Source organism: Lynx rufus, unplaced genomic scaffold (genome assembly GCF_022079265.1).
Source record: "Lynx rufus isolate CCGP_SWC_20201006 ecotype Redwood Valley unplaced genomic scaffold, mLynRuf1.p SCAF_31, whole genome shotgun sequence".
NCBI classification, from domain to species: Eukaryota; Metazoa; Chordata; class Mammalia; order Carnivora; family Felidae; genus Lynx; species Lynx rufus.
In genome coordinates, this window is record NW_025814847.1 from 2,994,128 (window position 1) to 3,063,299 (window position 69,172).

Sequence of the window (69,172 nt, forward strand, 5' to 3'; positions counted from 1 at the left end):
AACGCACCAACATAGTATTTGTCACTAATTATGAACATAGTGGTTGTTTATGGGGACGCCTGGGTGGCACCCGACTCTTGATTTCGACTCAGGTCATGGTGTCACGGTTGGTGGGATCGAGCCCCACGTTGGGCTCCGTGCTGACAGAGCAGAGCCTGCTTGGGATCCTCTCGCTCCTCTCTCTCTGCCCCTCCCCCATTGGCTCACGCTCTCTCTCAAAATAAACAAACATTTAAAAAAAAAAAAAACAGTAAAGAAAGCCATAAAATGAAGTATTTCCTTTCCATCCACAGTTCTTACCAACCCAACTACTATCTTAGGTATACTTTCCAGGAAAAAAAAAAAAAACCAGCGTATTTGTATCAGCTTGCACACACGTGTTCTATTTGTCACATCTACCCCACTGGGACGATATTACGAGTACCAACCCACTCCTGGGCTCTCTCTTCCCACTCACCAGGGTGCTGCACGCCTCTCCGTGGGGGCTGATCTCATTCGTAACGGCTGCACTGCAGCTCGCCGCAGAGATGTACAGAATCTTCATCCACGGTCCCGTGTTCATGACCTTTCACGTGCTTTCAGTGTTTCGGGCAGTTATGAACGACACCGCTGTAAACATTCTCTTAGACAATCTGCACACACTTCCCTTAAGGTAATTTCCCAGCCTTAGAGATGTGGGGTCCCGGAGCCGTGTGTGTGTTTTTTTAAGCCTAGAATTTATTTTCTCACCTTGGTCATAGGGCAGGACATTCTGATTCTCAGTTAAAGAAGGGTAGTGCCACTTCCTTCTTTCTAATTCACTAGCACGACCTGCTCTTCGAAAAAGAACTTTCTCAGATGAGCTCCTCGGGGCCGCTGTGGAGCTGTGCTTCTCAAGAATCAAAACCAGCCCTGTCACTCCTGAGAAAAGCCCTCGTCTGGCCTCATCCCGGGGCAGGCCAGGCCTTCATGCTTCTGTGGGTGTCAGTGCTGGTCCTGGGTGAGTACAAGTGCCCAACGCGGGCCCAAGGTGGGACGGGGACAGCCTCTCTCTCCACCCTGGGGCTGGCCCTTTCACGGGGCTCAGACGTTCTCTCCTGCAAGGGGAGACTGTTCTCGGGACTCCCCATCCAGCTCAGGGGTTTCTCCCTTGAGTCGGAAGCAGTGGAGGGAGCTGGGATAAACCTTCACCCTTACGGAGAAGGAAACCCAGTGACCACACGGTGAAGGATCTATTCGTTGTTTTTCTGCGATAAATCTTACTTCATGAAGCCCAGAAAATGTATTGTTTGCTTGTTCCTATTGCCTGATTCAGAGGAGACCTTCCTTGTTTCTCTGCAAAGGAGATCATCTATTGCTTGTATGACCAGCCCAGACCCTGGTCCTGGGCACGGAAGGGCACGGTTTCTAACACGACGATGTCTCCTTCCCCTACACCATGGCAAACCCCGGCAGTGATGGGCAGATAAAGATCACAGGGGGAGGGGGACAGCAGGGCCCCAGAGGGAAGGCAGTGAGGCTCGGGGAAAGCCTGGGGCACCTGACATTCTTTCCCCCGGGGTTGACTGAAGTATAATTGGCAAATAAAAACTGTACATGTTTAAGATGCAGAAGATGATGTTTTGACATACATCTATTATTAAAATAATCACCACAATTGAGCTAATTAACATTTCTATCTTTTCACTTCACCTTTTGTGCGCGTGTGTGGTAAGAACTCACTGTCAGGATCTAATCTCCCTGCCAATTTCGAGTGTCTGTTCTTATTAACTATGGTCCCCGTGGTGTGCATTAGGTCTCCAGGATTTATTTATCTCGTAAGTGAAAGTTCATTTCCTTGGATCCACACCTCCCTGGCTCCCCCACCAGCTGGGAAATACCATTTTATTCTCTGCTTCTGTGAGTTCCAACTTCTTTGGACTCCACGTGAAAGTGAGGTCACACAGCATCCGTCTTTCTGGGTCTGGCTTGTGTCACTTAGCGTTGTGTCCTCCAGATTCATCCATGCTGTTACAATGGCAAGATTTCCTTCTTTTTTCAGGCTGCATAATACTCCATCATATATATACATATATGTCATATTTCCTTTATCCATTCCTTGGTTGGTAGACTTCCATACTCCTTGGTATGGAAACTTAGAATGTTTCCGTATCCTGGCTATTGCAAAGAATGTGGCAGTGAACGTGGGAATGAACGGAGGTGTCTCTTCAAGATACTGGTAACATTTCCGGGCCACCTGGGTGGCTCAGTAGGTGAAGCACCCCCTCTCTCTCTGCCCGTCCCCCACTCTCTCTTTCTCTCTCAAAATAAATAAACTTAAGGAAAGAGATTTTTTTAAAAGGTACTGGTATCATTTCCTTTGGATATATATCCAGAAATGGGATTGCTGGATCGTATGATAGTTTTATTTTTAATTGTTTAAGGAATTTCCAATCTGTTTTGCATAATGGCTATACCAAGTGCATTCTCACCAACACTGCACAAGGGTTTTCTTTTCTCCACTTCCTAACCAATGCTTGTTATCTTTTGTCTTCATGATAATAACCACTCTGACAGGTGCGATGTGATATCTCATTGTGGTTTTGATTTGCATTTCCCTGATGACTGAGTGATGTTGAGCATCTTTTCATGTACTTACTGGCCGTTTGTATGTCTTCTATTGAGAATATCTGTTCAGGTCTTTACCTGTTTTTCAGTGAGGCTATTTGTTTTCTTGTTGATTTGTTAGAGTTCCTTAAACATTGTAGATACTAACTCCTTACCAGAATCATGACTTACAAATACTTTCTCCCATTCCATAGGTTACCTCTTCATGCAGTTGGTGGTTTCCTTTGCTGTGCAAAAGCTTTTTACTTAGATGCAACCCCGTTTGTCTATTCTGCTTTTGTTCCCAAGTGCTTTTGGGGGTCATATCTAAAAAATTGTGTCCCAGACCAATGTCAAGAAGCTTCCTACCTGTGTTTTCTTCTGGCAGCTTCACAGTTTGGGGTCTTACATGTAAGTCATTAATATACTTAGAGTTATTTTTGTACAAACAAAAACGGCACGGTATACAAAAGAGACTATTCTTTCCCCATTGTGTGTTCTTAGCACTTTTGTTGAAGGTCAGTCAGCTGTAAATGTGTGGATTTATTTCTGGGTCCTTGATTCTGTTCCATTGCTCTATATGTCTGCTTTTGTCCCAGTTGGGATGACTATATCTTTGTAATATGTTTTAAGTCAAGGAGTAGGTCTCGAGTTTTGTTTTTGTTCAGTATTGCATTGACCCTCAGTATCTTTTGTGGCTTCACACGAATTTTAGGATCCTTTCTTCTATTTCTGTGAAGAATGCCATTGGAATTTTGAGAGGGATTGCATCAGATCTGTAGATCGCTTCGATAATGTGGTGTTTTAACATATTAATTGTCCCAAGCCGTAAACACAGGATGTCTTTATATTTATTTGTGTTTTCTTTCATTTCTTTCAATGTTTTATAGTTTTCAGTATAGAGATTCTTCGATTCCTTGGTTAAATTTAGTCCTAAATATTCTATTCTTGTTGATGCTAATGGAAGTGGGATTGTTTTCCTGTTTTTTCAAATAGTTTGTTGCTAGTATACGGAAATGTAACTTTTTTCTGTACGTTGACTGTGTGTCTTGCCACTGTACTGAATTGCTTATCAGTTCTAACAGTATTTTCGTGGAGTCTTGAGGGTTTCCTATATATAAGATAACCATCTGCAAACAGAGACCATTTTACTTCTTCCTTTCTGGTTTGGACATCTTTTATTTCTTTTTCTTGCCTAATGATTCTGGCTAGGACTTCCAGGACTATACCGAATGTAAGTGGCAAGAGTGGGCATTCTTGCCTTGTTCCTGAACTGATAGGAAAAGCTTTTAGCTTTTCACCATTAACTGTGATGTTACTTATAGGTTCATCTCTTATGGCTTTTACTACATTGAGATACTTTCCTTCTAGACATAATTTGTTGAGAGTTTTTTTTTTTAATCATGAAAACGTGTTGAATTTTGTAAAATACTTTTTATACATCTATTGAGATGATCCTATGATTTTCAAAAAAAATTTTTTAACATTTATTTTTGAGAGACTGAGACAGACAGAGCAGGCATGGGGGAGGGGCAGAGAGAGAGGGAGACATAGAATCGACGCGGGTTCCAGGCTCCAAGCTGTCAGCACAGAGCCCAGCACGGTGCTTGAACTCAGGAACCTCATCTGCTCAGGTGAGATCATGACCTGATCAGAAGTCAGATGTTTAACCGACTGAGCCACCCAGGCGCCCCTAGATGATCTGATGATTTTTATCATCCATTCTGTTAATGTAGTGTATCAACTTTATTGCACTGCATACATTGAGTCATCCCAGGGGCAAATCTCACATGTTCCTTCTGTTTGCTAGCATTCCATTTTAGGATTGTTTTAATTCTATGTATATCAGAGATATTGGCCTGTAATTTTGTTTTCCTGTAGAATGCTTATTTGGCTGACCTCACAAAGTGTGTTTGCAAGTATGTTCTCTCCTCTTCATTTTTTGGGAAGCCTTTGAAATGGTTTGGAGTTAATTCTTTAAGTGTTTAGTAGAACTCACCAGTGAAGTCATCTGACTTCTTTGTTGGGGGGCGAGGGGTTGATTAACAATTAAATATCCTTACTTGTTATCGGTCTGTTCAGATTTTTTCTCTCTTCAAGATCCATCCAGTCTTGGTAGATTGCATGTTTCTAGAACTTTATCGATTTCTTCTAAGTTATTCAATTTGTTGGGATATACTGTTCATAGTAGTCTTTTTAAAAATATTTTTGTGCTATCAGTTGCAATGCCTCCTCTCACTTCTGATTTTGAGTCTTCCCTTTTTCTTAGTCTACCTAAAGGTTTGTCAATTTACTTTATCTTTTGAAAACATAGCTCTTAGTTTTGTTTTCTTTTCTATTTTCTATCTTCTATTTATTTCTTCTCTAATTTTATTATTTCCTTTCTTCTGCCAACTTTGGGCTTCTCAAGGTATAAAGTTAGGGTTTTTTTTATTTTAGGGTTTTTTTTTATTTGAGAGATTTATCTTTTTCTTGAAGTAGGAATTTATGACTATTAACTTCTTTCTCAGAATGGCTTTGCTATATCCCATAGGTTTTACAATGTGTTTCCATTTTTATTTCACTCAAGATAATTTCTGATTTCCCTTTAGATTTTTTCTTTGACCCATTGATTGTTCAAGAGTGTGTTGCTTTGCTTCCGTTATTTGTGAATTTTCCAGTCTCATCCTGTGAACGATTGCTAGCTTCATACCATTGTGGTCAGAAAACTCAATCCTCTCGGGGCGCCTGGGTGGCGCAGTCGGTTAAGCGTCCGGCTTCAGCCAGGTCACGATCTCGCGGTCCGTGGGTTCGAGCCCCGCGTCGGGCTCTGGGCTGATGGCTCGGAGCCTGGAGCCTGTTTCCGATTCTGTGTCTCCCTCTCTCTCTGCCCCTCCCCCGTTCATGCTCTGTCTCTCTCTGTCCCAAAAATAAATAAACGTTGAAAAAAAAATTTTTTTTAAAAAAAGAAAACTCAATCCTCTCAAATTTGAGACTTGTTTTATAACCTAACACATAATCTGTGCTGGAGAATGTTTCGTGACCACCTGAGAAGAATGTGTGCTCTGCTACTGTAGGATAGAATGTTCTGTATACATCGATCAGGTGTACATGTTAGATATGCAAACTCTTCGGTTTAGAATCTTGTACAAGCCTGACATTTCCTTATTGATTTCCTGTCTGAATGATCTACGCATTGTTGAAAATGGGGTATTAAGGCCCTTACTACTATTGTATTGTTACTATTCCTTATTTCAGTTCTCTCATTTGTCTTCTATATTTAGGTGCTTTCATATGGGGTGCATGTACGTTTATGGTTGCATATCCTCCTAATTCCACTTTACCCCTGCATAGTAACTTTCTTTGTCTCTTGTTATAATTTTTGACTTAAAATCTATTTTGTCTGATACAAGTAGAGTTGCTCCTGGTCTCTTTCAGTTACCATTTGCATGGAATATATTTTCCATCCTTTTACTTTGAGCCCATGTGTGCCCTTAAATGTAAAATGAATCTCTTGTAGGCAGCATACAGTTGGATTTTTTTATTCATTCAGATATCCCACGTTTTTTACTGGAAAATTTAATCCTTTTACATTAAAGGCAGTTATTGATGGGTAAGGACTTACTATTGCCATTTTGTTCATTGTTTTCCCACTATTTTGTAGTTCCTTTTTTTTCTTCCTTCTCCTACTATCTTCCTTTGTGATTTGATGATTTTTTTGTAGTGGTATGCTTTAACTTCTCTTTTTATCTTTTGTGTTATCTACTATAGCTTTTTTTTTCTCTTTGTGATTTCCTTGTGATTTTTTTCTTTGTGAGGCTTATATTAAACATAACAGTCAATTAAGCTAAGAAATTTATTTCTATCACATATAAAAACTCTACACTTTTTCTTCTCCCTCCCCACATTTAGTTATTAATGTCACAATCTCCTTGTTTTTATATTCTGCATACATTAACAAATGATTGTAGCTATCGTTATTTGTAATACTTTTGTCTTTTTTAATTTATGCTACAGTTAAAAGTGATTATATATCACCACACAGTATGCTATCGTCTGAATATATGCATCCCCAAATATTCATATGTTAAAATTCTGACCTGTCAGGTGGTAGTTTTAGGAGATGGTGAGGTCTTGAGAGGTGATTAAGTCTTTAGGGCTCTGCAAGGCAATGAGATTAGTACCCTTATAAAAGAGACCATGGAGAGCTCTCTCACCCTTCTGCCGTGTTACATGAGAAGATGGCTGTCTGTGACAAAGCAGGCCCTCACCAGAGATGAATCTGCTAGTGCCTTAATACTGGACTTTCCAGCCTCCAGAACTGTGAGAAATACATTTCTCTTGTTTATAAGCCACCCACGATGGTATTTTTGTCAGCAGACTGAATGCACTAAGGTACCATATTTAGAGGATTCTGAACTGGACTATACATTTACCTTCACCAGGGAGTGTGTGTTTTTATGTTCCTAATTAGTGTCCTTGCTTTAGTGCCCTTGAGGAACTCTTTTGCTTTTCTTATAAGGCAGGTCTAGTGGTGGTGAATTCCCCCCAGCTTTTGTCTCAGAAAGTTGTTTTTTTTTTAATGTTATTTATTTTTGAGAGAAAGAGCATGAATGGGGGAGGGGCAGAGAGAGAAAGGGAGACAGAGAATCCCAAGTAGGCTCTGAGTTGTCAGTGTAGAGCCCAACGTAGGGCTCAAACTCACAAACTGCAAGATCATCACCTGAGCAGAAGTCAGATGATTCACCAGCTGAGCCACCCAGGAGCCCCTGTCTTGGAAAGTCTTTCTCTCTCCTTCATTTTGCTGGGTATAGTATTTCGACTGGCAGTGTTTTTTTTTTTTCTTTCAGTGTTTCGAATATATGACCCCACTCTACCCTGGCCTACGATATTGCTAAAGAAATCCACTATAAATCTTACGGGGGATTCTTTGTATGAGACTCTTTGATGCATTGTTTTTCTCTTACTGATTTCAAAATTCTCCTTGTCTTTCGCTTTGGAGAATTTGAGTATAACGTGCTTCAGTTTAGACCTTTTGATGTTCAGCCTGTTAGGGGTTATTTGGGAGCCATGAACCTAGATATAGATTTCCCTCCCCAGATTTGGGAAGTTCTTGGTCGTTATTTCTTTAAATAATCTTTCTGTTCTTGTTCTCTGCTCCTTCTGGGACTTCAGTAATAGGTACATTGATTCACTTATTGTTTTCCCAGAAGTCACTGAAGCTTTGTTCACTTTTTCATTTTTTCTTTTTCTTCTAACTGGGTAATTTCAAACAGCCTGTCTTCAAATTTGCTCATTCTTTCTCCTAAGTGACCAATTATGCTGTTGCCGCTACTGAATTTTTCAGTTTGGTCATTGTATTCTTTAGTGCCAAGATTCCTGTTTGATTCTTTTTCATGTTTTCTATTTGTTAAACTTCTCATTTGGTTTGTGTATCGTTTTCCTGATTTCATTTAGTTGTGTCCTTATAGCTCACCGAGCTTCCTTAAGACTATTATTTTGAGTTCTGTGTCAAAGAGTTCATGAATCTCCTTTTCTTTAGGGTCAGTTGCTGGAACTTTATTAGTTTCCACTGATGTTGTCATATTTGCCTGACTTTTCATGATCAGTGCAACTCTGCATTGGTGTCTCTATTTAGAAGAGCTGATACCTTCACAGACTGGTTTTGGAAGGTAAATACCTTCTGTGGCTTCCCTGGGGTTATAAGGCTGCCTCCAAGATATGGTTGAACAGAGCTGGAGCTGGGTCTCACGGCTGTTGCTGGGTCTGCAGTTGGCGGTTCCATTGCCAGGGGTATGAACAGATCTCATTTCTGCTGGGTCCTTGAGTACTCTCCCACTGAGTTAGGCTGATTCCTAGATGGCCAAGACTGCCTCTAGACTGCAGCAGAATGGCACTGGAGCTGGAGTCACAGGACTACTTTCGCAACAACAGTTGGGTCTGAGCTCAGCAGGCCATGATGCTGGGGCATAGAAGGGGATGGTTCCTCTCGAGTCTCTCGGCAGTAGGATCTAGGTGCAAGACCATGAACAAATGAGACCAGATTTGAGTCCCCAGAAAGACGAGGCAGCTCTAGGTCTGCAGCTGGGCTCACAGTGAGTCTTCTACCGGGGCATGTGCCCGCCTTTTCAAAGTGATCCTCCTTGGTCTTGGGCTCCAATGGGATTGTGCAATCTCCTACCCAGGTCCCAAAGCTTCCCTGCTTTTATCTATGGATGGCTGCCAAGTACTTGCTTCTGTGGGAGACACAGGTTGGAGAACTCCTATTCCATCATCTCACTCGTGTCATTTTTCTAGTACACGGAACTAACTGCATCTGCGGGTGTGTTTCAGTCTCTATCAGTTCACACACACAAAGGGGTTTGTTTTTACCAACATTGAAAACCTTAGAATAAAATATGTATTCATGTATTTCACAAAAACTTTTAGTGACACATATGCACAGCCCTGTACGGGGTGCTGAGAATGATGGGAAAGCATGGGAGGCAGCATTTCTGTGCTCAGAAAGCTCATGATCTAAAAGGGCCTCCAGGGGCGCCTGGGGGGCTCAGCCGGTTAAGCATCCGACTCTCGATTTCGGCTCAGGTCATGACCTCACAGTTCAGGAGTTCAAGCCCTATATCAGGCTCTGTGCTGACAGCGCGGAGCCTGCTTGGGATTTTCTCTCTCCCTCTCTCTCTGCCCTTCTACTTGTGCTCTCTCAAAATAAATACACAATAAGTGAATAAATAAATAAGTAGGCCTCCAGCGAACCCAGTGTACAAGAAACATCCACCTAACAAGAGCCCAGTTAAATAAATGTCCAAAGTTACCAACAGTGGTGTAAGCAAATACCACACTGCCTGCCAAGGAGCTGGTAATGCCTTCAGGAGACAGAGAGCAGGAGCTAGAGGAGGCAGACGTGTAGCAGGGCCCAGTGGCAGGAAAGAGACCCCATAGTTGGAAGCTGCACCAAACACTCCAGAAATAGGACATCCCAATGTTGTCCCAACACAGAGGGACAGGTTAGGGTAATGGCCTGGAGCACATGCTTTGGGGCCAAATAGCACGTGTTCAGACAAATGGCCCCAAACTCCGTTCTGCTGCCTACTGGCTACTTAAACCAGTTTACAGCCTGTAAAACAGCAGGGATGATCCTAGAACTTACTTCACAGAGATGTTGACAAGATCACCTAAAACACTACACGCAAACATCTACCACATAGAATATACTCGGGAAAATTTTAGCCACATTTAAAACAATACAAAGTCCACGGTGACCAAGATACTTGGGCAATGGGAAATAATCCACTGTTCTCTATAAAGCTCGTAGGTCTGGATTACGTCTCCCCACCAGCCTCACGTGGAGAGGGACAGTACCGCTTGCTCACTGCTGAATCTCCTTTGTCCTATCCAGGCCCTGGCACATAGTCGGCATTTTAAAATTTGCTGAATAGGGGCGCCTGGGTGGCTGTCGGTTGAGCGACCGACTTCGGCTCAGGTCATGATCTTGCGGTTCGTGGGTTTGAGCCCCGTATTGGGCTCTGTGCTGACAGCTTGGAGCCCGGAGCCTGCTTGGGCTTCTGTGTCTCCCTCTCTCTCTGCCCCTCCCCCACTCAAGCTCTGTCTCTGTCTCAGAAATAAAATAAACATTAAAAAAAAATTTTTAATTTGCTGAATAAACGAACAGTCCCTCATCTGGAGTGTCTAAGCTGTTTATAAACTTGCCAACTTTGCCTCCTCTGTCTTCCCGTTACCCATTTCTCAAACCTGTACCTCCTACCTCTATTCACTTAGTTACTTAATTCATTACTTAATAAATACACATTCAATATTTACGGAATGTCTCTTAAATGCCAGGCACTGCTGTAGATCCAGGGGGGCACATAACAAACCTAAGAAGCCCCTGCTCTCACAGAACATCTATTCTAGAGGTGGGAAAGTAAACAAGCAAATAATTTGGGATAAACACTCTGAAGAAAAGTAAACATCATCATCTCTCGCCCCTGCCTTCTAATCAGCCTCTCTGCTTCACATCCGGTCTCACGGACGTCTACCCACCGTCATAACGCTCCATCGAAGTTACAAATTCTAACCTTACCGTTCTCCTACTTGAAGCCTTTCCATGGCTCCCTGTTGATGATGGGAACACTGCAGCTTTTAGAAGAAACCCACAGCTACTTACCGCCCATGACGCGAGCCCTGCATGCCTCTCCGACCCGAGTCCTCCTCACTCCCTTCCTTCCAGAACTCCGTCTCAGCCCCCCTGAACACCAGTGCTATTTCTCCACTTCTGTGCCCTTCCTCCTTTCTTACCTCCTCCACCATGTCTCGCCAGGTACAGACACCCTTGCCTGGCTGACTCCTGTTTTCATTCAGTTTTCTCAAGGATCACTCTTTCGGGTACGTGTCACAGCCCATCCCCCTCACCACACACACCCCCCACTCACACACACACCCACTGGCCCCGCTGGCCCTTCCGCCCTCAAGATGCCCGTGTGTGTTTCTACTACTGCACGTCCATTCCGCACTACGTTATTTTCTTCCTGCTTCTGCTCCCCCAGCCGTCAACTCCTTGCCAGCAGGTACCATTTTTTTTTATTCATCTTAGAAGTCCAAGGAGAAGGAGACATTTGACAAGCGTCTGTTAAGTTTTTTAAATGAATTTCTATTGAAAGAAATAATAAAATGAACAGAAAACAACAGCCATGACTTTTGAAAAACCGAAGAATCCTTGCTCTGTGTTCATCTCTGGCTAATTTATTTATTTTGCAGCTCCTGTCAGTGGAAAATCTGGTGAGTTCTCGTCTCTTTTGCTCTTCGGGTGTCCCTGGATAAGAATGTCTCCCTAAAAAACACGAGGTGCTTGCAATGTCTGTCTGAGGGTCTCCAATAGCTCCTGTTCTCGCCGAGACCAGAAGGGATGTGAAAGTGTCACGTGCTCTACTGGCATCACCCAAGGGCCAGGACAGCCACACGCCCCCCCCTCCCCCCCCCCGCCCCGTCCTCTCCCTGGAAGAACTAAGAAATGCACAAGCAGCTCCTGGCCTTCGGTAGACCCTGAACTTAACCCTACCGCAGATGGAACCCACTTGACCATGCAGGACGTCCTCAACTCCACGGCAAACGCGCAGGGCTTGGGATAAGGTTTTCTCCCATCAGCAAGCTCGAAGAACGTCTCTGTAAGCATCGCACTGTGAAGACGCGAGCAGGAATACTACGTTCTCTACACATTTAGAAGTAAAATCCTGCAGGAAATGTTCCTCCTCCAGAAGAACATCCAGCAACTAGGCCCTCAAAAAGAAGAAATGCACCCAAAATAGGAATTGGGGGAGAAGACGTATTATCTGTGTCACACATTTTCTTAGTTCTGACTCCCACCACCATTCCCCTGGGTCAGAGAATGTCCTGAATATTTGAGGATTCACGAACGGCAATACAACCGCTCTCCTTGCCCGAAATCAGCCGCCCCGGGATTTCATCCTTGTCTGGCTCACTTCTGGATTCCAGCAGATGACCTGTCCGTTCCTTGCTCTGCCACAATCAGCTGTGACAAGAGTCTCTGGGCATCTGAAACATCACCTGTGACACGAAGGTGTTAGACAAGTTAATCTCTCAGGCTTTACTCAGTGCCAAAACCTTCAGAAAATAGGATTTATCCCGTGAGAGAAAGTGCACGCCTGTGATGCGCACAGCTCCCTGGGAGGTCCCCATGAGTCGGTGGATGTGATGAAGTAGGAGGGCAGGGGCGGCCTTCTCTAGCGCCCGTAAAAAGCCAACTGGCCATTGATCCCACTGACATTCGGCGGCGAACCCCGCTGCTTATACTGTCGGCTTGAAATCATTTCTCTCATCGCCATCCCCTGGGGGCTCCAATCCACAAACAGCCGTGAGCAACCACTGACCCTCCCGGGAGGCTTTCCTGGGGATCCCCCCAAGCCTGGTCCTCGGGTCCGTCCCACACAGACGACCACGGCGGGGACCACAGGCGTCCCCATCTCAGGCTCTGTCTCTCTCTTCCTCAGAAGCTGCGGCCAAACCCGTGATTTCCCTCCATCCTCCATGGACCGTCGTCTTCACAGGAGAGACAGTGACCCTGACTTGTCACGTATTGCACTTCCACGCTCCAGAGAAAATAAAACGGTTCCTTTGGTACCTCGAGGGAAGAATGCTACGCGAAACCCCAGGAAACACCCTGGAGGTCCGTGACTCCGGACAGTACAGATGCCAGACCCAGGACTCGCTCCCAAGTGACCATGTGAGCTTGATCTTTTCTTCAGGTGAGAAAAAAAGAAAAGAAACAAACCACAGTTTCTTTAGAAACCACACAGTTACCCAGAAGCTGCCTATATTTACGGAATAATAATCTATACAGATGAGACCCAGAGATTTGTTGCTCAGATCCAAGAAAATTGGAGAAGCAAATTATTGGAATGGTTTCTGAATCTACGTATAGTTTTGGTTTTTTTAATTATTTTAATTTTTAATTTTTTATTTTTTATTTTTGAAAGCGGGACAGAGTGAGAGTGGGGGAGGGGCAGAGAGAGAGGGAGACACAGAATCCGAAGCAGGCTCTGGCCTCTGAGCTGTCAGCACAGAGCCTGATACGGGCTCGAACTCACAAACTGTGAGATCACGACCTGAGCTGAAGTTGGACGTTCAGCTGACTGAGCCACCCAGGCACCCCACACGTGTAGTTTCAAACTTATAAAATTTATTTGGAATAATAAGCAGCATGAGGATTTTTCAGATGGACAGGCAGACAGACAGACAGAGGTACAGCTGACCCATGAATGCCACGGGGTTGAAATGCACGGGTCCCCTTCCCTGCAGACTTTCTACAGGACAGGACTGTAAATGTATTTTCTCTTCCTGATGATTTTCTTAATAACATTTCCCTCCAGTTTACTTCCTTCCAACAATACGGTCTATGATATAGAGAACATACAAAATACGTGTTAATGTCACAAAATGCGTAATTCTCAGATTTTCCACTGCATGGGGGGGTCGGTGCCCCACCCCCATGTTGTGCAAGGGTATAATGTATACAGACAACAAGAAAAAAAGAAGAAACATTTCTCTTTTTCCCTGTGTCCTAAAGCCACCTGTTTTTGTTTTTTGTTTTTTTATGTAAAGAGATTCTGATTTATTTTGGTGTAATTTCCTTCTGAATTAAAAAGAAGAGAGAGAATCCCAAGCAGGCTCTGCCCTGCCAGCACAGAGCCCAACACAGGGCTCGATCTCACCAACCGTGAGATCACGACCTGAGTGAGATCGGGAGTCTGATGCTTAACTCACTGAGCCACCCAGGCACCCCAGAAAGAATAACAAATAAAGCCACCTGTTTGAATTCAAAGCAAGTTATGATGTTCTCTGATTTCATGAACAAGGAAGCAGTATGGTAACAAGGAGAAAGTAAGATGCTTATCCTCTCTGAGCTGACAATTCCCCTCTTAAGAATTTACCTACTGGAGGGGCACCTGGGTGGCTCAGGCAGTTAAGCCGCCGACTTCAGTTCAGGTCATGATCTTACGGTTCGTGGGTTCGAGCCCCGCGTCGGGCTCTGTGCTGACAGCTGGGAGCCTGGAGCCTGCTTCGGATTCTGCGTCTCCCTCTCTCTCTGGTCCTCCCCTGCTCATGCTCTGTCTCTCTCTGCTTCAAAAATAAATATTAAAAAAAAAAAAAAAAAAAAGAATTCACCTACTGGAATCATAGACACACTCCCCCCAAACTGAAGGATGCTGAACGGTCAAGAAAAGAAAGCTCATTAAGTAAATTACATGGCATCGCACTGAAGGGAAACTTTGCAGCCGTTAGAAGCCAGGTTCGGGGGGCGCCTGGGTGGCGCAGTCGGTTAAGCGTCCGGCTTCAGCCAGGTCACGATCTCGCGGTCCGTGAGTTCGAGCCCCGCGTCGGGCTCTGGGCTGATGGCTCAGAGCCTGGAGCCTGTTTCCGATTCTGTGTCTCCCTCTCTCTCTGCCCCTCCCCCGTTCATACTCTGTCTCTCTCTGTCCCAAAAATAAATAAACGTTGAAAAAAAAAAAAATTTAAAAAAAAGAAGCCAGGTTCAGTAGCGAGACCGACAGCCTAGAGAAGGGTTCGTAGCAGAGTAGGTTGTCAAATACACAAACATTGCTGCAGTTTCATAAAGAGAACACGGCAGACTCTCACGTACGTGCCCATGGAAAAGAGCACCCGACACGTGCACGTCCACATCTGGGCCGCGAGGCGGGAAGGGATCTGTACTTAACATTTCCGCTTTCCGAGTCTTCTCAGGACACGTGTTCACTCTAAAATCAGAATAAAAGTGGATCGTAGTTATTTTATGCGTTCTTCTCCCCCATCCCAATCCTAGAAAATCCGTTGGGGACACTAATCAAGAGAAGGCACCGAGTGACCAGGCTTGCATTGTCTTGCAGCGAACCTGATCCTGCAGGCTCCCCCCTTCGTGTTTGAAGGCGACTCTGTGGTTCTGAGATGCCGAGCAAATGCAGAAATCACTCTGGATACCATGACACTGCACAGGTGGGGCAAGGTCCTGAGCGTCTCTGATGAAGGTTCCGACTTCCGCATCGAGCAAGCAAGTCTCAAAGATAACGGAGACTATCACTGTTCCGGATTTAAGAATGGCTGCTGTTCCTACTCTTCCAACATGATCAACATCGAAGTCCAAGGTAAAGCCTTCGTTATCTGCGAGACGGGCTTGCTGAAAGGACGCTCCCTGAGGCAGCAGAGGGTGAGAAGGATGGGCTGGGATACCCCCGCACCTCAGGGCTCACTCCTGCGAGCATCGGAGGAAGCGCAGGAGTGCTTTGAGCTGAAGGGGTTGGGGATGGAAAGCGGCCTCCCCCCGCCTGCTGTGCACCTTCCACGGCTGCTGCAGACGGGCTGTGTTTCTCTCCAGAGCAGTTCTGGGCCTCACTGCTCTGGGGACCGTTGCGATCCTTCTCTAGAGCTGTTTCCACGTCCCGTGCTGACAGCCAGCCTCTCACCAACCGTCTCTGGGAAGTCAGTGACCCTGACCTGCAAGACCCAGCTCCCTCCGCTGAGGTCAGACGTCAAACTCTGGTTCCGCTTCTTCAAAGACGACCACATGCTGCAGCTGGGCTTGGAAAGCTTTCTGAAAATCTCGACCCTCACCACGAGGAGCAGAGACCCGCCGTATTACTGGTGCGAGGCCCAGAGAGGGTCTTCCGGCGTCTGCAAACAGAGCCAGAAGTCCCAGCTACGCGTGCAGAGTGAGTGTCAGCGGGTTCTGATCCGCCAGGACCCGGGGACGGGGCAGGAGCCAGGCGGAGCCGCACATCAGTGCTTGATTGTCCTGCTGGTCAACTGGAGCCCAGCCCCTCCGGCTTCTTCGGGCTTTGCACTGCCTCCCAACCCATCTCTTGCCTTACCCGCTTCCTGCCTCCTCCCCAAGTCACCTGCGTGGGTCTGTTCAGGCTGCATGGCCTGCACGCAGAAGTGCATTCTCTCACAGCCCTGGGGACTACGAGTCCAAGATCAAGGAGCAGTAGGTTGGTGTCTCAAGAGAGCTCTTTCCATCCTGCAGCTGGCCAGCTTCTCGCCGAGTCCTACCTGGGCCTCTTTTCCTCTGCTGTCATAAGAGCCCCGGTCTGACCTGATTAGGGCCCCACCTATAGCTTCCTTTAACTTGAATTACCTCCTCAAAGGCCCTGTCTCCAAATACAGCCACCTCTGGGGTTAGGGCTTCCACACAGGCATTTGGGAGGAACACGGTGCAGCCAGTGACGTCCTGATGTCTCTGCTGTCTCCCAGATCTCTGAGCAAGGGTGTCTCTCTATCTGTCGTGGGCCTTGTGCTCTGTCCAGCCCAGGACCATCACGCCCTTCGATGTGTCCGCAGCGTCTCTTCCCTCCCTCCCTCATTCTCTCTCCCTCCCTCCCTGTTTGTCTCCATCTCTCTTTCTCCCAGGGATGCAGAAGTATCTTTTCCCAATTAGCAGTTAATTTTTGACAATAACCAACACACACATCCTCGTAGGATACAGGGATGGGTAATAACATCGTAGCCACTCCAGAGATGTAGTCGGGGGTGAGGAAGACCCCCGAAACCACCACTCCTTGACCAGGGCACTCAAGGCCCTTAGGGAAGTCATGGCTGCCTAACCCAGCCCGGCCTAAGGAGACTCTTCATTCAGCACTGGGCCAGTACTCAGCAGGCAGACCCCAGTCCTGGCCTCTGGAAACTCACAGGCCACCCATCCTCTTCCTGACCCTGTTCTCTCCAAGGGAAACAGAGGGGGTCAGGATGGATGCGGGGAGAGTGCGGGGACAGAGGAGGGGATCCTGGAACAGTGTGTGAATCTGGAAGGGAAAGGATGAAGGGTGGTGCACTGAGCCCAGCCCCAGTGAGTGGAGAAGTGGAGAACAGGGACTGAGCAGAAGACCCCAGGGCTTGGGCAGGTGGGGGCAGCTCTTCCAGGGTCACAGGCAGAAGGAAGGAACAGGGAGGGGTAAAAGAAGGGACTTCTTCCACCAGAGCATCATTTACCCTGGAAAACGGGAGTGGGGTCACCTCAAGGGGGGCGGATGGGGAGAAGGGGGCACGTGGAAGGCAGGGGCTGAAGCCTGGCCAGCACCGGAAATGTGCAGGGAGGAGGCCCAGCACCCGCTGACTGAAGATTCTTTCCCTCAGTCCCTGTGTCTCATCCTGTCCTCACCCTCAGCCCCCATGGGGCCTCGGTTCCTGAAGGACGTACAGTGACGCTTACCTGTAAAGCCGAGAGTGGCTCCTTCCCAATCTTGTACCAGTTCCTTCGCGAAGAAGTCGTCATCCAGAAGATGGAGCCCACTTGGGGCATGGAGTCCATCATGTCTCTGAGGGCAGAGCATTCTGGAAACTACTACTGCACCGCGGACAACGGCCTGGGTGCCCAACGCAGCCTGCCCGTGTACCTCACTGTGACTGGTAAGTCCTGGGCTTGCAGCCCTCCATCCTCGGCCTCCTTCCCCCAGCCCTCCCGTAGTGCGCTCCCGCCTCCAAGGCCCACCGATGTTCCCGGGGACAGCTGCCTGCCTCTCTGCACCTGGTCGCTGGCACAGTGCAGGCTCCATCAGAGCCCGGGACGTCTGCACCGCAGCCCCCCTCCCGGCCCCACCCGAGGAGCCCGGTGCTTTCTCGTGCCCACCCCTCGTCCTGCGAGGCCCCATCCTCGCACGTGCTCTCAGTAACTGCACAATCAGTCCCCGAGGCCCAGAGGTGACGTCAATTATTGATCACCACACACCTTGATCACTTGGCTCTCGAACGTCACGTATGGATCCCAGCGGGGTACAGAGCCACCAAAGGTACTCAGCCCGCGCGGCGCGATCAGCGTTTCCTCCGCGGGCGCCGGGGAGCAGGAGTGCAGGGGAGAGCGAGTCTGGGAAGCACGGATGACCCCCCCGCCCGATGGCCTTAAGGCCCCCAAAGTGACAAAGGCGAGTGTCGAAAAAGTTACGAACCTACCCGGTTTCTGCGGAGCCTCGAGTCTCTGCGTTGTACCGTCGACGCAGAACCAGTTCCGGGCGCACCTTTGGGGGCGGGGGTTGGGGGGGGTGTACCCATGCGCAGTCCGGTCCCGGCGCAGGACCCGCGCAGCCTCAGTTTCCGCTTCTGGAGAAAACACACAACCAGGCTGGCGACGAGCCAGAGTGCAGCCGCTCCCGCAGCTCCTGCGCAGAAGGTCGTACGGAACTGGGCCAGGGAGCCCCGACGGAGGCATCGGACCAGGAGGGCAGGGGCTCCGCGCTGCGAACACCCAGAGGCCCGAGGACATCGGGCAGTGACGTCACCGTGAGCGCCTGCCGCGGCGGAAGTGCCTACGTGACGGCGCATGCGCTCGGCTGGCGCTGCGCGCCTTCTGCGGAGGCGTGAGGCGAGCCCGGCCCGGCCTTGCGCACGGTTCTGGGGGCGACCGGCGGGTGTGGACCGGCACCCCGGCCAGCCCCGGGCCGAGGCCCACGAGTACCTGCGGGCCGTGGGGGCAGGGGGGCACCCGGATCTGCGCTGCCCGAGACAGGACTCGAGGAGAGCTCACGGGGGAGCTGAGGGCTGGGAGAGAGCCTGGGACCCGGGCGGAGGCAGGCGCCGAAGGACGCGCAGTGGAAACGAGGGACCCGTCCAGGACCCGGCGGGAGGCTGGCGGTGCAGACTGCAGCGAGCGTGGAAGGGCCGAGGGGCGGAGGACGGGCGGCAGGAGGCCTCAGACCCATGCTCAGGGCTTGGGCCTTATTCCAAAGGGAGCTCCAGGCTCCGCGATCGGGACTCACACCGGAGAGATCACTCGGGCCGCCGGGGTGACGAATGGATGGCAGAAAAGAGAAGAGCCCGCCCTGGGAGCCGCCAGGAGCAGAGCAGAGGCTCCAGAAGAGAGGCCAGACAGGACCTCAGGCCAGCCCCGCCGAAGGGGAAGGGCCCTGAGCACCGTGGCTCGTGGGAGGAGGCGCCGTGACCCAGAAACCGCAGAAACCAAGGGAAGAACGTATTTGAAGCAGAAGATGTGGCCACTTCAGACAAAGCAGAGCTGCGAGCTGATGAGAGACAAGAACTGAGTCACCTCCCCTGGGTTCAGCCACAAAGCGCTGCATGCAAAAGCAGGAGACGCAAAGGAGAAAAGGGAGTCTGGGTGTGACCGCTGCCTCGCTTACCAGCTGCGCGGTTGACTGCTTTGGGCTTCAGTTTCCTCTTCTGTAAGATAGGGGCAGTAATAGCACCTGCCCCATTGGCTTGTTTGATAATTAGTGCTTGCATGCATGTGTTTACAAACTATACACGACAGACACCCGTACAGCAGATGCAGATGTGACAGCGCTATATTCTCATTATAATCGCAAACGCGGAAGATCAACGTTATAGATTGGTGGCGATAAGGCAAAAAAAGCAGGTTTTCACAGACCAAAACAGGAGTGTGAGGCAAAGAAATGGAGACAGGAAATGTAGGCCCCTTCTCTCAGAAATCCGTCCACAGGAGAAAGGGATGACGGGGAAGAGTACACAGAGATGCGGAAGGTTTTCTGTGCTTGATTTTTTAAAGTTTATTCATTTATTTTGAGAGCAAGAAAGAGAGCAAGCAGGGGAGAGGCAGAGAGAGAGGATCCCAAGCAGGCTTCATCAGCACGGAGCCCAGCATGGGCCTCGAACCCATGAACCATGAGATCATGACCTGAGCCGAAACAAAGAGTTGGGCACTTAACCAACCGAGTCACCCGAGCACCCCATGCTTTGCTGATTTTCAGTGTTCGAGAGGATTAAATACGTCTACGTGGAGTTTGGAAAAAGCCGGCGGAGCCAGAGAATCTGTATGTGGGACAGAGGCAGGTGGAGAAGGAGGAGGATTCTTCTGGGGTGGGCAGGTGGGGGCAGCTCTTCCAGGGTCACAGGAAGGAACAGGGAGGGGTAAAAGAAGGGACTTCCTCCACAAGAGCGTCATTTACACCGGAAAACAGGAGTGGGGTCACCTCAAGGGGGGCGGATGGGGAGAAGGGGGCACGTGGAAGGCAGGGGCTGAAGCCCGGCCAGCACCGGCAACGTGCAGGGAGGAGGCCCAGCACCCGCTGACTGATGATTCTTTCCCTCAGTCCCCGTGTCTCGTCCTGTCCTCACCCTCAGCCCCCGCGGGGCCTTGGTTCCTGAAGGACATACAGTGACACTTTCCTGTAAAGCCGAGAGAGGTTCGCCTCGCATCCTGTACAAGTTTTATCACGAGAATATCAGCCTGGGGAGCAGGTCGGTCCTGTCTGCAGGAGGAGTGTCCCTCCGTGTCACCGTGACGGTGCAGGACTCTGGGAACTACTTCTGTACCGCTGACAATGGCTTCGGGCCCCAGCGCAGTGAGGCCAAGAGCCTCTCTGTCAAAGGTAAGCCCTGCATTCTTGTCAGCCACTCATCTCTGTTTTGCCACTATGTTACAGAAGAGGAAACTGAGGCCCGATGCGACAAGTGGCGAGGCAGCCGTCACACCCAGACTCCCTTCTCTTGCATGCGGCGTTTTGTGGCTGAACCCCGGGGGCGCTGACTCAGTCCTTGCCTCTCACACGGTTCTTTCCTTTCAGAAGTCTGCACGGATCTCGCAGTCTCCACCTCCCCAACCTGGCGCCCCTGGCAGCCAGCTGTGGGCCTTAGCCCTCCCTGCCCTGGCTCAGCCTGACCCCTGGATAGCTCAAGGGACTCCCCAGCCTTTACCAGAGGAATGCATTCCCTCCGAGGTTTTCGCATGTTCTGCAGATCCCGTCCCGGGAGACTCTCTCTTAACCCAGTGCCCAGAAGCACTAACGCTCACGCGTGCACTTGGCTGCAAGCAGGGTCACGCAGCCAAGTAGGCGGCAAGCCCTCAACCGGTCCAGAGTTCCCAAGCCGTTGAAGCACTCACGGCAGGGTCGACGAGGGAAGGAGGGAGGGTTTTCTGGAGTTTCCGTGATCTTTTGCCTGAATCCGTGAAAATAAGTTTCATTTTATCGTATCACATTTTTTAAGTTGTTGAAATATGCCATACGTTCAGAAAAGGACACAAATCAGAGGCATACAGCTCACGGTGACCCACGTAACCACCCAAATAGGTGGCATCACATTTGGAGTGAAGTTGCTTGTGTTTACACTTGGATCTTTGCTTCTTAGGGAGTGAAAGCCCAGTTGTTTGTGGGTTTGGCCGTTTTTTTGTTTTTAATTTTTTTTAATGTTATTTATTTTTGAGAGAGAGAGAGAGAGGGACAGAGGGTGAGTGGGGGAGGAGCAGAGACAAGGAGACACAGAATCGGACGCAGGCTCCAGGCCCCAAGCTGTCAGCACAGACCCCGAAGCGGGGCTCGAACCCACGTAACCGTGAGATCATGACCTGAGCCGAAGTCAGATGCTCAACCCTCTGAGCCACCCAGGCGCCCCTGTTGGTTTATCTGTTTTTATGAGAAATAGAAGGATGATGGAAAAACCATGAGCGGGGTTCACCAGACCATTCTACGTCATGAGGAAACTGAGACCGGTGTCCCCAGAGGGGAGTGAGAAAAACAAGACAACACTTGCAGGCACAAGGAAGAGCTGGGAGATCTCTCAGAAAATCATTTATTTCTCCAGAGCAGGTGATACTGGCCTGTGACGAGCTCAAAGCTCACTCTGCTCGCAGGCCACCAGCTATTTTCCTGTGTCCCCACCGTCACCCCTGCTGCTCCTAAGCGCCCTCCCTTCTCTCCACCTCGTGACCTCTGCCACGCCGGCATCAACTGCTCGGCTTCTGGCTGCGACTCCTTGCCGTGTATCTCAGCCTCTGCCCGGCCTCCAGGGCCAGATGGCTCGAGCCAAGGCAGCGGGTGGACCGGGCGGGCAGCCAGGCCCCGGGGGGCCGCAGGCCATGCACTGCCCACCTCCAGCCCAACAAAAGCGTGGAGACGACACAGCACAGCACGAACTACGGTTCAGAAAATACTTGTTTTAGGGACCCGTGTGCACGGCAGGGACTCTGGGGTTTCCTAGAAAGAGCCAGCGTACCTGAAAACACTTGGGTCGTCCGATCTAAGTATGAGTCAGAAAACCTGAATTCTGGCTCTGGCTATGAAAATGTGGTTCGTAATTCGGGCAAAACGTGTAAACTGCCTTTGTCTTACTGTTTCCACCGTATGCTGGAAGTTAGGCAAGACGGTGGTTAGCGGCCCTCCGAGCCCCAGAGAAGACAGCGGGGGCAGAGCGGGGCGTGCTGCCGAGCTGGGCCCGTTTGCCCGGCCCCCTGGGGGAGAGCGCCACCGATGGCCTCACTGTCGCTCCCGGCGGCGCGGGGGGAGGCACCGCCGGGGCCATGGGAGGGGGCAGGAGTCGGAGCACGATTGCGGCTGGAGGCAGCAGCTGGTGAGTATGTAAACTGGCAACGTGCTGGTCTTAGGAACACGTGAGTCCGGGTGGAGTTGTCTTATCTTTGAACAGACAGATCTGAAGGCTCTCTTGCTCCTGGACGACCTCTGTCTCAGGTCACAGAAATCAGGAATGACCAAAGGCAGACATTCCCCCAACGTAAATTGTGGGGTCAAGAGATTAGTTAAGAAATTTAAGTGTTGTGAGACCCAGGCTCCGAAGCCGGAACGTAACCTACCTAGGAAAGGCCCCAGCCCTAAGGCGCCGTCCATCCCATTACCACGTTTTATTTTCTTCTCAAACTTAGCAATGCCTCAAACTTCTTTATCTCCTGTTTCTTGCCTGCCTCCCTCAAAACCACATTGTAAGCTTCATGAGAACAGAGCCTCGTCACTCTGGGTCTCTGCCACATCCCTGTGCCTACTTGGCACCTGGCACAGTGCGGGTCCTCAGTCGGCATTCATAAAACGATGAACAAAAAGCCTTTGAGGCAAGATGAGGAAGAGAACACTGATCTTTGCATCCACTCCTGCACATGGGCAGAAGTTCATGAGCCCTAGATTCGCAGACAACTGTCTGTGAGCTGGGAAGCTTCACTGTGAGCCAGGCAGATACTCTGACAGAACTATGTACTTTTTTGAGGGACTGTGCCCCAAAGAAACGACAAAGAGAGTTTGCGGGAAGGTGTTCTGATAAGATATACCCATTTGGAACCTATCACCAGCCCTGGGTCAACGAAACACACACATACACACACACACACACACACACACACACACACACACACACACAGCATTCTCAAGCAGATACAAGACTCTGAATATACCTCCATCCATTGAAGGATTAGTTATAAGCAAAAAGAAGCAGAATATGGGAGTTTTGCATTGATGCATTTGAAACTGTAAAAGGGGAAGAAGGGACACGTAATTCATAATACTTTTAAAAAGAATTGCCATAGGAAACAAAAAAACCCCATAAATTCTTCTAACTATTCTCAATACAATTAAAGACAATACGGACTCCAGAAAAAAAAAAAAAACTGCAAAAAGGAACAAACAGGTTAAAGGAGAGATGATAAGAAAACAAGATACTTAAAAATTAGCAGAGCTCGGAAGAAAAGCCAAAAAACCCCCACAAAGCTCTCTTAGAAATGAAAGCCAAGTTCAAAGCCTTAAGAACAGGATGTATCCTTCTGAAAACCGTTAATCAAAGGGAGAATTGGTTTGAGAAAACATGACAGAACGCAAAGTAGAAAAAGAGAAACGAAAGCAACAAAGTGTTCGAAATATGGAGACCAGTGAAGACCCCGTGTGGAATGTCCCTAAGATAGGAAACCAAACTGAAGACAAAAAACAAAAGTCCAAGATGTAATAAAAAATTTTCCCAAAGTGAAGAAAATTGAATATGTAGATCGAAAGGCCTGGGTGGTTCAGTCGGTTGAGCGTCCGACTTCGGCTCAGGTCATGATCTCACGGTTCATAAGTTCAAGCCCTCCGTTGGGCTCTGTGCTGACAGCTCGGAGCCTGGAGCCTGTTTCGGCTTCTGTGTCTCCCTCTCTCTGCCCCTCCCCCACTGTGTGTGTGTGTGTGTGTGTGTGTGTGTGTGTGTGTGTCTTAAAAATAAACATTTAAAATTTAAAAAAAAACATACTCTGATAAGGTTACTGAATTTTGAGGTTATATATGCACACGTGTGTACATGTGTGTGCATGTGTTTGTTGTATGCACGTGCATGTATATGCATGCACATGCATTGTGTGTGGGTGTGCGTGCACATGTGATCACGGCAAAAATAAATGAAATTGGTCATCTCAGAAAGATTATTAGATTGGTCTTAGACTTTGCACAGAAACCAATGCTGGGAGAGAGGAGTCATGTCCAGATTTGCCCTTTCTTTCTTTCTTTCTTTCTTTCTTTCTTTCTTTCTTTCTTTTTTAATTTACATCCAAATTAGCATGTAGTGCAACAATGATTTCAGGAGTAGATTCCTTAGTGCCCCTTACCCATTTAGCCCATCCCTCCTCCCATATCCCCTCCAGTAACCCTCAGTTTGTTCTCCATATTTATGAGTCTCTTCTGTTTTGTCCCCCTCCCTGTTTTTATATTATTTTTGTTTCCCTTCCCTTATGTTCCTCTGTTTTGTCTCTTAAAGTCCTCATATGAATGAAGTCATATGATTTTTGCCTTTCTCTGACTAATTTCACTTAGCATAATACCCCCCAGTTCCATCCACGTCGTTGCAAATGACAAGATTTCATTCTTTTTGATTGCCGAGTAATACTCCACATCTCCTTAATCCATTCACCCATCCATGGACATTTGGGCTCTTTCTATCCTTTGACTATTGTCAATAGGGCTGCTATAAACACGGGGGTGCATGCGTCCCTTGAAACAGCACACCTGTATCCGTGGATAAATGCCTAGTAGTGCAATTGCTGGGTCGTAGGGTAGTTCTATTTTTAGTTTTATGAGGAACCTCCATACTGTTTTCCAGAGTGGCTGCACCAGCTTGCATTCCCACCAGCAGTGCAAAAGAGATCCTCTTTCTCCGCAGATTTGCACTTTCAAAGGAGGAAAAAGAATGGAGAATTTTATACCAAATCCAAAAGACATGCTCAAACATGCAGGGACCCAGGGAACTTAGTATCCATTAAACCTTCTTGAACAAGTTACATGATGACAAAATCCAGCCAGCCAAAATATGAATCGATACAAAGGGCTCAAAAGGAGTTAGCTATAAGAAGTGCAAGCTGGATCTCTTTGGACCAGAGACCAGCAGAGCCCCGCCTTGGCTGCAGGCTAGAGTCTGGGAGCTCTGAAAACAGGCTCATTACTAATCATCTCTCCGGACCCATTACATTCAGAATCTCTCAGATGTGGTCTCAGAATCTCTATTTTTTTTTTTTTTTACACGTCCTTAGTTAAGAATATTGTACACATAGGGTTGAAAACCACTGAATCAGATATGAAAACAAGCCTAATCAACTGTAAGAGTTATGGTCACAGAGAGCGCCAAAGGTGTAAAAAATATATACATAACAAAGAAAAGCTAGTTGGCCAGATGGGGAAAAAGAAATAAGAGAACAAGAATTTTCTCATGATTACTACTGTTATTTCATAGGGGAGCACAAAAAAGAATTGACTTGATACATTTTGAAAAATTAACGACAGCTGTCAAGTTTTCCATTTTGTAAGCAATATCTGAATACTTTGCAGGCCGTAACTTCTCATTCATGGATTATAGTTCACCAGTAGCCCATGGAAAATCAGTAAGTAGACAGAAGAGTCACATAGGATAGATACACGGGGGAGTTGTTCAGATAGAATAACTGTAGGGGCGCCTGGGTGGCTCGGTCGGTTGAGCATCTGACTTCGGCTCAGGTCATGATCTCACGGCTTGTGAGTTCGAGCCCCCCATCGGGCTCTGTGCCGACAGCTCAGAGCCTGGAGCCGGCTTCCGATTCTATGTCTCCCTCTCTCTCTGCCCCTCCCCTGCTCTCTCTCTCTCTCTCTCTCAAAAATACATAATCATTAAAAGAATAACTATAGAATTTAGGATTAGGAAGAGACAAGAAATAATAAAAATGAGTCTCTGCATTTCTGTGACTATCACTCATGACAGTGTGGGAGCAGGAGCTCTTACCTCCGTTAATGCAAAGGGAAAAGGGTCCAAAGTTTTTGAAGAACAATCTAGCATAATATATGGTTACTTGAAATGTTCATATTCCTCACCCGAGAAAAGTCCGCTTCTAAGAATTCATGCTCAGAAGCTCATGTGCAAATGTACCGTGACGTGTATGCAGGACTGTGGGACGTGACATTGTAGGAGAGCTGGGACATAAACACCTGCTCGTGGGGAACTGCTTCAGTGTACCGTGGTGAGTCCATGCACTGGAATGCTTTGCGGTTATTAAAGTAATCGAGCAATGTTTATCCCAAGTTAGCAAATTGTAGATTTCAGAGAGTTGCATTTTGTGGCGTGTGAATCATACCACACTAAGTTGGATCTCTAAAAGCAAATGAGACAGATCTTCAAGCAATGACGTGGAAAGATGTTCGTGGTGCGTTCCTGAAGGAAAGACCAGGCCACAGACCAGTGCATATATTGTGGTCCTGTGCATGTGCGTGCCTGTATGCTTTTATGTGTCTATTGATGTGTTGATACACATGAGTGTTCTGGTACAGGGAAAGATCTAGAAAACGTCATCAATACAGTGCAGAGGTCATGTCTGAAAAATGAAAATACAAGAAATGTGAAAAGATACAGATGTCAGCTAACTTACTTTTCTTCCCTCAGTCCCAGTGTCCCGCCCCGTCCTCACCGTCAGGACACCCAGGGCCCAGGTCGTGGAGGGGGAGGTGGTGGAGCTTTACTGTGGGGCCTGGAAGGGCTCTCCCCCCATCCTGTACCGGTTTTATCACGAGGACAACGCCCTGGGGAGCAGCAGGGTCTACAGCAGAAGAGGAGCGTCCTTCAAACTCCCCCTGTCCGCAGAACATTCTGGAAAATATGCCTGTGAGGCCGACAATGGCCTGGGGGCCCGGCGCAGTGAGACGGTGTCACTCGACGTCAAAGGTGAGTTGAGTCTTCCAACTCGGGCCTCGTTTCCGACGCGGCCCAGGCTCCGTGACGTCCCTGGCTGTGTGAGTCACGGGTCTCCTGTCCCTCCTTTCCCCCAACTGTCTCCTGACTTCTCGGCAGTCCCTGTAACCTTTGCCTTCAGGCCCCCAAACACACTGGAGACTGTGTATCCCGGTCCTCGGAACTGGATACGGCACCACATGGATCTTACTGTGTCCTCAGATCTGAGGAAATCATCACTGGGCTCTGATAATGTCACAAGGTCACTAAAGACCGAGGAAAAGTTTCTGGTCTGAAACGTCTTTCCTGTGGAGGGAGATGTTCAAACAGCGAACTGATGCTTAACTGTTTTTCCTCCCTCAGTCCCAGCGTCCCGCCCCGTCCTCACCGTCAGGACGCCCAGGGCCCAGGCCGTGGAGGGGGACGTGGTGGAGCTTCGCTGCGAGGCCCAGAGGGGCTCTCCCCCCATCCTGTACCGGTTTTATCGCGAGGACAACGCCCTGGGGAGCAGCAGGGTCCACAGCAGAGGAGGCGCGTCCTTCAAACTCCCCCTGTCCGCAGAACATTCTGGAAAATATGCCTGTGAGGCTGACAATGGCCTGGGGGCCCGGCGCAGTGAGACGGTGTCACTCAACGTCACAGGTGAGTTGAGGCTTCCAGCGACGGCACAACCAGGGGCCGACCGTGCCCCCAACTTCCCCCGGGGCCCAGGCTGGAGGTGCCACAGGGCCGTTTGCTATGACATCACAGCCGGCCCCTGCCCTCACAGCCTCCATCTGGGAGGTCTGGACTCTCCATTTCCAGGAACCTGCACCTTCCCCTTGCTGTGTGCTCCCCAGAAGCCATCCTGCAGCCACTGTGACCAAGAACGCCCTCATGTAGAAGTAAAGGCTTTCAGACCACAGACCGCATCCTGGTCCGCAATGATGGGCAGGAAAGGACACTTGACGTGGGCACGTCTCAGCCCAGAAGAGGCCGGGGTGGGGTTTCCTCTGTCTGTCCATCAGGACAAAGGCCGCCTCGCTGTCTCACTGGCCCTTGAACGTCTCTCTGGCTCCTCCGGCCCCCTCCCGGAGCTCTGGCTACGAGACTTGCCAGAGCTTCTCCCGACTTTGTCCCCGCCCCTATTGCCTGGGGCTGGACCACCGTGTCCCAGCGTGTGCACCTGGCCCCGTCGCGGGCTGGCCTCCCCGAGATGCCCCTTTCCCCGCAGGGCAGCATCTCACCCACAGCTCTGCCCTCCATCCTGCCGTCAGGCCATGGCTCTGATGTGTAGCCGCTGGCGACTGGACCCCACGCCTCGTCACCTGCTCCACGCCAGCCTGCACCCCCCTGTACACGCGCCACTCCAACAACCTGCCCTGCTTGCTGCTTCAACCCCTGTGGCCACCACTGTCCTCAGACCCCAGCAGAGCCCCAGTTCACCGACCTGTCTGCTCCCTCCCGGACGCTGGCCCCCGACTCCACCGCCATATCGCTTGTCTTGGTGCCCACTCGGTGACCCCTCCGTCCTCTGCCTAAGGCCCAGAGGAGAGGCGTCTGCTCCCCGTGAGTCTCCACCTGATCCCTAGGTTCTGTCTTTCTCGCATTCCCGACACTTTGCACACCGATTAGCCCTTTGTGTCCTCCTCCTCCTCTCCCAGTGTCTCCCTCTCTCTAGGACCTTTCCCCGGACATTTATTTAACGTGATGAGTCCGGACCAATCGGATTACCTCACAGCCCTGTACAGGTACACTTAGCGACTTCCTGCGGCTGTGTGAAGGGGGGTCAGTGTCCTCCCCGAGGCACCTCGAGCCCAGCCTCCCTCTCCTACTCATGCCACCCCTCAGACCGCCTCTCACTGCTGCTGCCACCTTGTTACAGTAATCCCAGGGCTCCAGCCTTCTTCCAACTCAGGGCCTTTGCACATGCTGTCTGCCTGTCGGGCACGCTCTGCATTTTCCTCTTCACCTGGTTGATTTCAGATGTCCCTGTGAGGAAGCATTCCCTGACCAGCCCCTGCGAGACCGGGTCCCTGGGATGACACATTTCACAGCACATTAGTCTCCACTTTGCATCAGGCATCGCTGTGTTCGTTCTGCACCTGCTGTTCACGTGATCGCTGCCTATCCCGTCCTCTGGATTGAGGCTTCGGGAGGGCTGGGACGGGGTCTTTCTCGCTCTTGAATCCCTAGCACATAGCGCTCTTCCCGGGACTTACTTAGTGCTCCGTTAATTTTGGATGAGTGAATGACTATAAAATGAGCTAATAAGGTGATCAGCACCCATTCTCTGTGGACCTCGTTTCCGACGCGGCCCAGGCTCCGTGACGTCCCTGGCTGTGTGAGTCACGGGTCTCCTGTCCCTCCTTTCCCCCAACTGTCTCCTGACTTCTCGGCAGTCCCTGTAACCTTTGCCTTCAGGCCCCCAAACACACTGGAGACTGTGTATCCTGGTCCTCGGAACTGGATACGGCACCACATGGATCTTACTGTGTCCTCAGATCTGAGGAAATCATCACTGGGCTCTGATAATGTCACAAGGTCACTAAAGACCGAGGAAAAGTTTCTGGTCTGAAACGTCTTTCCTGTGGAGGGAGATGTTCAAACAGCGAACTGATGCTTAACTGTTTTTCCTCCCTCAGTCCCAGCGTCCCGCCCCGTCCTCACCGTCAGGATGCCCAGGGCCCAGGCCGTGGAGGGGGACGTGGTGGAGCTTCGCTGCGAGGCCCAGAGGGGCTCTCCCCCCATCCTGTACCGGTTTTATCGCGAGGACAACGCCCTGGGGAGCAGCAGGGACCACAGCAGAAGAGGAGCGTCCTTCAAACTCCCCCTGTCCGCAGAACATTCTGGAAAATATGCCTGTGAGGCCGACAATGGCCTGGGGGCCCGGCGCAGTGAGACGGTGTCACTCGACGTCAAAGGTGAGTTGAGTCTTCCAACTCGGGCCTCGTTTCCGACGTGGCCCAGGCTCCGTGACGTCCCTGGCTGTGTGAGTCACGGGTCTCCTGTCCCTCCTTTCCCCCCACTGTCTCCTGACTTCTCGGCAGTCCCTGTAACCTTTGCCTTCAGGCCCCCAAACACACTGGAGACTGTGTATCCCGGTCCTCGGAACTGGATACGGCACCACATGGATCTTACTGTGTCCTCAGATCTGAGGAAATCATCACTGGGCTCTGATAATGTCACAAGGTCACTAAAGACCGAGGAAAAGTTTCTGGTCTGAAACGTCTTTCCTGTGGAGGGAGATGTTCAAACAGCGAACTGATGCTTAACTGTTTTTCCTCCCTCAGTCCCAGCGTCCCGCCCCGTCCTCACCGTCAAGACGCCCAGGGCCCAGGCCGTGGAGGGGGACGTGGTGGAGCTTCGCTGCGAGGCCCAGAGGGGCTCTCCCCCCATCCTGTACCGGTTTTATCGCGAGGACGTCCCCTTGGAGAGCAGCTCAGCCCCCTCTGGGGGAGGAACGTCTTTCTACCTGTCTCTGACTACAGAACATTCTGGAAACTACTCCTGCGAAGCTGACAATGACCTGGGAGCTCAGCGCAGTGAGGTGGTGCCACTCAGTGTCATCGGTGAGTTCGTCCTGCCCCACCAGCAGCACAGGCAAGGACCGGCCCCTGGAGGGGAGCTGAGGTCCTCCCCACCGCTGCCGGGATGGCTCGGGCCCCCAGTACTTCCTGCCGCCACAACCTCCCTCTGTGCATCCTCCCTGTGGATCCTCCCTGTGGTTTCCCCTACAAGAACCTGGACCTTCCTGGCCACCCAGCCCAAGTGGTCTTCCTCAGTGGCATCAAAACTCCTCACTAAAAATGCAAAAGGTTTTTACGCCATAGACTATATTCTGATCTGTGGTTAAGATTACAAAGGGAGACTATGGGTCTCTCTGCTCCAGAAACAGGTTTGGCTGTTCCTCGTCCGGGTTTTTCTCTCCTTGACCCCCCCTCAAGCCTTTACTCTTATGCTTCTTTTTTTTTTTTTTTTTTTACGTTTATTTTTGAGACAGAGAGAGACAGAGCATGAACGGGGGAGGGTCAGAGAGAGGGAGACACAGAATCCGAAACAGGCTCCAGGCTCCGAGCTGTCGGCACAGAGCCTGACGCGGGGCTTGAACTCACGGACTGCGAGATCACGACCTGAGCCGAAGTCGGACGCTAACCGACTGAGCCACCCAGGCGCCCCTCTATTATTTTTTTAATGTTCATGTATTTATTTTGAGAGAGACAGATAGTAGGTATGAGCAGAGGAGCAGCACAGAGAGAGAGGGAGACAGACAGAGAATCCTAAGCAGGCTCCGTACGGTCAGCACAGAGCCTGACATGGGGCTCAATCCCACACACCCTGAGATTGTGATCTGAGCCCAAATCACAAGTCGGATGCTGATCCGACTGAGCCACCCAGGTGCCCTGAAATTGCGTTTTTAAAAAGTAATACACATTGTCTTCTAAGCAATAATGTTTTTGCTTAAATCCTAACTTTTTATGTAAAGCAAAAAAGGCTTGGGTAGGGCTGTATTCACTCAAATCATCATTCCTACATACTGACTCTCAGTCCCTCAGAGGATGGTAACCACCATCGGACAAGGCAGACCTTCTATACTGGCCTGCCTGGTCTGTGGTTCTCCTGAACCAGGCACTTGGGCTTTGATTGGGCACCCTCCCATCCCCTCACCCATCCGTCCCAACATCCCCTAGCTACTGTCCTTGTAGAAAGCTTTTGGTGTGCTCAAACGGTCCAGGCCTCGCTTATTTTTTTTTTTAATGTTTTGTTTTTTTTTTAATTTTTGAGACAGAGAGAGACAGAGCACGAACGGGGGAGGGGCAGAGAGAGAGGGAGACACAGAATCCGAAACAGGCTCCAGGCTCCGAGCTGTCAGCACAGAGCCCGACGCGGGGCTCGAACTCACGGACCGCGAGATCATGACCCGAGCCGAAGTCGGCCTCCAAACCGACTGAGCCACCCAGGCGCCCCTATTCTTATGCTTCTTTATTCCCAGGAATATAAATACGCCTCAGACTTCCATATTAACATTAGCTCTGTGCGTGGCCTTTTAGGAGACACAACCAGTCCACGTTTTTGTTTTTGTTTTTTTTTACAAAGTGAATCTGAAAGCAGTGGGGCCGCGGGAGAGCAGCACAGAGAGGCTAGAACAGGACAGCATGGATGCCACGAGCCACTCTCCACCAAATTCCTCCGTTCTCTATGCTGCCCTCTGACCACTTGCCATTCAGTGTTGAATCCAAAGGGAAACGGCTTCTTGTGAGCTCTGAACCAGTTGTGACAGCCCTACAGACTGAACCTCCAACCTCATGTTCCGGGGGACCCGGGGGAGGGTAGCACAAGTATGCTAAGGGCCATAGAGGTGAGCGTTCTGGTCTCGGCTCTGGAGGCAACTAGCCGCATGACCTTGGCCGAGCATATTTCCCCGTATGTTGACCTCGATTTCCACACCCATAAAGTGGGAAAATCAGACTAGATGGCCATTGTGGTCATCCCCAGCCCTAAAATTCTATGATTTTGGTGCACAGTGACTGTGGAGTATTTTGGACTCAAAGTTTCCTGGAAGGAGATATTCAAAAGGAGAAACTTCAGAGACTCTTACACACTTACCTCTCAGATCCACCACGCAGGCGTGTAACGTGAGCTAAATGCCACTCCCTCTCTCTTCACAACACAGCGGACCGCGCATCGTCCCCGCCACACTCAGTATTCCTGACGTTCTGCTCACCTTCATGCCTTTGTTTCTATGATTCCTTCACACGATGCAGGCTGTTTCTGCTGCTGCCATCACAGCTGAGGGACTCCTTGCCTGGACTCCGTGAGTTATGTCTTAGCTCTGCGACAAGGGTGCCGATCACAGAGAACTGCGGGAAAGGGAGAGATTTCTCACCACCACCACCACCACCACCGCCATCATTGTCCTTGTCATTGTCATCATCATCATCCTCACTGAGCCCTTGCATGTGCCTGGCCCTGTGCTTAGTAGTTGGCATGCGAGATCCCATTTCATCTTGGAGATAAACCGCCGTTATCCCCAATTTGCAGGAGAGCAAGATGAGACTCAAGAGGTGGGAAGCAGGCAGTCTGCACACAGCTAGCGATGGGAAAGCCGGGCTTCCGTGGGCCTGCCCTGGTCTCCACCGTGGCATTCCTTCATCCTTCATGGCCGTGTTTCAGCACAACTTTCGAGTTGTTAACGATTCGTTATTCTGAAGGGATACATAAATCTTCGTAAGAAAACCGATGGTACAACAGGGAGAACATAAAAAGTGAAGGTCTCCACCTGCAGGCACACACTTTTATGTCGGTGTACTTCCAAGATATAACTGCTATTAATAGTTTCATGGGCGTTTTTCTAGAAGTATTCAAATGTATTATAAATATAAAAGTATAAAATTTTTCACAGCATCAGATTATACATAACGATGCAACTTGCGTTTTTCACTTAAAACATACATCTTGGCTTTAGTTTAAAAAATAGATCTTGGCTCTCTCTTGTGTTTCTTTAGTCAGCCAACTAGGCTACCTCTAGTTTTTAGCTATCGTAAAAATTCTAGCATAGAAATCCTTGCACAAAGACCTTTGCACATCTGACGTCAGTATCCCTAAAGGAAGCAGTCTTAGAGGTAGATTTGTTGGGTCAAAGTTGATGTGCGTTTTGAACTTGGCAGGTGTGGCCAAATCGCCGTGCAAGAAAGTGTCTCAAATTTGCGTTCCCGCCTGGAGCATCTCAAGGCACCTCTTTCTCCGTAACTCTATCAGTATCGTCTGTCCTTTTAAGTTTTGCCCATCTGATGGGTGTTTTTATTTGTACGTCTTTAATTAGTAACGAAAGTAATTGTTCATTGGCTATTTAAAGTTTTTAGTGATTCATACCCTTTCACACTCTTCTATTGGGTATTTTGTGCATTTGTAGATTAAGGTTGTTAGCTTTGTCTGCCGTATGAGTTTCAGCCTGTTTTCCAAGATCAACATCTGACTTCTGCCATTTGTTTATAATTACTGCTCCTTTATGGATACATTAGAAGCAGGAACTTCTATTGGCTTTTGTCTCCCTCAGTCCCAGCGTCGCACCCCACCCTCACCCTCAGGGCGCCCGGGGCCCAGGCCAAGGTGGGAGACATGGTGGAGCTTCGCTGCGAGGCCCAGAGGGGCTCTCCCCCCATCTGGTACTGGTTTTATCACGAGGACGTCCCCCTGGGGAACAGCTCGGCCCCCTCTGGAGGAGGAGCATCCCTCAACCTCTCTCTGACCGCAGAACATTCTGGAAACTACTCTTGTGAGGCCGACAACGGCCTGGGGGCCCGGCGCAGCGAGGCGGTGCCACTCAGCATGTCAGGTAAGTTTCCTGTTCCCAGGCCACAGATGTGGACAGAATACCTGCTCCGAGGATGTTCTGGTACCCCTGCTGATGTTTGACCAGGACGTTCTCAGGGGCAGGTGCGCAAAGCTGGGAGTTCTCTAACTTGTCATTTTCTGAAGCGTTTCTGGAGTGCTGGTACCTGAGTGGGAGCAGGAGGCCCGAGAGGATCGTTGACTTTAGCGCTCACTGATGGGCTCTGTCCACCCTGGCCCCCCACCCTTGCCCCAGCCGCAGACAGGAGCTTCCTCTCAAAGAGAAGAGCCGTCTCCTGTGCTGCTGCCTCGGGAGTCCTGGCTCCCCAGATTCTTCCCCTCCTCCTCCAGGCCCGGGCACCGTCTCCAGGGGTCAGGGCAGGTCAAGGCTACGAGCCTCTCCCTCCAGCTCATGCGTGGGCTCTCCTCCCCAGGGCTGACCGGGAGCAGAAGTGGCCCCATTGCTACGGGTGTCACCGGGGGGCTGTTCAGCACCCTGGGCTTTGGGGTCGTGGCCCTGCTGTTGTATTGCCGGCTCCCAAGGAAAGCAGGTGGGTCACCTCTGCGGGAGCCCCTGCCCTCCCCGTCCTGTCCCCTCAGGCTCGTGCTGAGCTCTCAGCCGCTGCCCCCGCCACCATCCCGGTCCCCCCTTCCCCTCCTGGTCCCCCGGAATTCCTCTTCACAAACACAGAGTTCCCCAAATAGCCCTAGTGCGTGGAAGATGCCCCGAGGAGAGGAGTTTATCCAGCATCATACACTTGAGTGCACTCCCCTCTCCACCCTTACGAGGCCCCCAAGGATTGGGAGGAAGAGAAGGAAGACCGAGAAACAGGAGTGGGGACAGAAACCCAGTGGGGCCTCGTGACTTGCTGAGTGTCTCAACGGGCAGTGTTGTCACAGCCCATCAGGTCTGCTTCCCGCTGCAGCCGTCGAGCGTTGCTCTTTACGGAGCCCCCTTTCACATTGCCACGCGGCCCCTCTGGAAGCCAGGCTCAGGAATTTTCATGCCACCTGCTGCCTCCCTCGGGCTTAGCAGAGAAGGGTCCGCCTCTTGGTGCCTGCCCCTCCCTGCGGCCGTGCTCCCGGGCAAGGCCCCCTCCTCCCGTGGCTCCAAATGCTCTGCTTTCCTTTGCAGGAGGAAGGCCGACCTCTGACCCCTCCAGGTAAGACCTGGGCTATGATCTCGTGTGCTCCGGGAGATGCCCGCAGGGCATAAAAGTTGACCTGGGTCTGGTGACCGCTGAGGACGCAGACAGGTTGTGCCGTCTGCACACTGTGGTCTCCCTTGGCGTAGGTCAAGGCAATTCCCAGGTAGCAACTCACTGCTGCCTTAGCTACCTGGGCCTCCGTGCGTCAAGGGCCAGTTCCTTTTTATTTATTAACTTGCACCCTGCACCACTGTTGCCTTGGCTGTTGCGTGACCGCTGTAAACACTGGATCCATCCGTGCCCGAAGCTCATCTTAGCTCAGCCGGCCTGGAAATCTCTGAATGTGAGCAGCCTAACCCACGCCTGCCGTGGGGACAGCCGAGGGGACTTGGCCGTCCAGAGAGGCGGTCCGCCAGCCAGAAGCTTTGCCGTCTTGGATCCCAGCGGCTGACCTCGGGAGGCACGCCGCAGCTCAAAACCCTCTCCGGGCAAGCCCGTGGCGGCAGCATCCTGACCACGCGGGTTCCTCTGAGCGCTCATCATGACTGATCCCTCTGAGAAGCGGATCTCTCTGAGAGGGGAGGCTTTGGAGCCAGGTTCTAGTTTGCCGTGTCTAGTTACACGGTCTTGAGCAAGTCACTTGCTCTCTCAGAACCACCATTTTCTCCATCGATAAGAGAAGGATAATAATAGAATCGCCCTGATACTGTCACAAGCATTAGCACAGTGCCTGGTGGTGTCACGTGCCCACCACGTCCGGGAACATGTTGCGATTTGTAACGTACTCGTTCATAGCAGCAAACCACCCGGGACGCGTTCGTCTGTGTCTCCGGGCTTGGCAGCCACCTCGCGCAAAGACCTGCCAACGGGGCACGATTATTACGTTGGCTCCTTCATCAGGGCTCCCGGGAGACACGGCCGTTTCTGTCCCACAGGAGCCCTGCAGACTCTGACGTCCGAGAGCCCGTCTACCACAATGCACCGGCCTGGCTGGAATTGCAGCCAGTATACAGCAATGGTGAGGAGCGAGGTGCCCCTGTTTGGGCAGCGAGCCGGGGCTGGTCCGGCAGGGGTGGGGCAGGAGAGGACGGGGTGGGGGGGGGCCGTGCGGACGCCCGGGGGACACGTGTCCCTGCAGAGAGCGAACTCCAGCTGGGGGAGGAGGAAGTAACTCAGACCAGAGGCAAGAGGCTTGCAGTCTCTCAAACTGCAGTCTCTTTCCAGTAAATCCTAAAGGAGGAGAAGTTGTGTACTCGGAAGTCCAGAGGATTCCGCAGGGGAGCAAACCTGCAGGTAAGACCTGGGGACCCTGGGCTTTGACGGCGCTGGCCGCGCGTGGCCCCGCCTCCGTCCTTCGGGCAGGTCTGGGGCAGACCGGGCGCGGAGCCGCCCTCACGCAGGGTCGCCCTCACTTGCGCCCGCCTGCCCTGCTGGGGTCCCCGGGCCCACCGTGCGGTGCCGCTCTGCCATTCACCACGGACGCCGCGGGATGGCCTGAGGACCGGCTACGCCATCAGGGCTTCTGCACTCGCAGCTGTCACGGGACACAGGGCTACCGTCCCTGTCCTGCCTCTGTCCGATTTCTACTGCTGTCGTGGCAAATGGCCACGAGCTCCGGAGGGGTGGGGGGTGGGAGGGAGGAGAAGTCAGACCGGCGTCTCCCTGGGCCGCGCTCCTTTCTGGAGGCCCAGGGGTAGAAAGTATTTCCTGACCCTTTCCTGCTTCTCAAGGACACCCCCTCCTCGGTCTTCAAAGTGCTACATCTCTGACCTTTTGTCCCAAGTCAGGTCTCCCTCTGAGTGCAGCTGGGAAACGTTCTCTGATTTAAAGTTCTCAAAATCCCACCTGGATAATTCAGAATCATTTCCCCTTAATCTTTTTTTTTTAATGTTTATTTGAGAAAGAGAGAGAGAGAGAGAGAGAGAGAGAACATGAGCAGGGGAGGGGCAGAGAGAGAGGGAGACACAGAATCCCAAGCAGGCTCCAGGCTCCGAGCTGTCAGCACAGAGCCTGACGCGGGGCTCGAACCCATGAACCTCGAGATCATGACCTGAGCTGAGGTCTGACGCTTAACCGACGGAGCCCCCCAGGCGGCCCGGTCCTTAATCTTAATCACATCTGCAGAGTCCCTTTTTGTAAGGTCACACACTCACAGGTTCCGGGAATCAGGACATGGACATCTTGGGGGCATTATTCTGCACCCCCACGCTGTCTCATAGGGGTGAGAGAGCAGATGTGGAAACGCCATTACGGCAGCTTTGAGGGTGACTGACTGCTGGTGGTCTGGCTGTGTCACTGCCCGCTCGTGAGTGGTCTGCCAGGACCGGTCCCAGCCCAACCCCTCCGGCGTCAGGGAGACAACCCGCTCCCAGCTGCGCTCCGTAGAGAGTGCTGTGTGACGCTAGCCGTTCTGCTTCCCTCTCTGGTTTTCCGATCCTCTCGTATAAAGTCAGATGAACCGTGTTTGTGCCCATTCTTGGTTCAACGGCGCACCTGTAACACATGGAGTCACACACGCTCACAACCCCCTTTGAGGCGAGTAGTGTCTTACCTCAATCTTGGAAACGAGGGAACTAAGGCAGAGGACCTGAAACGACTGGCCCGAAGTCGCAAAGCAAGTGCATCACTGAACGGTCTGTCTCCAGAGTCCCAGCTCCCGACTGAGCCGTGCTCCTCGGTGTGGCTCCAGGAAGCCTGGAGGGTCACGTGCGGAAGCCTGGAGGGCCACACCGAGCCACAAGGACAGAGCCTGCTTGCAGACTGCCCTATTCCGTTCCAGCTTAAGACCGTGTACAAGTGATGATGACGTCTGACATCACACCCACGTGTGTTCCGAAGTCCCTGTGTGCCAAGTAGTTTTAAGTGCTAAACGTGAATACGCCATAAACGTGCACACGTGTGCGTCTGCACCGTACCTGGCGCACAGCAAACACGCGACACGTGACAGACGCGCACACACGTGAGCTCACGTGAGGTCACAGTAACCCCGGAGGCGGGTGACGTTATCGCTCCCACCCCGTGGACGAGACCACCAGGGCAGAAGTGGCGGCGACCCGTCCGAGGCCACAGAGGGGCACAGCGCCCCGCTCGGTCAGGGGTCTGCGCTCAAAGCACTAACAAGATTAGAGGGAGGTTCCTGCTCGCGGGCTCCCGGGGAGCGGCGTGGGGAGCAGAGTGGGAAGTGAGGCCGAGGAGGGGCCGGGCCCGGCCAGAGGCGAAGGGCTCAGGAGAGGGCCCCTGCGGTACAGGGCGGCTGCCGCGTGGGTGGGGAGAGGCGCCAGGGTGGGACGGGGACACGGGGGCTGGGGCGCGGGGAGCTCTGGGCCTCCTTTCCCGGCTGAGCAGTGCTCTTTCTCCCTCAGCGAACCCGGACTCCGTGTTAGGGCTCCTCCGGACCCACCTGCCCTCCCACGGCCAGGCCGCCAGCCACCGGCCTTCCGACCCCCCGGGCTCGTCTGTCATCTACTCCCAGGTGAAGGTGGCATGCCCCTCGGCCTACGTGGCTCCTCAAAGCTGAGTCCACACACACGCCCTGCGTCCCAAGCCATCCTGGGGGCAAGGACATCGGCATGGGGTGGCTTGAACGGGTCCAGGCCCCGTCCCCTGGCCTCTGCCCTCGGTGTGACCGGAGCACGGGACTACGGGACGCTGCCGTTTCCCAAGTGACAGCCCGTGCGCCTCGCGGTCTCTCTGTCCTGTGACGCGTTGCTCCCCCCGGGGCCATCCCGTCCCCTGGCTTCCTTAGCGGGCTTCAGCCACGGTCCCTGTTCTGGGTCCCACTCCCATGCACACGCCAGCCACTCCTAGTGGAGCCTGCTCCCGGACTTCGAGGAGGCCACCTGCCCCCTTCCTGTGGACACCCGTCACCTGTAGAGACCTCCACCATAGACACCTGCTCCCCCTGGACACCCGCCCCCCCCCGGACACCTGCTCCCCTGTAGCTCCTTTCTTCAGTGCTCTTCCGTCTGGTGGGGCTACCGTGGGACTCTACCAAGTGGGGACGGGCGCAGCTGGCTGTGGACCTCCACACCGTGGGGCTGCATTTCATGCCCCCCATCTGCCTGGGACGTTAAGGCCAGCCCCTGACAGCAGGAGAGCTTCTCCCCTGCACGCGGACCCACACCCCTGCCAGTGGGCTCACATCCCCTTCCCGTGAGCCCTCCGGTGTGGGTGCAGGAACGCGTCTCACCTGCACAGAGCTCCTGTCCAGAGGCTCGCCCTGATCCCCGTGAGGAGACCTGCACATTCCGACAGAGGCACCTCAGAGCATCGGGGGGACAGAGGAGGCCCGACAGGTGGGAACCTCGACCGGGTTCTGGGTCAAGAAAAAGCCGCAGGAGAAACTTCGGAGGCAGTTAGGGAAAACTGAATATGAACTATATATTACTGATACTATTGAATCAATAACCTGGCATTAATTTAAGAATATTTGAAAATACCTGAAATGCCTTGAAGTGACTCAGTAAACATTTTTTCATGTGCATGTTAGCGTCTGTGTTAGCGTGTGTCTGTCTCAGTGTGCATTTGTGTGTGCGTGTGTGTGTACGGAGAGAGCACAAACGTGGCAAAAACCCACAACTGGTGAATGCAGAGAAGGGCATACGGCATCGGTTGTATCATTCTGTTAACTTTTCTGAGATTTCACTTTTTTAACTAAAACATTGAGGGTGGAGCCCGGAGCGCGTCGGACCCCGGGTGTCGGTTGAGGGGCGCCGCCCGGGCCGGCACCCCTCCCGCCACCAGGGGCTCAGGAGGGAGCCCAGCAAGACCTGGAGGAGGCGGGCCGGGGATTTTGCAGGGAAAACATTTCCCTTCCCCGTCGCTCCTCCCTGAGGCTTTCCTGGTGGAACAGTCGGCTCCCACCCTCGGAGCACCTGCCCTGGCATTGGAGGGGCGGGGCTCGCGTGGCAGGGAATTCAGACTTGCAGAGTCTGACTTGCGGAGGGGAGCGGGGCAGAGAGGGGCTCTCGGCTTCGGGTGCCGAGGGACCTGGAGTGGCCTCTGACACGTTTGCCCTTCTGACCCGCTTTGGAGCTGGAGTGTCGAGGGACAAAACCCCAGTGCCCGGGAGCTCCCGGGAGGAGGCCGCACAGAGGTCGAAGGTCGGGTCTGGGGGAGCACCCTGCAGTGGTGGGGTCGGCACCGATACTCCTTCTGCCCACCTCACCCCTGACCGGCTGCGGGCCTCAAGGGTGAGCACGACGGGCCCAACAAGAAGCTAGGGAAACCCTGGAATTTTCCCCGAGCACCCCTCAGGCTTCCCCAGCTAGCGGGTGACGGTACATCTTTACCGGGGCCCTGTGCACGGCCTGGGGATCTGTTCCCTTCCTCCTGCCCCCCGCCCAGTCGGATCCCCGGGTCTTCTCTGGAGGCGGAGGCTGTCCCTGGGGCGGGCTGCCGCAGGTTCCAGCCCGGAGAACAGGCGGCCGGCCGGCCCGCTGGGCTCTCTCGCCTCAGCTTTCCTAGTTGTTTCTCCAGAGAAACAGAACCAGAGGGAGATGCAGAGGCATAGGTGTTCATTTGCTGACAGGAACATAGCTCGTGGGGCTACGGGGGCTGACAAGTCCCGAGATTGGCAGTTGGCAAACTGAGCACTCACAGCTGGTGTGGTTTCAGGCCAAAGGCCAGCGGGTTCGAGAGCCCGGAGGAGCCGACATTTCAGTCGGAGTCCGAGGCAGGAAGGAGCCTGATGCCCGCACTCGGAGCGGGTCAGGCAAGAGAAGTTGTCCTCTCACTCGGAGGAGGTTCAGCTCTCTTTGTCCCAGCCGGGCCTTCGCCTGATTGGACGAGGCCCACCCACACTCAGGAGAACAACCTGCTTCACTCCAGCCGATCCAGATGTTAACCTCTTCCAGAAACACCCTCACAGACACGCCCAGAACAACGTCCAAATATCCGGGCACCCTGTGGCCCGGTCAAATTGCCACACGAAAACCACCACCCCGATCATAACGGTGGCCTCTTGCCTCCACTAGACCTTTGGGGGTTTTCCTCAGTCAGCTCAGAACAACGAATCCTCATTTGGGGGGGGGGTCTCCTCGAACAGGACGGGTGCCGCCTGGCCTCCCTCACGTTCGGGGTTAAGAGAATGTCGACCGCTCCCGGGTCACAGCTGCTTTCTCTTTGTTGTGCTTTCTGTGCCTCCCCGAGGTCCGCCTTCCTCTGTGACAGTGCGCTGACCCGCACCCCGTCTCCCGATTTAACCTCTTCTATTTCAGCTAGCCAGCCTCGTGGTCGCTCCCGTCCTCTCAGCCCCGCTGGTTAGTACTGCCCGCCCAACAGAGACCTAACTCACAGAAGCAGCTACTATTTATTATTCACGAGCACCAGGTAGCGCGTGAGGCGTTCTGCATCAATCACGCGACCCTCCCAGGAAGTCCGTGCAGCAAGTACTCGTCAGCGTCCCTTTTACAGATGGGGAAACTGAGGCTGAGAGTACCCCACTTGCCCGAGGCCACGCATCGGTCAGTTGGAGCCAGAAGTGCCCACACTCTTCGCTACCTGACCAACGTCCCCGGCAGGCTTCACGGGTCACCCGTCCCGTGTGGACGGAGGCGTTTGTGAAGCACGGGCGACCTGGGGTCCGAAGGTCCTACCGCTCCCCGTCTGGCCTCCCCGGGCTCTGGTTACCTCATCCGCAAAACAGGAAAAGTAGCGACAGCTGCTTGACTGGATTACAGGTGGGGACACTGTTCATGTACACACGGAGCAGGTGTTCTCGGGAGCAGGTGGTGAGGCGCCCGTGCTCACGGTTTCGTTTGCCTCTATTGCTTCATCGTTACGAGGAAGCAGCTGCTGAACTGCCGCAAAAATGCTCCAGAGAAAACGGTGGAAGACGACCCGGTGTCCTTTTCTAGACGTGCTGCCGAAACGAGCACTTCGGCGTCCTTTCTAACGCGAGAGCAGGGTGATCAGGGAGGAGGCGGAGGAATGGATGTGCTCAGCGTTTCGGGAACGGACTTCCGTGATTTGGGGGCTATCTGGTCATTTTCCAGAGAAATAGAAGCGAAGGAGTGACTTCTCCAGATGCATTCTCTGGGGGCTCTGACTGACAAAAGCGAGGAGGGCCTCGCGTCGGTGCCCGGCGCGCCTGCAGCTCCCGGGTTCGCGGCCCCCGGCAGCAGGAAAGATCAAGGCCAGGAGGAGAGAGAGGACCCACCGGGGCTCGGCTGGTGGGCACGCTGACGGACAAGGGGCCCGAGGAGGGCGGGGCCGGGCCAGCCCGCGTGAGGAGGGAAGGCGGGGGAAGGCAGCAGCGTGAGAGCGACAGACGCCAGTGAGCGAGACGCGATGGCACCAGGCCGGAGGGCTGAGGCCAAGCTCCCCAGATCTGCCGCAGGGCCGGCGTGCGCCCTGGGCAGGCCGCCTGGCCCGGGGGGGCTGAGTGCCCTCGCCTGGAGAGCAGGACAGCGAGAGCACCTGCCCCAAACGGTTGCGGTGAGCACGAAGATGTACAAATTGTAAAAAAAAAAAAAGTTTTCTCAGTTTGGCCATTTCCCATAAAGTTAAACCCACACTTACTGCACCAGCCCGCCGTCCGGCCCCCTGTGTACTCGCCCGAGGGAAACGAAAACCACCATTCGCACCCCAAACCGGCACGCGGATGGTTTTAGCAGTTTTGATTACAGTCACCAAAAACTGGAAACAACGCAAACAAATATCCCTGATGCGGTAAACTCATAAATGGAAGGAGCAAACGGCACACGGCGGAATCCCACGCGGCCCTGAACGGACCAAACTCCCGGCAGGTGTGACCAGGGGCCTGAACCCGGGACGCGTCCCAGCGAGCGAAAGAGGCCATTTCCACACCCTGGAGGCGGCGCGCCCCCGTCTTCACGATGTCCTCGCAAGGGGCAGCGGACAGGTCGGCGGCTGCCCGAGTTGGCGGGGTGGGGGGAGGGTTCCCCACGGTGGGCACGGGGGAGCTCGTGGCAGGGGTGGAATGGTCTCTCCTGACCGCGATGGGGGGGTTCCGTGATTGTGTATACTTGCCGAGACTCCCAGACCACGCGCTGAAAGGAATGTACGCTTTTAAGTTGAAGGAGGCCTGCCTTTCGGCGAAGTTCAAGGCCTGCTCCGAGGCGCTGGCCATGGAACGGGCAGGTGGCGCGGGGTCTCCCGGAGCAGCCTGGGCGCGATGCAGGACTGGTGTTCGCAGCGGGCCGGGCGCGTGGAGGGGCTCCTCAAGCAGCAGCTACAGCACCATCACCTGTGATCACATTTATCACGGGGGGGGGGGTGGCTGCGATGATGCCAGTGCACCTGTCACCTTTATTAAAATGACAAACGGCCCTGGGGGTGACGAAAGTCGGTCTCCCTCCTCTTCCGGCTCAAGGACACACACACAACGACAAAGGCCCAGCCAAAGCCCGGTCATGTTGTTCCGACCGCACGGGCCCAGAAAGGCCTCTCCGAAACCCAAGGAGGGACCGGACGGGGCGGAAGCGGGGCCACCAGGCCACTGTGGCCGACACCCTGTGACGAGGGCCTGTCCTGCCCCGGGGGGCTCAGGCCGTGTGGTCTCCTGCCTCAGGACAACCCGGGAGCTCTCAAGCTCTTTCTGTCCAGGCTGGGCCTGTGTGCACGTGCTGGCCGGCCCCCGCACGCATCACCGCAGCGACAAACGACGGCACTGCTGGGCAGCCTGGGTCCCGGGCTGGGGTGTCTGTGACGGAGGCAGGACGGTGGGATCCAGTGCTCAGACTCGCCCCCCGGGACACTCGGTTTGTCCACATTTCTTCTGGTCTGCTCTGTCGTCTGTGGTCAACGTGAAGAAAGTGGTTGGGAGAAATGGCGTGGGCGAGGGATGGGCAACTCGGGGAGGCCCAGGTGAAGGCCCCCGAGCCTCCACCAGCCACTTAGGGGATGAGCCCAGAGCCCCCGAACCCACGGGGTGTGTGCGGTTTAAGCCCCCCGGCCCGATGGCGGCCGTGATGGTTAGCTTTATGCGTCCACTTGACTGAGCTGAGCGAGGCCCGGAGAACTGGCACAACCTTAATCCCACGTGCGTCTGCGAGGGCGTCCCCAGAAGAAGACAGCACTTGCATCCATAGACAGAGCGAAAATCACCCTCGCCACCGCCGATGGCATCAGCCAATCGGTTGAGGCCCCACCAGAAGAAGAAACGGGGGGACGGAGGGCACATCCACCCGTCCTCGAGTGGGGCGCCCGCCTTCTCCCACCCCCAGTCCCGCCGACGGGGACTCCCCGGCCTCGGCGTATGGCGAGCCAACCCTCATAACGCGACTCTTCCCCTCTGGCGGTGGGTCGCCTGGACCGTTGGCTCTGTTCCCCCGCAGAACCCGGCTAACCCAGCGGCCCCAGGCGGCCAAGACCACTCGTCCCAGGAAAGTCCCTGCTATCGAGACTTAAAGAAAAAGGAAAAATCTTTGGTTTGTTAGCGCTTTGGTTTTGATTTTGGTTTTCGTCTTGTTTCCTAACGACCCACAGAAAGAGAAGACCACCCCCCCCAATGCAAGGACGCTTCCTTTGTTTTTACAGAATCATACACATTAAAACCTTGGTGTTCCAATAGTGTAAAGGGTGAGATGTTTAGATAAGTTTGTGAAGTCCTAAGAAGCCAATTAGGTAAAAGAGCTGATTTGGAAAACGAAGGAGGCCCGCACAAATGATTTGGCAGCTTGCTCGTCAAACGGCCCCAGTGCCTGGTGGTGGGGGACTTGCTGGAAGGATCATCGTGCCAGAGGAGTGATTCCACTGCTGTCTTCCAGCAAAACAAAAATTTTAGGGATTTCTGAATTTTTTTTTTATTAAAACCTAAACCTAGGGGCGCGTGGGTGGCTCAGTCGGTTGAGCGTCCGACTTTGGCTCAGGTCACGATCTCGCGGTCCGTGAGTTCGAGCCCCGCGTCGGGCTCTGTGCTGACAGCTCGGAGCCTGGAGCCTGCTTCCGATTCTGTGTCTCCCTCTCTCTCTGCCCCTCCCCCACTCGTGCTCTGTCTCTGTCTCTCTCAAAAATAAATAAACATTAATTTTTTTTTTTTTAAACTAAACCTAACGTAGGGTTCTTATTGCAGAAACTTCCTATTTCATACCTAAACAAGACCTGACTGACCCCAGCTCCCACCAACACTGGAGAAGGACACCCGGAGGTGTTGGCCACCACCTCCCCACCCGGTCTCCCCTCCATCCCCCTGGAAGCTCCCCCAGAGCCACTGCCTGTGTGGTTTTCACAAAAACTCTCAGCTGCTGGTAAGCCTCAGGTCACATCTATAGGAGTTCTTGAATTTTCTTAAGCATTTTATTTTTTTTTTAATTTTTTTTAACGTTTATTTATTTTGGAGACAGAGAGAGACAGAGCATGAACGGGGGAGGGGCAGAGAGAGGGGGAGACACAGAATCCGAAACAGGCTCCAGGCTCCGAGCTGTCAGCACAGAGCCCGACGCGGGGCTCGAACTCACGGACCGCGAGATCATGACCTGAGCCAAAGTCAGCCGCTTAACCGACTGAGCCACCCAGGCGCCCCAAGCATTTTATTTTTAAAAATTTATTTTTACTATTTTTATTTATGTTGAGAGAGAGAGAGAGCATGAGGAGGGGAGGGGCAGAGAGAGAGAGACTCCCAAGCAGGCTCCACACCGTCAGCACAGAGCCTGACACGGGGCTCGAACCCACGAACCGTGAGATCATGACCTGGGCTGAAACCAAGAGTTGGACGCTTACCCAACGGAGCCACCGAGGCATCCCAGGAGTTCTTGAATTGTGTAACTTGCCTATTTTGTGCCCCTCGTCTCTGTCCCCAGATGAAAAACCAGTAAAACCCTGAAAGAGGCCCAGGAATATCCAAGCACAAAGGAGCTTAGTCCAAAGTCAGGGACAAGGGAGGAGGAAACCCACATTTCAGTGGCTGGTGAAAGCTGCCTTCAGAGAAAGGAGGGCAAGTTGGGCCGGGGGCCCCGTGGGAGGGAAGGAGGGGCCGAGATAGCTCACAGGGAGGCTGCTCAGACCCCCAGACACTCCTGAGACTCTCGGTCCCACTGGGCCTGGGCCACATTCACGAGGTCACCAGCTTCAGAAGGAAAAGAACAGTTCTGTCCTTTACATGAGGCCCTTGACTGCCAGTGACCCCGTGTGGTGGGGACGGATTGCACAGGCACCCTCGCAGGGACACGGAAACACGACAGGTGCAAGGCTCAAGGGACCAACACACAGCAGGACGCGTGGCGGCTGTGTGGCCAGTGAGTGAGGCAGGCTTTATCGCCAACAGTGTTTTCCCAAAGGGCTGGTGACGATAAGCACCTGGCTTCAGAGCAACATTTTCCTCCCCACAAGCACGAAATGAAGGAGACGAAGCTTGAGAAAAATACACACCAAGCAAATACGCAACAGTCGAAACTGAGTGTTTCAAACCAAGTCTGGCTCTGGGTAACAGAGCCCCTGGCACAGTCTGCCGCCCACAACCGGACCGTGGCTCCCGTCTGGCCAGCTACATGAGAGGGCGGAAGGGCCCTCGGCAGAGCTCTGGACAGGCGGAAAGCTGCCTGACGGGGCAGAATGGCGCGTACGGGCGTCTGCAGGGACAGCAGCCGGTGGCCTCGGCCCACAGGGACGACAGTCCTCCACGACGGGCTTTTCCAGTCCTCCCGGGAGCGTGCCGGCGTTGGAAGGGAGGGAGGGCAGCAAGCACTCACCCTCAAAGCCCAGAAGCATCCGGAAAGAGAGCCACTGGGGAAGGTGGGAGCGCCGGCCTCTGCCCTGTCTTCGGGCGACAACCGGGCACAAGGTGACAGACTTGCCCTTGTGTCCCACGTGAGGCAGCAGGGTCCGGAGCAGACCCGCGCGGCTTTCTTCCAGCTGGGGGCAAGAGGCGAGCAGGGCTCAGGAGCCCATGCCCCTCGGTGAACACGTGTTTTGTCAACCATGATGGTGGAAAGGTGGCACCGTGGTGACGGGCCAGAGTTTCGCTGACACAGAGGCACGTCAGTTTCTTTGCCCTATTTGGTCAGAGTGCCGGCGCCCGGGCTCAACGTCTCATTGTAAAAAGGTCCCCAGAGCGTCAGTGCCGCTTCCAGACACGTTAGCGCGGCGCTCTCACGCCTTGACGTCATGCACTTGGCCGCCGGGCAGGAGACCTCCAGCCCCGTTCCCCAGAGGGTCAGCTTCCGATGGGAGCCGGGAGCCTGGGTCCGTCCCCGCCCCTGCTGGACGGGCTCCGTGAGCGTCTGCTCAGATGCTGGTTAAGCCCTTCTGCTGGCAGGGCGTTGATTCCCCAAAACATCAGTCCGGCGCGACTCCAGCCACGCCGCGTGCATCGTGGGACCACCGTGGTTCTTGGAAACGCCTAACTGGAAACTTCCTCTAAAAGGCACATGGCGCCCACTTCTCTCCATACAGTTGCTTCCAGAGGCCGGAGAGCCGCAGTGCACACAGACGGGACAGCAGGGATGAGGGACGGCTGGTCACCCCGTGTCAAGACTCCTTCCCAAGAAAGGGGAGCGTATCCAGGAGGGACCGGTCAGCGGGGCTGCAGTTCCGCCTCGCGCCACCGGGTGTCGCTGACACCACAAGCACAGGCCTTCCCGCCAGGATCTCCGATCCTCTTCAAACTCCCGGTTACCGGGGGGCCCGGGTGGCTCAGTCGGTTGGTTAAGCGGCCGACTTCAGCTCAGGTCACGATCTCGCGGTCCGTGAGTTCGAGCCCCGCGTCGGGCTCTGGGCTGACAGCTCGGAGCCTGGAGCCTGCTTCGGATTCTCCCTCTCTCTCTCTCTCTCTCTGACCCTCCCCTTCTCACACTCTGTCTCTCTCTCTCTCAAGAATAAATAAAACATGTAAAAAATTTTCAAACGGTTTAATGTAAAAAATAAAAATAGAAGTTGACTCACTTTAAGTCATCAACCCATTCTCTTGATGACCCAGTAAATGGAGGGCTATAACCTCACTAATGCGATCCACTGGTACCCCATTTTCCACACCCCTTTGCAGCACTGGTTCATTACAATGCTGATGAGCTTTGAGTTATATAAATACTGGCCATTCCAGTTATTATTAATACCTTCCTTATACTCGGTAGCAAAGACATCTCGGGGACCTCGGCAAGAAGGAGCTGCCAGGTCCCCTCCATCCTTCCTGCGCCTCCTCGAGGTGTGGCCGGGGCCCAGATGGCCAGGAGCCAAACAGCCCCTCGCAGCCCCAGGGCCCTCACCACAGCCGCCTCTGCCGGCGTTTGCATCGAAGACCACTGACCCCAGAGCCACGAGACGTTGCCGCTGGTGTTGCCTGCGAGGCCAAGAATGTGGGTTCCCCTCCCAGCTCAGCTCAGCTCAGCTCTCCAGCCTCAGCTCTGGACCTCACGGTGCAGAGTCTGAAAGGGGCCTTAGCAGAAGAGTGTAGAATGCTGGACGACAACCGGAGAGCTGGCGATCCGCGTGGGCGCCACCCACCCCGTAGCCTCTGAAAATTAAAGTAGAAGGTGAGGAGCGTCCCTCCCCAGCTCACCTGAGCTCCCACTGCCTTCATACGGTGCTAGTGCGCACAAGAGGCGTGACGCTGGGCAGTTCCAAACAGCACCTTGTGATTTCCACACTCTTGCCACCGTGCGGGGGCGGGGGCGGGGAGGGGGTGCTCTGCCCAGACACCAATGAGCGTCTCAAGTGTGGGGAGTTTCTTGATTCCAAGTGAACGTAACTCTTAGCCCTGTGGCAGCCTAGATAGTCTGCTATGGTTTTTTCCAGTAAAATAAGAAAGAAAGAAAGAAAGAAAGAAAGAAAGAAAGAAAGAAAGAAAGAAAGAAAGAAAGAAAGAAAGAAAAACTTTGTAACTTCTGCGAAGCTCTTTACCTCACCCAACAGTTTCTCCCAGAAGGGTTTGCAAAAAAGCAACATTTGCCAGCGTGCTGTTTTCTCCAGGCTCTGCTCCTAGAGATAATGATGCCAATGATGCTGGCTACACAAGGGCCGTGCAAAAATGAACACACACACACACACACACACACACACAAATCAAAAGGGCATTACTGTCACCATGCAATGGAACCACGTCATAAGCCCAGGCCACTCGCCTCAGGTGCAAGTTCTCCTAGCAAGTTCAGAGCAAATCCACAGACTAAGCTCGCAGCCCATGGCCTCCCGTGTCTAAAGCCACCTGTCGCAGTAACTGAGTAGCCGCAGACATCAACATGTGGCGCAACCACATGGTTCTGAAAGGAGGATCCAAACCGAAAGGGGAGGCACAGTTTTACTCATAATATCTTTTTTTAAGGTTTTTTTAATTTTCTTTGTTTTGAGAGAGAGAGACAGAGACCGAGACGGCACGTGCGGGTGAGGGAGGGGCAGAGAGAAGGAGAGAGAATCCCAAGCAGACTCCACTCTGTCAGTGCAGAGCCCCACTCAGGGCTCGAACTCACGAACCGCGAGATCATGACCTGAGCTGACATCAGGAGTCGGATGCCTAACTGACTGGGCCCCCCCAGGCATGCCTACTCATATCTTGAGGCACATGGCAGATCAAACTGTCCCCACGGCAACCCAAGAAGTAAAAAACCTAAATGAATCTAAGACAGAGTTGTAGGAAAGTTACGTTTCCCGCCCCCCCTTCTGGGAAACACGAGAAAATCTCGTACACTTAAAATTGGTAACTTCCACTCTACGTACCTTACACATCAATAAAAAACATAGCCGGTGAAGCACAAACCCTGCTCCCCCCACTTCTGCGCCTTTCCACGCCCTTCCCTCGGTGGTTCCCTGGCTCCACTGGCCCCTGGAATCCTCTGCTTCGGTTCGGAAGCGTTTGCTGTTTGTAAGGACGGGTGCGTCTGTTTCTTTAACGTGCGCTTCACTCTCCCAGCGCCTGCTACCCCTCACCCGGTCCTGGGAAGGTGAGACGCAGAGGGCTGGACAAACCCTTGTCTGGCGTCTGGATCGGTTCCCCCCCCGTGGTCGAGATTGTCCGTGAGCCTCGGGGCTTGAAAGCCCGTCTCAGGGCCCCAGCAAGTCCTGTCTGCCTTGAAGGATGCGTAATGCACGCATTTGTTCAGAGGTACCCAGTGAGGGAGCCACCATCACGATGCAGGGGGGGAGTATTTCCGTCGCTAACCCTTTTCTCCATCCGTCCCCCTCCCTCTGGACCCCCCTGGATTCGGGCAACCAACGCCCGATCTGCGTTTTGACTCTGTAATTTTGTCTTTTCTAGAAATTTATGTAAACGGAGTCATGCGGTCTGTGATCTCTTGTGTCTGACGCCTTCCGCTGAGCATCGTGCCTCGGAGAGCCCCCCACGTTTCCGTGCGTGTTCGTGGCTGGCGTCGCCCTGGTGCTGAATAACGCTGCCCTGTGTGGATACAGCAGCGTGTGATTGCCCACCCACCAACAGATACACTCGAGCTGTTTCCCCATTTGGGCTGTTGCACACACTGATGCCACGAACACGCGTGTCTTCGTGCGGCCACGTTTGCTCAGGGCTGGGACCAGGGTGAGGCAGGGAAAGCGTCAGGTGCAAGTTTAAGGAGACACTCGCTCTCGGGGTCTTGCAAGAGCGGCCCCGGGTGGGGGAAATTTCCCTCCCTGGACACCGATCTCGTCTCCGCTGGCCTCAGCCTTGGTTTTCATTTCTTTGGGAATAGGACTTTGGAGTCAACAACCAAGAGTGAGGTTTTCTGACTCATACAGTCCATGTGCATTTAAAATTATGAGAGACGGGACGCCTGGGTGGCTCAGTCGGTTAAGCATCCGACTTTGGCTCAGGTCATGATCTCACGGTTCGTGGGTTCAAGCCCCGCTCTGTGCTGACAGCTCGGAGCCTGGAGCCTGCTTCGGATGCTGTGTCTCCCTCCCTCTCTGCCCCTCCCCTACTCATTCTCTGTCTCTGTCTCTCAAAAATGAACAAACATTACCAAAAAAAAAAAATTAAAAGAAAAGCTCCGGTTTGCGTGGCTCCATCTGTCCGTAAGAGGTCCCTCTCTGCTGTGCTGTTCTTTTCACCAGGTCCCCAGGGTCTCCCTCTTGTGGGAACACTTTAGCTGCCGGGCAGGGGGTTGACACATTGCTTTCTGATTTGGGGTCTCAGTCCCTCTAGATTCTCACGCTTTCTGATTTTTCCTCCAAACTTCCAGCTGCTTGACAGCCCTGAACTCTGGCCTCTGGGACCTTTAGCGGCGCGTTTGTGGGTTCTTTTGGTGTTGTGTCCCAGGGTCCAGCTGGGGAAGGGACCGCCAGGTGCCCTCGGGCCCAGTCTTCCCCTCCGGTCCTTCCCAGCAACCACAGGCACAGGCCCAGCCCAGGGTCTTGGTCTGTGGCTCCAAGAGGCAGAAACAGGGGACACGGGGACCCTGCAGCCAGCACACCAGCAGAAATGCTCTGCTCCTCCCACTGCTGTGGCATGAGAGGCCACGGCCTGGCGGCGAGTGACCTCGTAAAGCGGCCGACTGCCCTCTGCACCCCAGTTCGGAGCCCTCTGATCGTCCCGTTCTCAAAACTGAGCTGAGGCAGGGGCAGGAGAGGAGCTTCTGGTACCTGGGCGTCTGAATAACCTGCCTCTTCTCCCAAACCGGAGCCTTCCAGACACTGAATCTCTGGGAAGGGGGGCTCCTTCCAGATTGACTCGGGTTTAAGTTTGCCTCTGCAGGGAACTGCGGGAGGACCCAGGTCATGGGAGAGCACCTGCCTGCTTGGGACAGGTTGAAACATTAAATGGAAGAAAAGTGATCACTGTGGAGTCGGGCACACAATAGTGCACCTGCTCCTGCCCATGCCGGGGGGCGGGGGGGGGGGGTGAGGGTTGGGGGGGGAGGGTGGGGGGAGGGCGGGGCTGGCTCTGGGTCCCTGGCGACACAGGATCTGCTCCTGTGGAGCCGACGAGTGGCCCCAAACGGAAGGACGTGCACGGCTCCTCGTCCGCAGGGACAGCAGGTCCTCACAGGCTCTGGAAGAAGGGGGCCGTGGCCCCTCCGGTTCCCCCAGGCCCCCCTGAGTCCTTAGTAGTTTCTCCCTCAGGGACCCTCTCTCCGCAAAATGTAGTGGTCTCGCCACCCAAATATGACGGGATTTTCCAGTGGATCATGTTCAGGGATGAGTGTAGAAAATCAGAAAAGAGAAAATACAAGCAGCTCAGAAACCTGGGGCTCATGTTCCGAGTTGCTGGCGTTCTAGACACACAAGGGCGGTGAGTAGGGAGGAGTGTGAATTGTTCCCAGCATGTGCCTCGTCACTCACATCTGTGAGTAAATCCCAAGGCGGAAAAACCAAAAATATTGGGAACAATTTATGCTCAAAAGTTGTCCACAGTGTTCTCTGTTAAAGACCCTCCCTTTTAAAAAATAATAATAATAATAATAAATTAAATTAAATTAAATTAAATTAAATTAAATTAAAAAAGACCTTCCCAGTTGTGGGAATAATACAGAGAGATCACAGCATAAACCTATAGGGGAATGAATTAAAGAAACACTCCACATAAGCAGCAGGGGTCAGGACAGGGACGCCCCGGCCCCCAGGAGTCTCCCTGTGTCCTCACGAATCCCAAAGTCCCCGTCCCCAGACGTGAGCCCTGGCCGCCTGTCTCCAGTTGGACCACCTCCGTAGGCAGCAGGAACGGGATGGCCGACTTGGCCTGTTCTGGGGGTGCACACAAGGCCGGTCACAGAGCCTGTGGTCTGTCACCTGCGGCCCCTCCCACTCGATCCCGACCTTCTTCCCGCGCGTCCTGGTGCGGGTGCCGGCACCTCTGTAGAGCAGGTGGGGAGGAGAGAACCGCGGAGCCACAGGGGGTCCTGGAGAAGGCGCGGAGCCCCCTGCACAGGGCCCTGCACGCGGGGGACGCTCGAGGCCTGTGCCCCGCACCCCCCACCCTCCATGACGATGGCCGGGCTCCCCGGTGAGGCGGGACGTCCCCACTCTGTCTGCTCCGTCTGTGGAACTGACCTGCTTCCCAGCCTCCTCCTACCACCCCTTCCCCCAGCGAGTCCGGGCCCCTTCCCCCGGGTCCCCAGGGCCACAGCTGTGTCTGCGGTCCACACGGCTCCCCTCCCGGGGGGCTTGCTCAGGATCCCTTCCAGGAACAGGACCAGGTTCTCCCGGGGGAGCCCCGCTCTGGGTCCCAGCCCGATTCTTCACCAGGACCCTCCCGGACAGGACGGGGCTGCTGCAGGTTCAGCCGGTGATTTCACACAAGCACGTGGGACAGGTTTAATCGGACTTTCAGAGGCAGAGGAATACGGAGGCTCTTGGGACATTTCTTCAAAGAAACCGAGGCAAGGACCATGAACCTGGAAAGTGGAGGCAGAGGGAAGTACAGGGTGGGAGGTCCGGGGTGGGGGTGCAGCGAAGCCGCCCGGCTCAGGGAGGGCAGTGGGGGTAGGGCGGGGGCTGGACAAACAGCCGGGTGCCTCAGTTTCCTCTCTTTGTTTCTCTGTCCTTTAAATTATTTTTTACATTTATTTTTTTTAATGTTTATTTATTTTTGAGAGAGAGAGAGACAGAGAGACAGAGCGTGAGCAGGGGAGGGGCCAGAGAGAGAGGGAGACACAGAATGTGAAGCAGGCTCCAGGCTCCGAGCTGTCAGCACAGAGCCCGACGCCGGGGCTCGAACTCACAAGCCGTGAGATCATGACCTGAGTTGAAGTCGGTCACCCAACCGACTGAGCCACCCAGGCGCCCCTGTTTCTCTGTCCTTTAAAAGGGCACTTTTGTGTCCCCACTGCTGTTTCCAGGGTCTTGTGCCATTTTGCAATGTGGGTCTCTTAGTCATAGCACCAGGTTTCAGGAGGAATTCCTGAATATACCTGTGGGTTAAGGAACAGGCTTTAAGGGCTGAATCACCTGGAGAGGTTGGCAGGAAGAGAAGGGGACGTGCCCCAGCCCCCTGCTCATCCCAGGGGAAGGTGTGGCCGGGCCTCAGGGATTTGCTGGACACACAAGGGGGCTGCGCTGCCTGGACAGGGGGAGCACGGGCGATCACTGACCCCGGAGGCCAGGCTGGACACGGCGGGCGTGAGAGGTCTGGCGGTGCGGGCTGTCCGGCACAGGGCCCTGGGGGCCTGGAGCACCCACAGACCCTCTGTCCTGGAGAACGGAGTGACGACTTCATGGGAGGTTGAGTGGGGGTGCAGACCCATCGGGAGGAGGATGGGCCCCCAAAACCAGGGGTGGGTGGTGTGCAGGACCCAGAATGAGCCTCAGTCATTTCTGCTTGTTTTTCAGCTAATGTCCGGGTGACCTGGCCACACTCATCCAATATTCGCTGAGTCCCGAGGTGAGGTGAGGGCTCAGGGTCAGAGAAACCCCAGGCACAGAGCCCGCGGTCGCTGTCCCCATCGTGAGCCTGCACCGGGTCCTGGGTCTGGGCCTGCCGGGGCAGGGGTGAGGCAGGTGCTCACCGGGGTTGGACAGGGGTGGCGGGAACAGGCAGCCTTCTCTGGCCGGATCTGTGGGAACTGGGTGGTCAGAAGCCCGAGGAGCAGAGGTCAGGCGGGCAGGGCCTCTGAGCTCTGACCTGAGTCTAGAAAAACCTTCAGGGAGAGGTCAGCTCAGAGCCTCAGGCCTTCATCGCTGGGGACGCCTGTGGGAGGCATCGTCTGCTTGTATCTGGTGCGGTGTGTGACCCACATCGAAGCTTGGTGTCCAGAGAATTGTCCCAATTCCTCTGTAAGGTCTGTGGGAGTAGAGCCTTCCTCACATCCAGAAAACATGCATTGCGTGCCCACTACCCACATGGCCCGCGTGACACCTGAGGACGCAAGATGGAAAGACCTTCCTGGGCCTCAGGGGCCCCGATTTCCTTCGGAGGCTCCTGACTTGGCCCCCAGCCGGACGGGGACCCCCAGCCGGGGAGGAGGGGGTCCTGGTCCTGCTGCTCTACTTGTCCATCATGCTCGGGTGCCCTGAGACACGGGACACCGTCAAGTGAGGCGCCTCGGCACCTGGCATACAGTAGGCGCTCAATAATGTCAACCGCCCGAAGATGCAAGGCAGCACTGCTCGGGAACACACAGTGCCAGATGTCCCCGGCCCACAAGGCCTGTTGAGACCCCACAGGTAGATTCTGTTAGGACAGTAGAGTTGGGCGTCTGCTCCGGGATGTGGGTCGAACTATTTCCAGGTCCAGATGTAACGACAGGTTGGTGGCATCCTCAGCGGTAATTTTCCCCCAGGTCAGGTCGGGGCCCTGCTCCGATTGTCAGAGTCTGGCAAGCAGGCCCTCCTAGATCTGGGGACCCTACAGACAATGGGGACAGTGACTTGCCTCCCCCCTCCCCAGGATCCCTCGGCAGGGGCCCAGGAAAGGAAGGGGCGGGGGACGGAGTATTGGACCCTCACCAGCTGGAAAGGGCCGAGGCCGCTGTCACTGGGCCTGGAGGGTCGGGGGCAGGTCTGAGTACGTGGCCAGGGTCCGCCCCCGGGTCGGCCATCTCCAGGAGGGAGGGGCCCTTCCACGCCCGGGTGGGGGGGTTTTGAGGGGTTTGGCAATAGACGGCAGTGTCATGACTGGGGTCCTGGCCCTGAAGGTCATCGGGGTGGGGGGGAGGCTCCCGTACCGTGTCAGAGCCGGTGTCCCGAGGGAGGACAGTGCAGGCAGGACCCGGCTGCTCACACACCCCAGGGCGGAGGGCCTCATCACTAGCCCGGTTCCCTCTGGGATTGCTGTTAGAGACGCCAGGCGCGTGGGGCCCGTGTGCACTCAGGATCGACCCCGCGGTGTGACCTTGGGGTGCACATGACTCAGTATCTCGCGTTTGTTTCTGGCGCACGCGGGAGGTAGACGCATTTCCCGTTCCTCTTCTATCGGTCCCCGTCCGATGGCCACACGTGCGCGCGTTATGTTTGGGCTCAGTGGCCTCCCTCTCCTGGGGGAGAGACTCCATTATGCTGTTGGTGAGCGTCTACAATATACCCTCACAGTTCTCTGTTGGGAGCGGGCCGCGGGCTGCTGACCTGAAATGCTGACGGGAGCTGGAGACGGAAGGAGTTTCTATCCGCAGGGGTTTCCCGTCCTCAAGGTCAGTCCTATTTCTGTGAAAGGAAATTAGGGAAATGTAGAGTCAGGACGGGGAGCTGCTGGGAATCTGCTCAGGAGTAAAGCCAACACATTCCGGACGCAGGAGGTTTCTCCTGGAGACAGGCATTCTGGATACAATTGGAGGCTTTCCGGAGCATTGGTGACCTCACCGGCCCCACAGAGTCCCGGAGATTAACCCAGTGACCCCTGGAGCGTCTCCAAATCCCTCCGTGTTGAGAGCTCACTGGCTCAGGTCCATGGAGCCATTTGTCCCTGGACATGCAGGGAATGAGTGAAAAAGATGAGATTCTCACTGGGTCTGGTCCTAAAGCCGCTCTCCCAGCAGCTGACTGTGGCCCGTCCAGGAGGGTTTCCAGCCCGAAGCCCGCGGGTCAGCACAGAAGCCATGGTGCCCAGGGCACATTCTCCAGCTCAGGGTCATGATCTAAATTAGCTGCTGCCAGTCTGGTTAGAAAGTTCCGGAAGCGGCTGAGTGTGGGAGAAGTAAGCCCCACGGTGAGCAGGGCTGGAGGGGCTGGCCCACGTGTGACGCAGGCAGTGTAGGGGGGTGGCTGTGGTCAGCAGGGGCCTCTTTGGACCTCAGATGCTGCAGGGTTCAGGCCACAGGGCCTGTTTCCTCTGGCTGGGGGTGTGAGAAAGGAGAGAGGCTGTCCGGGTGCAGGCCTGGCCTCCCTCCCCCTTCCCCTCCAGTGGGGCTTCTGAAGGTCACGAGGGACTGAGGTCTGGACAGACCAGTGGCCTATGAGCCTGAGATGTGGGCCTGGCCCCGCCATGTCCCGGCTTCCAGACCGTGGGCCCATCAAATACCCTAAATGGGCCCCGACGTTGCTCATCTGTAAAATGGACGCTAATCTTGATATCCGCCGCCTCTCGCAGGGACCGAGCCTGGGAACCGCAGAAACCAGACACGCTGTGCACGGGTGACGTTAGCTCTTGCTGCCCAGGACGGCGGCGAGTGACAGAGATCAGTATGTGGGGTCGAAATGTCCCTGGTGGGTGCCGGCGTGGCACGTGTGTTGGCGGCCCCTCCCGTGTCCCTGACCTGCAGCTGCTGGGGGTTCCCTCCGGGGCCCTGGGCCCTGTCCCCCACACAGTGGTTTGGGTGAGCAGACACTCTTCCCCCGAGGCACTCCACGGGGGTGCAGGGACAGGGACAGAGGCATTGCCGACTTGCTCCCCATCACGCCGAAGTGACCAGTGGTGAGCTGCCCGGGTGTGGCCTCCGTCCGAGGAGTTTCTAACTGCGAGGTCAGGGACTGAGCCTTCTGAAGGACCGTCCCCGTTACGGGACGGGAGCGGGGGAAGAAGGCGGTGTTGATGCTCTCTTGTCCGAGAGCACAGAGCAGGTCGGGAGCCCAGAGTGGACGGGGTGACTCTTGGAGGCCACACGGTGGGAAGGGACGGGGCTGGGATGTTGGGCCTCAGAGATCACGGTTACGAGTCCAGTCCCTGCTCCGCCCTGCTGAGTGACCTGCGATGGTCGTCCACACCCTAAGGATGGGCTTCCGCATCCCCAGAAGGGACTTCCCAGCCCATAGGCTGACTACCTTCAGTTCGTGTCCCCGGCCATCCTGGGGTCCAGGCTTAGGATCCGAGGCTCTGAGCAGCTGGGGGGAGCCTCCGTGGGCGGGGAAAGGGCACGGCCGGCGGGAGTTATGGGGCTGCTCCCCCAGGGTCCACGGGAGACAAGGTTCTCAGAGGTCGTGGGGCCCCGTCTGGGGAGAAGGGGCCTGACCCTCAGCAGGTGGCCGTGAGTCTGAGGCAGCCGAGCCTGTGGACGGAGGAGCCCGTCCCTGCCCCCTGCCTGTGTGTGAGAGCGGGCCCAGGGCTGGCAGAGCCTTAGGGGGACGCGCTGGTGGGGTGCCGCCCCGTTGGGGGGGTTTGCCTTGTGGGGGGGCAGGGCGGGTCTGGGTGCCCGGAGGGCCTGGGTGCCGGCCAGAGGGAAATGCCCGTGTTTGCACTGGGGTGTGGGGGTGGGCCCTTCCCACAAAGCGCTCTGTTCTTGTGCTCAGAGCGTCCTCCTTAGACACCCGACAGTTAAGTGCAGAGAAAATCAGAAAGGAGATTTGACTCGTTCAATGGTGTTAAGACAGAGGACAGGCCCAAAGCAGGGGGGTCACTGTGTCCCTGGTACAGTGGTTTGAGCGATTTTGGGCCTGGCCATCGGCTGGCCCTGGGGAACAGGGCTGCCTGGGCGGAGTGTGGACCCAGGGAAACAGGTAAGGGGTCCCAGCAGTGCCGGCTGGGGAGCTGAGATCACCAGGCTGGTGGTGCCCACAGGACGGGGCATCTCCCACACAGCGCCTCACCGAGGGGGAGTTCCTATGTTTATTCCACCATCGTTCCCCGAGGGTCACTGCAGGTCCCAGAGATAAGAGCAAGCATCTGAATGGCTTATCTAAACCAGCCAGCTTGTCCTAGGCAGTTAGCTCCGCCCTTGGGGTGGGAAGAGCCTAAGAGTGTTCTGAGCAGAAGCTCGCCTCTTCTCTTGCCTCTGCCTTCTGGATGTTTCCTCCACAGCCAACTGGGCCCAGACCAAGCCTGAAGGAGGCAGCCTGTGATGGGAGCCCACTCAGAAGACCCCCACCTGTGCTGGGCCTCCCGGCTCCTGGGGTTCAGCAGCCTCGTCCTCAGTGAGTGGCCCGGGCTCCCCGGGTGGGAGGCCGGTGTGCGGGGCAGGGAGGCGGGGGTCCCGTGTGTCTGATGTCTGTGGGGAACAGCCCGAAATACCAACTCTGTCAGGGAGCACGAGGGGGGCATCTGGCTCTGAGCCGGGACCCGCCTGGCACAGGGGAGAGGCTGCCTCTGCAGCTGTGAGGGGAGCAGGGGGCCGACCCAGGGTCCCCGTCGGAGCTGGTCCCACTTCTGGGGCGAGAGGAGGGCACGGACACAAGGAACCAGGAAGGGAGGGCGGCCTCCGGAATTTGAGGGTGTCTGCGCCCACTTGCTGGAAGGGTGTGGATGGAACAGAGGGCGCTGATAATCAGGGCCCCGGGACAGGGTGAACGGGGTAACAGGAAGGGAAGTAGCAGGTCCCCAAAAGGGAACTGAAAGAAAGACTGTCCTGATGAAACCCAGATACTCCCGTTAGCACTTCCCCCGAGACCATCTGCCTTCGTGTAACAGACGAAATAAAAACAAAGGACAAGACCGAGGTCTCGAGAGCCATGGATTCCTGGGAATTTCATTTCCTGCAATGTTTTGCTTGAGTGCCCTGGCCTGTCCGAGGAAGGGGGGTACCGGGGTTCTAGGAAATTCCCGACTCCGGGGCATCTGTAAACAGGGCGTTTCTCATTAGACATGAGCTTGGCTTATAAGGCTTTGACATCCCCATTATCCAAATAATTTTGTCAATAAAAAAACGTAGGCTTTCTCTTTCTTTCAATTTAATTGACTGGAGAAATATATGAAATTACATAGAGTTTCTCCATAAACATCTGGATTGGAAAATTATGTAGGAAAGAAAGAAAGAAAAAAGGTAGAAAGAAGGAGGAGGAGGAAGGAAGGAAGGGAGGAAATGGAAAATTTAAGTTCACTGTTGAATGTTAAATTTTATCTTCTTTAAATAAAGCCTGGCTCTCTGCATCACAGCCACCTGTGTCCCTGCCGTCTGTCTTTCTGTCCTTCTGTCCTTCCTCTCTGGGATCAGCACCTTCTGCTGATCTCAGAGCTCTCACTGCCTTCCTCCCAGCTTGAGTCGGCTTCCAGCCTCCTGAAGCCCAGGCTCACCGTCCAGCCTGGGGGGCAGGCCCCCCCCCCGCAGCCTGAGGGCTGAGCCTCCTCCCTCCCTGGTGCCCTCCTTGCCAGCAGGTGCCCGAGGTCTTGCCCTGCCCCGGGCGGACGGGTACCTGGGTGCCCTTTGCCAGGAGAATAGCTGGGGCGTGAGAGCCCAGGACTGCTGGGAGCCGCTGAGAGTGAGCCCCTGCGCAGGGCAGGGTAGGGCAGGGGGAGAGGTGCAGGCAGCCCCCTGGAGGGGAAGCCGTGGCCTGGGGGAGAGGGAAGCCGGCTCCAGGTCTGTCTCTGCCTTTCATGACCCGGGGTAAGTTCACCCCTGACGGAGCCCCTTCCTCTGTGAAAGGTCCCCTCAAGGCCCTCCCCACTATGACATCCTGAGCCTGGGTGCCCCCATCTGGACAGGACTCTCCTTTGGCTTCTCCAAGGCCTGTGCTCTCTGTCTCCATCCTGTCCTAGCCCCGGGTGCTGACAGGTTCGGACAGCTGAGGACCCTTCAAAACCAGGAGCCTAGGCTTTCCGCCGTCAGTGGCTCAGCCCCCCAGGCCGGAAGGATATTGTCTCTTTGAAGCTCCGCTCACAATCCTTGACCCTCTGCTGTCTCCGTCTCCACTCCTGAGCAGGGTCTTCTAGACCATGTGTGAAGGCCAGCAGCCCCTTCCCCGGTGTTTGCAAACTCTGTGTGCACGGCAGGCTCAGGACACGAGCCACAGCGGTGAACCGACAAGAAGCCGCTAACCCACGGCCCGGCTAGAGCCGTGCAGGCCCGCCTGTGGTCAGCACAAAATGCCACCTCCCTTCTCTCTGCTCCCCTGGTGCTGAGCCCCTCTCACCAACGCTGGGGGCCCCGAGACAGTCACTGTTGGCTCAGAATTGCTGGCGAACAGCCCTCGGGGCGGTACCACAGTGGAGGCTGAATCGCAGTCCCTCCGGGAGCCCAGTGCACCGTCCCCACCCCCACCCCGGTTGCAACAAGGGCTGTTTCTCCGAATTTCATGGAAGTTGCAGCCAACTTTGCCTATTTCCACATCAGCTCAGCCCTGACCGTTTGGCCGGGGAGCTGCCTTTGGGTCTCCCCGGACACTTCGTTGGGCCCATTCATTCCTGAGGGAGCCAGCAGGTGCTCACAGCCCAGTCAGAGAAGGATTGGAAGGATCGAGGGCGCACTGGTCCCGGCCATCAGGAAACTCGAAGTGCAATTACCAACATATGCTGCGTTCGCTCAGGTTGATGGTGTTTGCGGCTGCCTGAACAAACATACACGCCCTGGGCATCTGACTCCTGGAGGAGCCTGAGGGGGGGACCCACACCTACCTTCTGCTTCGACCAACTGCACCATCCGTAGGCTAGCTGTGATGAACACACAATATGTTAGAGCCACGAGGAAGCTCGGTGGAGAGAAATGGGGAGATGCCCCACCATGTGGAGCCACCGTACCCGGCCCTCCCTCGTCTCTAGGACGCTGCCCCCCCTGCACAGGTGTGCTCAGTTTCTTCCTGCTGTGGACTTGACAGGGACCATGGAAACCAGCTGCCGTGGACACAGCCGGGAGCTTCATGGCTCTGAGCGGAAGGCCCGGGGAGACTTTGGCTCCCGTGGCCGCCTGTGGGGCGGCACCATGGGTGTCTGTCTCCCGGGAGCCCGTCCCTGATCCCCGGAGGAGACCCCGAGAGGGTGCCTGGTGGGGAGCACAGGGCTCCATCCGGGACCTGGGAAGTTCGGGGCGGACCCCAGCTGTGCTTGCCAGGAGCAAGCATCGACCTGATGGGAACAGCTCACACCTAAGGGAAAGCTCTCGCCTTCTGACACCCTGGCAATGGTTCCCTGAGGGGAGCACGGTCATTGTCTCCGCATCAGAGACTCAAGGAGAAGGCAGGGAGCTGACATGACTGCCCGAGGCCACAGGCTGCAGAGCGCGGAGGACTCCCGCCTCCCGGACCCTGCCCCGGTCCCCACCGCCCTGCTGCAGGGGACCTCCTGGTCTGAGACCCAAGCACAGTCCCTTCCGGTCACATTCACACACCAACACTGCAACCGCAAAAGTTCTAGGAGGCATCCAGACCGAGTTCAAAGCACACCTTTGCTGGGGGGCCCATGTTTTTCTGCAAGACGTAAAACCAATAAGCCTTTCAAGTAACGGGTACATCCAGCTTCCTGAGGCTGAGAGCAGGGCCAGAGTCCCCAGACAGAGGTGACGTGCACGTTGGAGAAGGGTTACGTTATGTGTGTTAGAAAACAGGCTGATTCTCTTACGACAGGTGCGGCGGCTCCTCTAAAGTAATGGGACACAACAAGCCAAGGGCACAAGCAGACCCAAACCGCAATGGGACGCAGCAGCTGGCACGTGGGGACAGGGACCGGCCGTCCGGGCCGGGCAGCGTCAGGCGGGATGCAGCCGCCTGCCGTCGTAATGAGGGAGTTAGTGAGGACATCATTGCGTAGAAGGATCTGGAATCCTCTACAAGCAATACTGGCCTGAGCCCTTCTCTGGGTTCTCTGCTTCCTGGGAGAGCCAGGAACGATGTGAACACAGCGACGAGGGCAGACCCCGCGTGAGGACAGCTCACGGACCTGGAGAGGCGTCTGGGGCCCTGGCAGGCAGCGGTCCCCCAGGCGGTCCTGCCCTGCTACAGGGGACACATGGGCTTCCTTTCAGGACAAGGTCGTTCTTTGCCCGTCCCCTTCTTTCCTATCCCGGTCTCCAGAAGGACCCAGGGTATCAGGTCCCCTGGGCTGTGCCGCATGGGGCATTTTGGGGTCTGGAGGGGCGGCCCGGAGGCCCTTGCCTTCTGGTCACGGCTCTGCAAGAGGGGACTGAGGAAGGACGTTGAGGGTGTCTCGGGGACCGGCTGGGGAAGCGTGGTCTTCGTGGCAGGCACAGCAGAGCTCACCTACCCATCATATCTTCTCCCACATTTTCCAGTTCTGGGTAGGTAGCCAGGGCCCTGCGACTAGGTGGCCAAACCCATGAGCAGAGATCATGCCGCTTCTGGAGGGAGAGAAACCCCCACGGCGATTCCCCTGTGTGCCTTCCCTACTGTGGCCCCGAGGGGTGCAGCCACCAGGGCGTGATGCCTCTACCTTGTGTGACAGGACCCCCCTCAGTCTCAGAATCTCCCCTTGTCTCAGCCCCTGAGCGACTGGAGTGCGGGTTCCTGTAGCACAGCCTCCCTGAGCCTGACCTTGGGCCACTCCGCTCCAGAGCAAGTCACAGGGTGCGGCCCCCACTCCAGGGCCGGGGCTCCCACAGCATGTGGGCAGCCCCGGTGGAAGCTGCCTCCTACGCTGGGCACTTGGCGTCGGCCCAGATGTGCTCGGGGCTCTCGATCCGTGATGTCGTCACGTCCAGACTCTCAGAGTTAGGCGGCGAGGACACTGCGGGACAGCAGGTCAGGACCGGGTTCAAGGGGACGCCCCACGAGGACCAGGACCTGATTCCAGCACGACTCCAATTCTTGCTCGGTCCCGCCTCCCGGGGTCAAGGGAGTCTACTGGGCGGATTTCATGAGCGCCATGGGTTCTAGGGTTTTCTCCTTATTCTCAATGACAAAACACTCACCGTGTCTGTTTCCAATGCCCTAGGCGCCTTCAGCACTGTGGTCAACGGTTCTGGAGCTCATGGATCTCACATGGAGGATTCTGGAAACGTGGTTTCTGTGAAGGGAACTCAAGGAAGTTCTGTGTCGTTTGATGTGACCCGAAGTCCAGAATCACTTCCAGGAGTCAAGCTGGAGAAGATTTCTTGGGCCATTAAAAACAAGCCCGACTACCTAGTCCTCTTGCTCGTGTCTCCTGGGGACGATGTTCCAACATGGGTCAACTTCCAGGACAAGTTCGAGAAGAGGGTCCATGTGCTCAACACCACCACCCTGAGGATTGACAACCTGACCCTTGAGGACAGTGGGCAGTACTGGGCTCGAATCTCCTTAACAGGAGGAAGAGAAACTAACCGGTATTTCCACCTCACTGTCTACGGTAGGTGGTGGCTCCTCCCCCAATCCATAAATACCCACTTCTTTTGTCCCTGGGAGTGTCCCTGGCCCCCCTCGCAGGACCCCTTCCAGACCCCAGACTTGAGGCTCTGGCTTCTCCCTTGAAACTGGACGCAATGTGTTCACCACAAGTCGAGGCAGAGCTGAGATCACGCCTGAGGCTTCACGCAGTGGCTCCCGTCCTCATAGCCACTCGCTGTATATTTGGGTCGAGTCCTCTTATCTGTAAAGTGGATTCATCATCCTTGGGGGGAGGATGCCAGGGCGACAGTGAGATTCCGCCCGAGAAAGCATGAGGTGTGATGCTTCCCACTCACGTGACCCCGTGTCCTCTTGTCCCTCGGGCCCCAGAACCCGTGCCCTGCCCCCAGATCCTGGACAAGACTCCATCCGTCACACCAGACTGGTGCAATGTCACCCTGGAGTGCCACGCCCCGGGAACCAGAGAGGACGTGAATGTGTCCTGGGAGATCAAAGGCCTCCCCAGGGAGCTGGAGCAGGGAGTGGTCCCAGTACCGGCCCCCAACCCCTGGACCCTGGCTCTGAAGCTGCCCCTGAGCCAGCCCAGCCCCAGCATCATCTGCGTGGTCAGCAACCCGGGGGACCGGAAAACTGCCACCCGGGACCTTGGGGAAGTCTGTGCCCACGGTGAGTGCATCCTGTCAGAGGGGAAGGGACTCCCGGAGCTCAGGTCCCCCTGGGTGAGGGTTCCGGGTTCTGTCCCCCATGTTTAGGCCACCTCCTGCCACCGTCACCCGTCCAGGAGGCTGGCAGGCACACCTCGCTTGCTTCTGCCTTTCGGTGTCTCTCTCCTGCTCCTCTGCACCCCTCACCCCTGCTGGTCCAGGCAGCCCCTTCGGGTACCTCACCCCTGCCTCATCCTTCAGTCCTTGTGTGTCCCGGGAGGTTTCCAGCAAGCGAGGGGGTAGAGTCAGTGGTCGGTGCCACCTGAGGGAGGCCGAGCCAGCCGCGGCCTGCAGGGTTCAGGCGTCGGGGCTCGTGTGCCCGTCTCCGGTCTCGGGGACACGCTTCCCGCCCCAGTGCTCGCCTGGATTCCCGGATGCGTCCTGGGCTCCCCAGGTTTCAGCCTCTGGCCAGGCTGCTGCTTCTTCCCCCAGACCTTCCAGTCCCGAGTCCTCCCCTTCCGCACTTACTCCCGTCCAGGGACCCCTTGCCTGCAGCTGCCCCACCATGGGTGACCCCTGCCGGCCCACAGGAGCCCCCGCTGGGGTCCCGTCCAGCAGGCCATGACCTCGAGCGGGGCTCCTCACCTGGTTTGCTCAGGGCCCTGCAGGAGTCCCCGCTGAGCCGCCCTCACCCCTCACCTCCTCTCAGGAGCACAGCCCCCCCCCCCCCCCACCGAGAGCTGATGCTGTGGCCAAGGGCACCGGAGGGGGGGGGCGCGGCTGCTTCTGCTTTGCCTTCCTGTCCCACCTCCCTCCCCACCTGACTTGCTCACCGTCAGCGTGTCCCCGAGTGAGCAGCGACCGGCTTCCCCGTGTGCCGCCTCGTCCCTCCACCCCATCGTCCCCTGCTGCCTCAGCATCCCCGAGTCCCCGGGGAAGCTCGTCCCTCAGTGACCCCTACCCCTCTGGAGGAGCCTCCTGCCTCCCGCTCACCCTCCTCCCTCCGGCTCCTCCCTCAACTCAGTCCTGCCCTCCCCTCCTCCGGGAAGCCCTCCCTGGAGACCCGTGTACCGGCTGTGAACCTCTAGTGCACCGCCATGGCCCTGGCTGGCTGCCTTCGGCCTTTTCCCAGCCCTCCCCCCACGGCTGAGCTGCACAAGCGCCTGGACCCTGTCCTGTCCCTCTCAGCACCCCGGCGCCAAGCAGGGCCCGGTGCTGGTTGAGCGACAGGACCTGCCGTGTTCCCCCTCTCCAGCCGAGACGGGGTCCCTTCACACGTCTCCACGTGCCTGGCAACGGGCATGTGACGTTGTCTCTTGTCTCATCCTTCTTCACTGTCTGTGTGGGAGGCAAACAGGTCCACACGGGCCGGACGCGTCTGCCCACCTGCCAGCTATCCTGGGGGCTCTTGTGGTCGTGCTGCTGATCCTCGGAGCTGGACTGTACCTTCTGTGCTCACGTAGGAGGAAGCAGAGCTTGGAGCCTGGGAGAGGCAGGTGCACTTGTCCTTCCCGTGCCCACGTACCTCCCCCGCCCCCCACTGACCCTCAGCTCCCTTCCCCTGTATCTTGCTGCTCAGGGATGTCCCCGCAGAAGGCTGGTGGGTGTGGGCGTGACCGAGGGGGGCATGTCGGGGGAGGGTACAGGTTTCCAAGGCTCAATTCAAGCTCCATCCGTGGGACTCTCGTGCAGGGTCGCAGGAAGAGCACAGGGACCATGATGATGGCGTCCAGTATGCAGAGCTGAGCCAGCAGACTTCCAGGGAGAGCAGGGACCAGGTAAGGCCGGGCGAGGCGGTCAGCCTGGGTTCTCCCGCGTCCCTGTGCCTGGGTGTGAGTTTGTCAAACCCAGGGGTCAGCAGTTTCTGGCCTCGTTGCCTCTGTATCCCTCTCCAGACAGTGCAGAGTTAACACGGGGTCCGTGCGGTGCTGGGCGCTTCGGGGGGAGGTCGCGTGAGCGGCATGGCATCTGTGCGGGTCCCTCTGGGGCCTCCCTGTCCCTCAGCTGTGGCAGGAACCCTCTGTCTGCGTTCCAGGGTTCGGGGGAACCACATCTCGAACAGGAGACACCGCTCACGACAGTCTACAGTGAGGTCCGCCACCCAGGCCAGGGCTTGAGGGTGATTTAACTGGAAGGAGCAGGGAATCCAGCCTCCCCCCACTCCCTCAACACCTCTGTTGTGCGCGTGATGCCTGCGGCCCTGGTCCTGCCCCCTCCCCCTCTGACTGCTCTCAGCAGGGACCGGATTCATCCACCCTCCGTGAATCTCTATGCGGACACGTCGTGCCCAAGTTGAGCAGAAGACACACATCGCGGCAGATCGAGCGGGACCTTCGTCGTCGAACGAGTCCAGAGCTGTGGTCCGGTTCCGCTCAGCCTCACCCCTTTGGCAACCGTCAACGGAGCCCACTCTCCCCACGTCTGTGCCCCGTCCGTCGTCCTGTCCGGACCCTCGGCCTCTGGGACCCATCGACCTGAAGTCTCGACTTCCAGCCTCGACCGGTTCACCACCAGCCGGCTCAGTCTGTGCTTGAGAGCTGTGTAAAGAGAATACAAAGTCGCAGTAGCCAGGGCTTGCTGAGTCCTGGCCCCGTGACGCGCACTGATCTCGTCACCCTCCTCGTTCGTCACTCACTGGGCCCTCGAGACGCTGTGTGAGCTGGGTGTCCTTGTGCCCACTTTGCACACGAGGAGCAGGAGGCCAGAAAGGCTGAGTGTCAAGGCCGCACAGCTGGGGGAGCCCGAGCCGCACCGCAGCCAGGGCCTGTGTCCCAGCGGTCGCCTGGTTTCCCGCGTCCTGGGAAACCTCCTCCCTTCTGTGCGGACGTGCTGGCACCTGGCACGGCTCCTGTTTCTCGGGAAAAAGCAGAAGTTGATGAGTGAGTTCTCGTTCTGCCAGCTAACTTTTCCCTGACCGCTTACTGACCTCTGCCTCCCTCTCTCTCCTGTCCCCACGGGGGACACTGAGCTCCTCGTGTCTAAGAAGGACCTTTCCCTACACGTGAGGCCCCGTCTGAGGCACCCCTCCTCTGGTCCGTCCCCCTGACCCTGCTCGCTCCCTCCCTGCAGCCTGCACCCTGGCTGGGGCTCCGCCTACTGAACGGCTGATCCCGCACCTGGGCCCCACCTCACGGGACCGCTAGAGCCCCCAGGGGTGACCCCCACGCGTCAGCTGCCACCTCCACCCACAGCAGGTGCCCCTCTCAGGAAATGGGCCACACCCTGGACTCCTTCCTTCCGGCTCAGGGGCCCAGATCCGGTGCCTCTGAAGCCCCAGGCCTGTGCCAAGCACCTCGGGTGCAACAAGTTTATCTTGTTGTCGCACTTGTAAGAGGAAAGCCGGAGACGCTGAAGCCTTAGCGGTTTCTGCCACTTACTCAAGAGGAAACAGGACCAGTCCCTGGGTTGGCACACGTGCTTTTCGGCTCTCCTTCCCGCCTGATGGGGCTGTGGGTTCGGCTCCCCCTCTTCACCCCTGCGCTGTGTCCTCCCCCCCCCCCCCCGCCCTCACAGCCCAGCTTCCCTTCTTGTAATCCAGGGGCCGGGCAAGACAGAGCAGGAGCTCGGCCCCCACAGGAGGGAAGGTGTTTTCAGGCCATGAATGTGCGTGTTCCATTCGGAGGAGAGGCTGGTCGCCTACCTGAGCCTCAGGTCACCTCTTGGACGCACAAACTCTCTCCTTCCATCTCTACCTCTTCCCCCCCCACCCCATGCATACAGAGTGGCCTGCTATTTGCCGGAATTAGTAATCCCAGCAGGAAAGAAGTGGGTCTCAAATGTCCCTGCCTGTCCGTCTCCCGGGCTCAGCCTGGGGCTCCACCGGAAGCAGGTGGATCCCCCGAGATCAGAGGAAAGCAGACGAGCTAATCGCCCCTAAAACCTCAGCCTCTGCAAGGGAGCACGCACACACCAGCCTCCAGCCAAGCAGCTGCGTGTGCCTCAGAACTCAGGCTTCCAGAAACATCCAGATTGCAACTGAAAGGACGATTCTAAGTATCTGAGAACGGTATCCGCATCCGGAGAGGGGGCAGAGCCGGGCTGTGTCTGAACCTTGCAGTCAATGTTGTGACACAAGCCTCTTCCCCCTCCCCGCCGCCCCGGGGTCCTGAAACCTCACCCCTGCTGGTGGGCAGGGAGCAGGTGAAAGCATCTCCTGGACGCTGGGCTGCATGAACTATAGCAGGTGGTTGGTATGATTAACCTCACTGCACACAGTCAGTGAGAGGAGCCCCGACCTGATGTCTGAAATGATTCTTACATTTTCAGTGTAGACCAGACAGTCAGGGGCATGAGGTACACAGGACCAGGGTACCACCCCAATCGTGATGGGGCTCCCTGGCACCGGGGACCACCCCCTCTTCATCCCCTTGTGCGCGACCACATGCCCCACCTGCCCCCGCACACCTGCTCGGGGCCTCCGTGACCGCCCCCGGCCTGGAACACAAACTGTTA

The 69,172-nt window shown here is 54.8% G+C and overlaps 2 protein-coding genes across 8 annotated transcripts in view; both read left to right on the plus strand.

Moving 5' to 3' along the window:
* The first annotated feature begins 464 nt into the window (after positions 1–464).
* Positions 465–39,847, plus strand: FCRL5 (Fc receptor like 5). Its single transcript, XM_047093065.1, has 18 exons — positions 465–652; positions 805–979; positions 11,299–11,319; positions 12,549–12,803; positions 14,943–15,197; positions 15,477–15,761; positions 17,182–17,454; positions 20,106–20,384; positions 26,659–26,937; positions 27,307–27,585; positions 29,568–29,846; positions 30,216–30,494; positions 33,980–34,258; positions 34,689–34,805; positions 35,390–35,417; positions 36,338–36,420; positions 36,627–36,695; positions 38,765–39,847. Exons 2-18 carry the CDS (start codon positions 838–840, stop codon positions 38,917–38,919), a joined length of 3,357 nt encoding a protein of 1,118 aa, XP_046949021.1. The 5' UTR covers positions 465–652; positions 805–837; the 3' UTR covers positions 38,920–39,847.
* Positions 39,848–58,858: 19,011 nt separating this feature from the next.
* LOC124521670 (SLAM family member 5-like) overlaps positions 58,859–69,172 on the plus strand; it is a 10,825-nt gene continuing 511 nt past the window's right edge. Inside the window, exons 1-6 of one of the 7 annotated variants that reach the window (XM_047092654.1) lie at positions 58,859–59,003; positions 63,679–64,077; positions 64,446–64,742; positions 66,078–66,212; positions 66,413–66,498; positions 66,756–69,172. The exon at positions 66,756–69,172 is cut by the window's right edge and continues 511 nt beyond it. In XM_047092654.1, coding sequence (XP_046948610.1) covers positions 58,931–59,003; positions 63,679–64,077; positions 64,446–64,742; positions 66,078–66,212; positions 66,413–66,498; positions 66,756–66,848 — 1,083 coding nt within the window. In that variant the 5' untranslated portion in view covers positions 58,859–58,930 and the 3' untranslated portion in view covers positions 66,849–69,172. Of the gene's footprint in view, positions 59,004–62,734; positions 63,032–63,678; positions 64,078–64,445; positions 64,743–66,066; positions 66,217–66,412; positions 66,500–66,755 lie in introns of those variants that run through there. The other 6 variants (XM_047092655.1, XM_047092651.1, XR_006964578.1 and 3 more) reach the window with 6 other exon arrangements.

What these genes read in the sequence shown, in the direction of transcription:
- FCRL5 (XM_047093065.1), top strand. Translation starts at nt 838, where the DNA reads ATGAGCTCCTCGGGGCCGCTGTGGAGCTGTGCTTCTCAAGAATCAAAA. An exon ending in GGTGTCAGTGCTGGTCCTGG is followed by an intron (nt 980 to 11,298) that starts GTGAGTACAAGT and finishes TTTATTTTGCAG; the next exon opens with CTCCTGTCAGTGGAAAATCT. An exon ending in GGTGCCACTCAGCATGTCAG is followed by an intron (nt 34,259 to 34,688) that starts GTAAGTTTCCTG and finishes TCTCCTCCCCAG; the next exon opens with GGCTGACCGGGAGCAGAAGT.